The sequence below is a fragment of the Malus sylvestris genome, chromosome 15, assembly GCF_916048215.2.
Source record: "Malus sylvestris chromosome 15, drMalSylv7.2, whole genome shotgun sequence".
NCBI classification, from domain to species: domain Eukaryota; kingdom Viridiplantae; phylum Streptophyta; class Magnoliopsida; order Rosales; family Rosaceae; genus Malus; species Malus sylvestris.
In genome coordinates, this window is record NC_062274.1 from 40,133,500 (window position 1) to 40,205,588 (window position 72,089).

General features: G+C 36.9%; 3 protein-coding genes and 1 pseudogene across 10 annotated transcripts; 1 reads left to right on the forward strand and 3 right to left on the reverse strand.

Moving 5' to 3' along the window:
- Positions 1–15,538: 15,538 nt before the first annotated feature.
- On the reverse strand, positions 15,539–16,383 carry LOC126605467 (uncharacterized; annotated as a pseudogene).
- Positions 16,384–19,899: 3,516 nt separating this feature from the next.
- Positions 19,900–29,079, forward strand: LOC126602427 (protein CELLULOSE SYNTHASE INTERACTIVE 3-like). Of its 4 annotated transcripts, none has more exons than XM_050269288.1 (8): positions 19,900–20,065; positions 20,360–20,594; positions 21,002–21,098; positions 21,345–24,411; positions 24,523–27,067; positions 27,208–27,662; positions 28,166–28,282; positions 28,599–29,079. In XM_050269288.1, the coding sequence occupies exons 3-8, from the start codon at positions 21,040–21,042 to the stop codon at positions 28,758–28,760; spliced, it is 6,405 nt and encodes a 2,134-aa protein (XP_050125245.1). In that variant the 5' UTR covers positions 19,900–20,065; positions 20,360–20,594; positions 21,002–21,039; the 3' UTR covers positions 28,761–29,079. The 4 variants fall into 4 exon arrangements, with proteins under 4 accessions (XP_050125245.1, XP_050125246.1, XP_050125248.1 ...); XM_050269289.1 differs by lacking the exon at positions 19,900–20,065 and adding an exon at positions 20,092–20,241; XM_050269290.1 differs by lacking the exon at positions 19,900–20,065 and adding an exon at positions 20,113–20,205.
- On the reverse strand, positions 29,034–34,508 carry LOC126602429 (replication factor C subunit 3-like). The gene is made up of 9 exons (XM_050269292.1): positions 34,176–34,508; positions 33,532–33,748; positions 30,923–31,011; positions 30,676–30,835; positions 30,383–30,464; positions 29,969–30,098; positions 29,792–29,855; positions 29,642–29,710; positions 29,034–29,341 (listed from the first exon to the last, which is right to left on the reverse strand). Exons 1-9 carry the CDS (start codon positions 34,360–34,362, stop codon positions 29,242–29,244), a joined length of 1,098 nt encoding a protein of 365 aa, XP_050125249.1. The 5' UTR covers positions 34,363–34,508; the 3' UTR covers positions 29,034–29,241.
- Positions 34,509–41,385: 6,877 nt separating this feature from the next.
- LOC126603960 (aspartic proteinase Asp1-like) lies at positions 41,386–46,971 on the reverse strand. 5 transcript variants are annotated; one of them, XR_007616442.1, is made up of 10 exons: positions 46,505–46,971; positions 45,516–45,633; positions 45,199–45,425; positions 44,663–44,893; positions 44,413–44,551; positions 44,133–44,327; positions 43,959–44,031; positions 43,492–43,579; positions 43,161–43,409; positions 41,386–42,894 (listed from the first exon to the last, which is right to left on the reverse strand). XR_007616442.1 is itself a non-coding variant. In XM_050270986.1 (9 exons), the coding sequence occupies exons 1-9, from the start codon at positions 46,954–46,956 to the stop codon at positions 43,319–43,321; spliced, it is 1,614 nt and encodes a 537-aa protein (XP_050126943.1). In that variant the 5' UTR covers positions 46,957–46,971; the 3' UTR covers positions 43,082–43,318. The 5 variants fall into 5 exon arrangements, 3 of the variants coding, with proteins under 3 accessions (XP_050126943.1, XP_050126944.1, XP_050126945.1); XR_007616441.1 differs by having other exon boundaries at positions 41,386–42,904; XM_050270986.1 differs by lacking the exon at positions 41,386–42,894 and having other exon boundaries at positions 43,082–43,409.
- Positions 46,972–72,089: the final 25,118 nt, after the last annotated feature.

Here is a 72,089-nt window from a genome sequence, read left to right on the forward strand (position 1 = left end):
TTGGGGTCAAAAGGTTTTGCGGTCCCTTTATCGAAACTTGGATAGCAAGAGAATGAGGAGTGATACTATGAGTGGTTGCTCTTATGGTCTGACTTGAAATAACATAAATCTCCCCATCTCCGTTCTTTGCCTTTTTCTTAATACGCTTTTAGGGTTGGGCAACGTTACCAGTTGTCTCGATCTCCGGGCGAGACTGTTTGCTCGATGCAATTGGCACAGCAGTGGCCATTATTGTAGTTAGGTTGGTAGTCTTTTCGGCTAAGGGAGTCACGATAGTTGCAATCTTTTTTTTAGGAGGAGTAAGTTTCTTTTTTACTGCGACCATCCTAACCACATCGACCCGTTGTATTGCACGACCACCTGGGAAAAGCTAAGCCTGAGTCAAAATGAAGTTTGAATATATGAACAATGAAATAAAATATATATACCTTGAGCTGTTTCTTTGGATTTTGGAGCAAGAATCTTCTTTGGTAGATCGCCAAAAAGTTTTTTTGAAATTTCCTCGGCCAAAGTACCAAAGAAATGCTTGATATAAGCATCCCACCAATTGGTGAAAGTGCTGGTACTATGGGTTTTTGGAGTATTCAACTGAATGTGGAATTTGGTACATTGCTCTTGAAATTCTTACTCGGTTTCCTCGCATTCCCTCTCCAAGTAGCCCGAGAGGCGTTTTCGACTCAAAAGTGAGCAAGAGTTGAGGAGTGGCATATGATAGCCCTAAAGAAAGCCCAATTAACTTGCCACTAAGTTAGGATGGTAGACTTCCCAACTAGCTCGTTGAGCATCGCAACCAAAAGAAAGGTCGCGAGCTAGGGTAAACAACCCTCATGACTGTCAAAGGTTGGTTTCCTCTGTTTCTTCCCATGCCGATGTTGGGAGTTTGATGGAAGACGAATATTTCTGGTGGCGGCAGATCAGAAATTTGTCATTTGATAGATCTTCAAGGCTGAAGAAATACTTGAAGATGTCTTCGGCCGAGTGTGTAGGAATGGGGCACGAGGTTAGTTGAAGACCCATCGCTTTAGAAGAGTTGAAGCTTGGGATTTCTGGCCTCAGCTTGGAAAAGTAAACCTGTAGCCAAAGTTGGAAGACCTAGAGTGGGCTGTTCTAGTGTGGATCGATCTTCCCAACAGAAGCCTCAACCAAGCACTGGTTAAGGTTGGTGAGGATGGCCGGGCTGAGGGCCAAGACATGGTCGTTGGCCAAAGCTTCGACCACTGACATATTTTCGGCCAAGCACTTGTTTGAAGGGAAAACTATGAGATTCATGTATGGGATTTCTAAATGACTATCATGCATATCCAAAACAATTTTGATATACGAAAGCAGCGGAAGCATTTATAACATATTATCAAAGCTATAGTCATGCAAATCCCCTTCAAAGTTCATAGGTTTATATATAATGCATCAAATAAAATTTAAGAGAAAAAGAACAAAGTGAAGGTTTAGTCTTATACCTCTTGATCTAGACTTGAGACCAAGGATGGACCACCTCCAAGCCCTTTGTTCCTTGAACTCCTTGAGCCTAGCTTCCTTCCTTGCCTCCTCCACTTTGTTACAATGAGTGCTCCTAGGTTCTCTTCAAGTTCCCAAAGTAGGAAACCTCTAAAGATCCTCACCCACTAGTGTAGTGAGAAGGATGAAGGAATAACCAAAAGGGTGAAAGATTGTTAGCTAAATCACCCTCTTTGGTGGCCGGCCTTTGTAGTGATTTTAGAGAGATATTCTTTTGCCTCTTTGTTGTTTTAACAACACAAAAACCCTAATGAACAATATCTCATAAAGTTCCTTATATAGACAAAAGAAACCTAGTCAACACTTGACCAAATATCTCACCCTTTCCACCTTAAAGTGGCCGGCCTCTTTGTTGTTTGTTTGGGCTTTGGGCTTTCATTATTTCAAGTCATCCAATGCTTGAATAAAAGCCCAATGGGTTTAGGCCCAATGGACCCAATTAAACCCGAACGTTTCTTAAGCCCAAAACGATCTTTATCGCTTTTATGATTTCTTTAGACTTTCTAAATTAATCACAACAATTAATTAATCCAATTAATTATTTCCATCATCCATTAGTTACTCACTACAATAGTGTATTGGTGAACAATCTTTTAGGTTCTAATTAGCAAGGCAGTGAGGTGATTGGCACCAATCCAATTTAATTCAATCACTTAGTGAATTGAAACTTCATTTCAATTCACCTTTCTTCTTTGATGACTACATTTAATCATCTAGAAGAACTCACAAGCTATGAGTAACATCTAACCATATGTCATAGCTACACAAGCTAATGTAGAAGTTTATTCGGAGAACCTATTCAGTTGGAATTACAATGTAATTCGATCCTTCTCTAATACAATACTCTCAATCACATCATTAGGGCATGGATATATTATGTCAAACCCCTAATGTGATTATTCCTTCTTATATGATTCAATTGAGTCGTATAGGAACGCTTTCCTTTATTACGCTCGATACTTCGGCCAAAGATTCCCGAATCATATCTTAAAGTATTCTTCCTCTCTTATCGAGGATTAGATATTCCTTGTTGCGCATACACTTGCCTTCATGACTAAGTGGCTTAACCCCAATTATGCCGTGGACACCCTCGAATGGGGAGACTTTGACATAATCAAAGATTAAGTACTTAACCACAAGACAACGACGATGCCTCAGGTCTAAGGATTACTTACATCTTTCCAACCATTAGAGTTACTTGCTTGACATGTGAGTAGACCTCCATGCAAGTACTCTCGTTCGATTGTGTTCAGTGAACTCATTCCCCTAATGAGCACCTACATACTTGTCTTAGTGTCACAACACGAATGGGATGAGACTTTCCATCCTTCCAATTGAAGCAGACACAGTATGTACCGGTTTACGCATTGTCAGTATCCCTCCGACAATCCAACGACCAGGAACCTTTTTTGGACATTTGGTTATGTGAATAAGGTCTCTGTAGTCTAACATCATTAGATTACTTCTTCAATCGATCCACTGTCCATGGATACACTATTTAGGACATATATCGTTTATTGAGATAGTCCTAATTCGTGTCTTTGCCATTTGATGTATAAGAATCATCCATACATCAATTCATTTGTCCTGAAAGGTTTCTTCCAAAGATTGACTTTCAGGGCATATTTCCACCATTGTTCAACTTAGTATAAAAGATGAATTTATTGTACCAGTAAAACAAGAAAGCCTCGTGCTCTTCTTTCTTGAGATCTTTCTTCTCTGAACCATCAAAGTGGTTGATTAAGGTGTTGTAGTTGAAGAAATTTTTGTGCAGTTTGTGCATATCTTCTTTTGATAGCTTATGATCCTTATTTGTCAAAACCTCGACGGCAAGATCGTCGAAGACTGCTTTCAGATCCAGATCGAACTGATACAGAGAAAGATTGGTATCAATTGGGAGATCAGAGGGAGAAGTGCCTAGTATGGATGTGATGTCCAGCACGGTTAGCTCAATGGGATCGAGATAAAGAACCATAATGTGGGTGGCCCAACACCAGAAGCTCAAGGCGGCCATCAGGAGCTCTCGATCTATGTTGATTTGAAAGGTCGAGAGTTTAATAGCGTCAAAGGTGCCGAGAGTTTTCCATTCATCACCAAAATGTGGCTCCATTCGGGTGACCTAAGTAGCCCAAGTCACTGGTGTCGAGGGCCAGGGTCCTTAAGGTTTGGTCGATTCCCACTTCGACCAATCATACCTTTGGAATAAGGGTTTTAGGCAGTCTGCCTTCAGCATTGCGTTGATGATTTCTAGGATGTTGTCCTTAAAGGGTGGTCCCAGAATCTGGTGAGTAGTGTTTGAATCACCCTCAAATCGAAGGGTTTTGATGGCACTCCGATCGATGAAGTCTTGGCATTTGTTGCATTCCTCGGTGAGCTTAGTGAGGAAAGAATTGGAGGCCATTGATGAAGGTTTGGTGTGTTTCTGGGTTTCGAGGTTTGAGTTCTTTTTCTGGGTTGGGAGCAAATGGCAAGAATTTCTAAAGGTTGAAAGCATGAAAGTTCGAATTAAGCTGGGCAGAATTTTTATAGGCAATTGGGAGAGAAGATCAACTGTTTAGGTTTAAGAGATGAAGGGCAAATCCGACCGAAGAATTTCATAATCATAACGAATATCTTGAAAATCCAGGTGAAGAGGCCGAAAAGCATGCGAATTGAGGTTGCACGATTGTGTGTAATGATGAAGTTTATGAAGAATACATGTTTCGGTGTCTGCATGCCTTGAACGTGGGGGTACTCATTATTGAAGATGGACAGTCATGATGAAGAGCTGCCACGTGTCAAGAAAACTTACAGAAGTGAGAGGTCGTGCTTAATAAATATGTTTGGGTGGTTAGAGTATTCGAGGTTTGCAATGTTCTCTGGTTTTTCTAGAAAGAATATGCTAAGGGTTTATTATTTGGCAATGAATCACTTCTTCAAAGTCGAGGCTCTGCCAGGAATTGTAGGCCGAAGACCTCAGAAGTGAGAAGGGCAATGTTTGGGCCTAAAATAATATTTTGGGCCGAGCTTAGAGTTTTTCTTGACCTAGTAACATTCATCTAGAATCTTTTCATAGGTTGTCCAGTCAAGGTCGACCGAATCCTATTGCTAGAAAGCCTGGTTTAGATAAGGGTGAAGTAGTAGAACCCTAGTGCAACAAGGAGTCTTAAAGCTGAAGCTGCTTAGAATTAGGGGATGAATCTGATTCATTAAAGAGCTTGGTTCAAAGTCCTATAGGGGAAATGATTGGTTGAAACCTGATCAAATTGGGTTGAGGAGTTATAATCCGAGTACATTTCTAGTTCGGCCATGAGGAAGGTTCGCTGCTATAGATAGAGAAATGAGTGCATCATTCAAGGCCTCTTCAAATTAACACACAAATTGCTGTGCGCAGAACTTCTCAACAACCTTGAGATTTTTTCATTTCCCATTTTCTTCCTGCCGATGACATCTTCAGTTTGGATAAACAGCATTGGAGCTGTAGAATCAACCGGCCAAGGAACACCTCCAATTTGATAAACAACACTACTTCGAGACCGATTGGTTATTATCCAAGTCTCGGTTGACAAGGATTTCGAAGTCCTTGTTGGTAGAGGTCATCTCATCAACCTTTTTGACGAAGTGAGGTGTTACCAGGTTACTAGGCTTAGCACATTGAAAGCCGAGTTTTATTTTATGATTGGATATTCACAAGTACATTTTAGAGTTTGGCATTCCGACGACCGAACCACTTTTACAATCAAGACATTTATCTCTTTTGAGTATTTGTGTCTGTACAGTTTGGTGCCAGTTCGGCGTACTTATACTTTCACGAATATAATTACCGAGACTGAACCCAGCGCTGATAATTTGTGAACTTCAAAGAGATTAGCAGTCTTGTCTTCAAGCTCTAGAATCCAAAGGCTAAGACATGTTCCTTCCTCGGCCATAGTCGCAAGATCAAGAAGTCAAAACTCGGCCAATGAGTTGGCAAGCCCTGCACACAACCGAATAACGTAGTTAGCTTATTAGTTACTCGGCATGTGCGCCATGTAGGCTTGGTAGTTTTTAGGGTCAACACATACATCAACTAAACACTCAAGACATCCATACCTTATATTGCCATCCAAACAGGCGCTGAATTGCCTCTGTGAGTCTTCCCGACCCCCAGAAGAGGTGGATAACCGTAGCTTGCCACCAGCTGTCTTTCTTAAAAACAATAAAAAATAAATAAGCGCTGAATTGCCATTCAAACAGGCCCTATAGTGCAGTGCAACCTACTAACTACTAAGGTGCCACTAAAACAAACAATACTTATCAAATTCAAAAACCAAGATTCACGTATTGGGTCAACAGACATAAGTACCATGGACCATACTACCTAGCAGACGGCATTTATCCAAAGTGGACATCGTTTGTCAAAACAGTGCCACGTCCACGAAGTGAAAAGGAAAAACACTTTGCAAGCTGTCAAGAGGGGTGTAGGAAGGATGTGGAGCGTTGTTTTAGTATCCTCCAAGCTCGTTGGGCGATTGTCAAGGGTGCTGCCAATACAACCCGAAGTGATTGCAAAATTATAGGCTCCGATTAAAAACAAATTCCCTAGTCCCTCGTGAATGGAAAATCATCACTTAACCAATTTGTGGTGCTATGACCATCTCCTTTTGCTCTCGCTTCTCTTGCAGGCCTCTTTAGCATCACGTTCGCTTTCTTTGAATTCTAAAAATATTTAGAATTCGGAAACATTGCCTCTTCAGGCTCCTTCATAATGCCACAATCTTGTTGAGCCCTTATTTCTTCATTAAGCTCTTCCCTTTCTTGCCTAAGTAGATCTCTTTCTCTCTCATTAGCTTGAAATAACCTCTTACCAGCTACATCTTTTGCCTCATCTCTAGCCTTATCAGCCTCAAATTTAGCCATTTCCCATGCCAAAGTCAATTCACCTTGATGAGCAAGTTCTTCCATATATTTTGCATAATCTTTTTGGAAGCAGTCCATTTTCTCTTTGAAGCCTTTTTACCTTGAGGCCTAATTGGATAACGGGTGGACCCCGACCCTTGTTCAAGGATCACTTCCGGCATTTGTTCTATGTCGCTTTCATGAACATGTGAGTCATGATCTGGAGTATAATGTATATGGGTGTTGTTCATGACAACTTCTAGACTGACAGACACAACTTTGAATTTAGGACAATTTTGACAATATTCCAACATTCCCATCTGGTGTATGATTTATTTATTTTTATTTTTTTTTGGCATTATACCAAGCTTGTGCTTGAAGTGTCTACACAATGCAGAAGAAGAAATAATTATAATTAAAGTAGCTAATGTAAATTTGGGTATAGTACAAACAAATAAATAATATATTGTTACCTGATCCATGAAATTTTCTCCATTTCGAAAATTACTACTAGCTTGTGTCAAGGCGTTTCTCCAATGAGTAAACGATTGGCAGAGTATTCTCCAACGACTGGACATTGATTCTTTCATTCTTTTCTCACCAATTTCCTCAAGAAAAAATGTATGAATAAGACTCTACATTTCTCGCAACTGCATCTCATTAGCTGTAATCGGATCATGAGTAACTTCAACCCAGCTAGAACACAATGTAACATCTTCAATAAGCATCCAATTCGTACCTGCATCATTAGTCATTTTGTTGGAAACCAGTTGGATTGAAACATTGAGAGAAAGATTGGAGTGTGGTTGAAAGTGTTTATACCATATTTAGGGCCTCGTATTTAGACCTCGTATAAATACTCGAGGGACTTAAATGTAATTATGTGATAAAGGAATGGGCAAATATATAATAAGTGAGGAGTCCTTATTCTATAAAATGATCCCTCACCCTCACAATTAGGGGAGGTCAACTTTTAGGCTTGAAACCCTCTCACATCCCCTCTTATATTACAGAGGCTCTCTCCCTCACCTCTCAGATAAATACATAATCAGTGTGGACATAGCCCAAACCTTGGGGTGAATCACGATACATCTTGTGTTATTTACTTTACTTACAGATTCACGGTTGGATTTACGTTGTTCCAAGACCTCCGGTTTTGTGCATCAACATTTGACGCCGTCTGTGGGAATCGATACGAAAAGTTGTGTCGGTTCTCTTTCATTTTTTCATATCCGCCGTGAATCTGCGAAATCACAGAAACCCAGGAACCATAGTCACTGCAAAACCCATATCTCAAAATGCAGAAATGAAAACTCTGAAACTCAACCACAGTTTTCTTTCTTTCTCTCTCTCTTGTTTCTGGGGTTGTGTGCTTTTTAGTCATTGAGATCTACATCAAGATGGGTTGTCCTGTTTTTTCCCACCTCGCTGAAAAAAAAAAACAAAACAAAAAAAAAACGGTAAGCCCAAAATAATGGGCTGCAATGTCATATGGAGGATGAAGGCCCATAAGCCCAAAATAGCACCAACCAAGCGACCAAAAGTACGCCCAGTACTACCAAAATTATTCGGCAACCTGCCGATATTACCATCAACCAGGTGATCAAAAATACGCCCAGTACTTTAAATTATACATGAGCATTATTCATGTCATTCATACATAAACATTCATGAGCATCACTCATGACAATCATACATAAACATTCATAACCATCATTCATGTTAACATTCATGAGCATCACTCATGACAACATCCATGAGCATCACTCATGTCAAGCAACATAAACATTCAAGAGCATCACTCATGTCAATCAGCTTCAAAAGCTTCATTTACAGAGCTCTAGCTTCAAAAGCTTCATTTATAAAAGCTTTAGCTTCGAAAGCTTCATTTACAGAGCTCTAGCTTCAAAGCTTCACTTGCAAAGCTTCACCTACAAAGCTTCAATGCAGGGTATACAAATACAGCCTCCGAACAACCGCTACTTCGGCCCATACATAGATTCAATTTGAAGTATCTAGCCAACAGACTCTATTGACCGAAGACTTGGGGGATTACATTATGTACCATATATTGGGCCTCAACTGGGCCTCATAAAAAATACTTTGCGGACTCTAGCCATCACTTATGTATTGAGGAACAAGCCCTTATTTTATTAAAAATGACTCCCTCACCATCATTAGAGAGCATCGCCGCCTACTGAGCAACCGCCTTGCCGCGAGCATCAACTCTAGCCCATATTTATGTATTGAGGAGTGAGCCTTTATACTATAAAAAAGACTCCCTCACCTTCAAACGCCACAAGCCGAGCCAACCAAGGCAACATAAGCCACGAGCCGAGCAGCCTCGTAGCGTGTGCTACTTCTAGTTGAGCGTCATTTCAGATTGAGCACTGCCTCATATCGAGCATCAGTTCAAGACAGCATCTAGTTACTTCGGCCCACACATGGACTGAATTTCAAGTCTCCAGTCAAAAGACTCTCTTGACTGAAGACTTGGGGGACTACTGTTTATACCATATTTAGGGCCTCGTATTTGGAGCTCGTATAAATACTCGATGGACTTAAATATAATTATGTGATAAAGGAATGGGCAAATATGTAATAAGTGAGCAGTCCTTATTCTATAAAAGGACCCCATCACCCTCCCAATTAGGGGAGGCCAACTCTTAGGCTTGAAACCCTCTCACATCCCCTCTTATATTACAGAGGCTCTCTCCCTCACCTCTCAGATAAATACATAATCAGTGTGAACGTAACCCAAACCTTGGGGTGAACCACGATACATCTTGTGTTATTTACTTTACTTGCAGATTCACGGTTGGATTTACGTTGTTCCAAGACCTCCGGTTTTGTGCATCAACAGAAAGTATTTAAGAAAATATGAAATTATGGTGTAAGGTAGAAAATAATGAGAATGTATTTATAGAAAAGTAAAATCTTTTTATTTTTTTCGGATTTTTTATTAATTTTTAACATTTTTATTAACTTAGTTTATTTATGCCGGTGGATTAAAAAAAAATTAAATCCAATCCTTCAAATTGTGCCACGTGGCACAATGATAATATATCTAATTTTTTTTCCTTTTTAAAAAATTTTTAAAGGTGAATAACGTGGACCATTAATCTGAAATTCAACGACTGATATTGTGTCACGTCATCTAGCCGTTTAGGGGAAGTTTGAAATTTTTTTTACCGTTGGAAATCCAACTGTCCATAAAAAGTATCCGTTGAAATCCAACGGACGAGAAGGTCTCACCTGCCCAAGGAAACAGTAACAATTCAGACACCATTCGCCGGAATGTCGACCGCCACCGATTTACAGCTACATCCAGGCTAGAGGTTCGATCGGACGGACGAGGAACTCGTGAACCACTATTTCTGCCGGAAATGAAGTCGCCGTTGACTTCTTTCCCGGTGATCGCCGCTATCGAACTCTACCATTACAAACCCTGGGATCACCCCGGTAAAATTTCCCCCAAATTTTCGTCAAAATCTAATTTCGAAATTAAAATTTGGGGTTGTACAGATTTCTTCATTTCTATGTATTTGTAAGCGATTTCTTGTAATTAAGTTGTTTTAATGATTAATTAATTTATAGATTTCTTACGATTCTTCCTTATTTCTTAATGTTTTAGGGATATCTTGTCTATTTAATTATGTTAATTTATTTGCGGTGCAGTTTTGACGCTAGACGGAGAGAAAGAGTGGTATTTCTTTACGCAAAGGAACCGGAGGTACAAGAACGGTTCGATGCCGAACAGGGCGGCCGGAAGTGGTTAGTGGTACGCGAGCGGATGCAAGAAGTTGATTGGGCATCCGAAATCGCTGGGGTCCAAAGGCCTTTGGTGTTCAAAATCGGAAAACGACCGGGAGGCGAAAAGACTAACTGGCTTATGGACGAGTACAGCCTCGCCGCCGGGAACCGCCCGACTGAGAAGAAGAAAGGCCAATGGGTACACTAACCTCTCTCTCTCTCTCTCTCTCTCTCTCTCTCTAAACAATTAGTCCATTGCAATTGCATGGCCGCGAGAGTTCAATTAGTCCATTGGAAAATTGATTTAAATTTTGCGACGGGCACGAAGGGTATTAGCATAATTGTCAGGAAATTAGTAAATTTCAGCACCCAAACCAACACGTACAATCCCTTCAAAGAGAAAGTTAAGTCAAATTCTACATGATTCAGTACTTCACCTGGGAGGGTAAGATCTAACGTTGGTTAAGATATAATTAAGTCAAGGATTAATCATTAAAGCAAGGGGATAAAAGATAATCCCACAATACAAAGAAGCCTAGAAGGGCAGCTTTCCACATAAACTTGCAATTGTCTAAATTGCTTTCCGGGAATCATATCATTCACCACTAGTCACAAAAAAAAGATGAATGAATGATGCTGCCCTTTTAGTGGTTTTAATGACCTTCACTTCCATCATTACTTCAACATATTTCTGGTTTTTAGTGGTATTAATCGACTCATCATTCCACTAATTGGGACTTTGCTCCCACTCAACATATAAAGATTCAACCACCGTAGAAAACCTTTTTCTTCTTCTTCTTAAAATTACATCGCTCATGAAATTACGACCCATTTAGTACTATGGTTTGGTGGTATTCACTTCACTTGTAAGTGAGAGGTCTTAGACTCGAATCTCGTACATGGCGAATTCGATAATAAATTAGGTTGTTTATTGTGTGGCTTAGCTTAACTCTCCCTTCTCTTAGTGTAAAATATATCATTGTACTAAAAAAAATTACGACCCTCATAAAATTATTCGACTTTTTTATATTTTTAGTTTAAAGTTTAACATAAATAAGCTTATTACTCTTTTTTTTTTAATACGTGCGGCATTTTATTTTAAATTAATTTTCTCATTTTCTCTCCCTACACTACACACTTTTGTTGTGTTTTGGCCTTGAACTGAATGAATCAAAAGAAAACCTACATACAAATGTGTAATAGAGATAAATAAGGTGTGTGAAAAACACTTTTCTTTCATCATATGATTAACTACTATAAAAATGCAAGATGAAAACACGAGAGCTTCAACAGTGTATCACTACCATCACATTTTATTCAAAACGAGAGTCATCTTCATCAATAATTTATCTCATTTAATCATTCAACCAAAAATCATACATTTACAAAATTGTTCGTGCACTGGCAGAACCACCTTAAAGGCTACCATGGGCTATAGCTCAGGTAGCTTTCGGTTAAAAATATATAACAGTTTACAAACCATCTCTTTTTCTTAAATCATTTTTCTCATCACTTCTTGTACATATATATTTCAAGTTTGAATTTTAACACCTATTTGTTTAGTAATGAAAAGTTATTGACTCAACTTGTGAAAATTTTCTTAAACTGGCCAATACTGTAAAAAATACATTATCAAGTTTCTTTGGTTATAAAGATTTAAATGTTTAAGCTAGCTCACCGGATGACAAATTATTAACTCGGCTCTTGTGTCCGTAGAGACCAAATAATTACATGAACGACAAATGGAACTTTTTATTCTTTTACCTTAACGACTGTTTGGTCACGATGTTTCAAGAGATAGCAAGATTTGGCTGTTGAATAAACAAATTGTTTTGGTGGAATTAACTAATAATTATATTATATATATTGGAAGATCTGTGGTCAGCTTCCTTCCAACAACAACGTGTAATACTTCGTTGTATCAGGTTAATTAACCTCCCCTAGTAATTAACCATTAATTATCATGCAAAGCATGTCTGTTATGTCTTGTATTCCAGACTGATCTACCAGTCCACTCATAAATTCCAATTAAGGTCGATGCAGAAAAGTAATTTTGCTTGGACAATCATCTATATGCGCGGGTAGGGCAATTTTCAGCTGTTGATACGGAGCCAACAATTAATTAATGCAACTGCTTGCGCATCAGCGATTGTCTCTAACGTGAATGTAATTCTATCGTTTTAAGTGGGAATAAAATAGCTTACAATAGTAACTCGATGAAAGTATCACAAAATATTGGTCATTTGTGGCAACATGAGAGTAAGACTACAATAGTAGTTCAACAACCAAACTTTTAAAGATTTCTTTTTTAACTAAAATAAATCTAATGGCAAATAATATCTATCTTATTGAAAAATTTAACATGTTATCAAATTGTTCATCTAAAGTATTGAAGAGGTACATTTTTATTTATTAAAGGAGACTTTGAATGCGGTCCCTAGCTATAAATATTCTTTGATTGAAACTTTGTTGGTTTTCAATTTTTGATCGAAGTCTCTGAAATTAATGTGATAATTTATTTCTATGTACGTTACTATATTTTTTAAATTAAAAATTAAAATTTTAGCTATTTATGTAAATGAGATTTTAAATAAAAAACCATAATTTGTGGGATTAAAAATATTAAAATATAAATATACTATTGTGTGTGTGTGTGTGTGTAAACATGAGTACATTCATCAAAATTAACCAAAAAATTATTGTACCAAAACATGGGTACATTCTTCAAAATCACAAAAAAAAAAGAAGATATTAGGCTTAAAAATGGATTAGAAAAAAAATTCTTTGATTAAACTTGACATGGATACATTTAAAAAAAAAAAAAAGAATGTACCCATATAAGTTTAAAAATGGATTTAAAAAAATTGAATAGATTACATATAAAAAAAAAGGGTACATTTTACATATAACAAATTGATATATTTAAGAATGAGTACATTTTAAGATTAAAAATTTGAAAAAATTACATGAATGGGTACATATAACTAGCATGGGTACATTTGGCAAAAAAAAAAAAGAAAGGGAACAAATAAATTTAAAAAAAAAGGGTACAAATACAAATAAAACTTTAAAAATATGGGCACAAAAAGAAATTAATATATGGGTACAAATTAAAACTGAAAAGAAAATTGGTATAAATTAAAAATGGGTACAAACTAAAACAAAAAATATATGATAAAAAATTTAGTCATAAATATAAATATACTAATTGTAACATTTTTAACATTAAATGAATATATTAAGAAATAAAAAATATTTTATTATTCAAATAATTAATGATGTTATTAATACCCAAGGACCCTGATAAAAAATTGAAAAGAAATAGGATTTTAATCAATGGAATAGCAAAAGGAAGGATGAGAACCTAATTTCTCCTTTATTAAATTATATAGAGCTCGTTTGAATGTGCTTTTAAAATGGCTAAAAGCGCTTTTAGAGAAAATGTTTTGGTGCTTCTTCCAGGAAGCACTTTAAGTGCTTTTCCAAAATTTACTTGCATTTTTACTAAGAATTGGTTCCAAAAACATTTTCACCAAAAACGCTTTCAGTCATTTTAAAAGCATATCCAAACAAGCACATAGTGTTGTTGTTGGAGATTGTAGCTCATGGGATGGTTGTTCAAGATTGTATTCTCCTTGGGTCACCTAATGCTTGACCAAATGGGTGATTAATATATCCACATTATTTTATATATTTTATTTATTTATTCTTAACGAATGTTGTATTTTCTAAATAGAATTTTATGAGCACCAAGTATTTTATTTACTGCATCATATTTATAATTATAATTATGTGTTAGCGTGTTTTTTTAAGATGAGACCAAGAAAAATTATAACTTACTATAATATAGAGTTTATTTCAATACACAATTGATTCTAAGTTGAGACCGAAATTTTTTATGATTTTAAAGAGGTTATTTCATTATAGAATATTATTTTAAAAGAGTTTTACTGTAATATATTATGTTACATCGCCAAGATTCATTCCCTATATATATATATATATAACTATTATTAATACTCTAAAAATCTCAATTCACACTCCTTATAAGTGTATTTTTCTTTCTAATTATTGAACGTTTGGAGTGCAAAACGAGAGTTTTGGAATGTCAATAATATTTCCCTATATATAACAATTACATATTTATAATATTAGATATTATTTTAGTAATTTTTATTAATCATATAGTAGATTCCGGACAATTTATTATATTTATCATTGATCTCCAGGATTAGATTTGATCTTGGTGTGCTTAATGAAGGTTTAGGGCACTTGGCTAACACTATGAAACACCAATTAATATGTTGTAAAGTGGAAAAGGAAACCCTTATTAATCAACACTAACCTTTACTTGGATTAGTAATAACTTCCATCACACACAAGAAAACTAGACAACTCACAAACCATCCATCAAAGTGTTTTTTTTTTATAAACAAACGATAATATCTCCACTAAGGAGGTGGAAGAATGGTACAATAGGCTTGCCATAATAATGTGTTTCAACTTTACTTTTAGTGAGAATCGAACCTAAAACTCTCACCAAGTGAAGAAGAATAGCACTAGACCGTGTGGATGCAAATTTCCGTCTTCTTCTTCTTGGACAAAATTGCACCTACAAAACAATTAACACTTAGGGTCAAGGCCAAGAGCCTCACGCACCCACAATGAATGGGGGAGTTTTGGCCGAAGAACCTCCGATGTCAAAGTTAGAATTTAGAGAGTTTTTGGAGTTTTACAAGAGTGTCGGAGCTCCCTTTTGGGAGAGAATGGTGAGCTATATATAAGGATATGGCCGGCCCTATTAGGAGAATAGGGACATGCCATTTAGGTATTTTTTGGGTGTAAATTGTGGTTAATTAGCAATTAATATATTGATTAGGAATATATATATTAATTGGCTAATTAACATAATAAAGGAATGTTTTTGGGAGGTTATGTAATTTATAGCTTAATTGATTAGCTAAAAGAGGGAAAAAGAGGTAAAAATATTTGGAATGAGATAGGTTTTGGGAATTATCTTGTAAAAGGGATTTGATGAGACGGATTTTGAATTGTTACATTTTTTGGGCATTTTTGACTTGGTTGAGAGATGATTGTACGCTGCTCGCGCGTAAGAATCCCGATATGCATCAAGGGTGTTTTTGTCCTCTTTTATCCAAAATCCACGTGTCGCTTTGTAATTATTTTTGGTTCCACAAACCGTAGTACTAAGTGACTCCATCAAAGTATTCTCAAACCCTTTACCACAACAAGTGATTCAGTGATAAGGACGCAGACTGCGGCTCCCCAATAAACCAAAAAAAAAAAAATTTATGATTTACCACAAATTGTTCCCTTTTTGAAAAGAAAAAGAAAAAAGTATTCTCAAACCCCTTACGTTTACCATTTTATCCTTGTCCCACGTAGGCAAGGAAGAAAATATCAATAATATCGGCGATATATCGCCGATATTATCGGTTTTTCCCCAAACCGATATTTTAAGTGGTATCCAAGGGGTTTTCGTCAAAATTTCGCGATAATATCGATAATATCGCGATATTATCAATATTATCGTGAAATTTCGGAACTGTGCAAGTCGGAGACGAACGCCGGAGCTTCTACAGCTCCGGCCGACTGTAAAACAACCCCCTAGACTCCAATCTAGGTATGAAAATGAAATAGAAGACGAGATGAACGTTTTTATAACGTCCGTTTTCCGTGAAACGGCCGGAGGTGTTCGGAAAGTTCGTCGACACCCACGGCCTCACCGGAGATGGGTGTGCCTATTCCCGAGTCAATTTCATCCCAAAAACCTTGCCAAAAGATGAGATAGAACTTCAATTTCACATCTAAGCTTCGATCTAGAACATAAAAAGAAAAACCCGAAGCTTACCTAACCGGAGAAATTGAAGGAACTCGCCGGAGGGTTCCTGTGTTCGCCGAGTTGCAGAGACGAGAAGGAGAGGGAGAAAGACGAGGGTTCCTGTGTTCGCCTGATCTAACGAATGATCAATCTGGAGTGGTACGACGACGAGGAGATAGAGGAGGGGGAAAAGGAAGAGGAAGGGGAAGGCGACGTCGTAAAGGCGGAGTCGTCGTCTTCGATTAGCTTCTCCGATTTGACGAAATCGATGACGATAGCGTCTAGGGCTTCCCAATTAATTGGCGTCGAGTCCATTTTTTGGAATTTTCTAGGAAAATTTTGGACTGTTTGGTTGGAAGGAAAATGACTAGAGAAAGAGAGAGAGGTGGAGGCTCGGAGGGGAAAATATTATGTGAAACGAAGGGAAGACACGAGGTCTTTCGTAAATTAGAGGGCAGAGAGGTGCGAGTAATGTTAGTGTCACCGTGTGGGTGATTTAGGTTTTTTACTGACTTGTACGTGGACGTCTTGAGGTGTGCAAAATATCTAATCTGATATGATTTGATCTGCGCACATTTGACGTATACGGATCTGGAAAATATATATAACAAAATGGTAATTTTCTTATTTTTTTTTTATATAAAGAATGAGTACATTATAAATAAGTTGTGATTACATATGTGTTTGTGATTACATATTCAGCCTGTAATATTTATATGGTCGTTAAGATGTCTGCAAGGCTTGCAAGCTAATATTTATTATCTAGGATAAATTTCTATATTTAAAAAAAAACACCAGGGGATTCGAACCCCTCCCATTTTACTCCTTCAACATAGTGAAAATTTTGAACCTCATAAGAATTCTATGTGGTACTAAGTCACTCATGTATCTTACCATACAATGTATAAAGTGTAAAATATTGTACTAATTCATTATATATAAATGATTATGGTGTGTTTAAACTTCTTTCATTAATTACTACATATTTTCTACACTCACAATGTTTGCCAACTCGCTATATAATCAACTTAAATCAGTTAAATCCATCATGCAATGCATTTCCTTCCAATTTTTTGTGATAAATTAATAGATAATTGACTAAATAAACATCCTGCAAAGTTTCAATAAAAATTTCCAAGTTTTTCTTACAATTTCCGTGGTTTCCATGTAATTTTTATCGATATCGATATTATCCCGATATTTCCATCGATATTTCCGTGTTTTCGGACTACCGATATTTTCTTCCTTGCACGTAGGGAACATTTTACCATACTGGTAACTCAAAACAAAATTTCACTAGACGACAACACCATGGTAACTGAAAACAAAAGTATCCCCATCAGAATTAAAAGAAAAAAAAATACAAACAAATTATTTACTTAGAAAAATCCAAGCTAGCACAAATTCCGAAGAGCAAACAATTGGCTTAACTTACCGGCTGAGCCCCTCACCCAATTGCTTTCTTTATGTTCTAACCAACCTTCCTATTACCAAAAGATCAAAACTTTAGTATGCACCCCTTTATAATATAAATTAATATGAGAGCTGCTAAACCCACCCCGTTGTCTTATTTCCCCACCTACGTTATATTTACACCCACTATAAAAAGTTAAAAAATTAAAATGTTATTTTCCCACCCACTATTATTCCTAAAATAACCCTATATATAATTAGAGATAAATTTCTCTAAAATTTAATGAAGCTACTCCCCATTAATTCAGAAAACAATAAACCCCAGTGATAAACCATAAACGAAATTGACCAAAAAGGAACAACCTCGGATACAGCAGCAGCAGCAATACATGTTCATTGCCTGTATACTTTTTTTAGTCACATTGTTGTCTGTTTTGTTTCTAATGGGATAAATTTTCACAATTCAGTACCAACTACGAAGAGCTTCGCTAACAGAGGATGATGCCCTTGCATTTCTAAAGGCTGATAATCTTGGTGATTACAGAACCTATTCAAGTTTCTGTGGAACACTTCGACGGGTTCGATATCAACTAACCAATTGGAAAATTTACTAAAAGGCAAAGATTCAGAGCAAGATTGTGACGCTGTTGGTGGAACCTCCTCAGCCCTCGCTAACAGGTTCGATATCAATTAACCAATTGCAAAATTTTCCCTAACCTAATTAAAACAATTCCAACAAATTCTAGGAATTCTCATAGGAAAACATGAAACAAATTGTACCCTATAACCTAATGCAAATTCAAATAAAAAGTCACAGAGCTATGCTTCAATTATTTATGTCGACGAATCAAGATGGTCCACATAAAATTATCTTTTACCTGTTCGACGGAAACATAGTCATCTACTTGTTCTATAGAAATGTTATCTTCTAAATTCATTCTTTTTGCTTTCTTTGAATGAAAGGGGATGAAAAGGATGAGTTAGGGTTTATGGGAGACAAATTTTCTAAACTTTTCTTTTTTATAAAAAAAAAATTAATGCGAAAAGGAGTAAGTAAGGTCCATATTAGTCATTTTACAAATGGATAAATTTGTAATTAAAAAATTCATAAAAAGGTGGGTGGGGAAATAAGACACCGGGGTGGGAATATCACCACTCATTAATATTCAAGTGCCACATAATTTTTTTTTTCTCAAATAAGTCCTCAAATTTAAAAAAGAACTGTTATTAGCACTTTATAATTCTTATTTTGCACTCTTTTGAAGTGTGTGTGTGTGTATATATATATATATATAATTTTTTTTTACAAGAGGACAAGTGGTGTCAAACCACGATTATTCACCAATTTGGGGCCCGGAGAGGCTATGGGGAATTTTACCCTGTCTGTAACAACATTTAAGTAGACTTACTAACTCGGGGTATCGAACTTGGACCTCCCACATTTATTTGTTTATTGGGAACCTCCCATATTTTTTTAAAGTATATTTTCTTTCTAAATATAAAAAATTTAAAGTGCGAAATGAAAATTTTAGATTACTAATAATAAATTCACATTAAAAAAATAGTAACATTTTGTAAATTTAGAGACTCACTGTCCCACTTCTTTTTATTATCATAATTAGTCTTTCTCAACTTTTTTTTTTCAAAGTTAAAATATTAAAAAAAGCTCACATGATGGAAAATAGTAAATAAATACTAAGATTTGTTGAATATGTTGGAGCAAAATTGTAACAAATTTTAGTTTTCAAATTGAAATTGGCATATGGTCCAACAAATTTGTATTTGTAGAAACTGTTGCTGATGATATAAAGGTTTGTTTACTTATTAGTAATGCGATGAAAAAAAGGAATAGGTTCCTTTCATGATTTTTCTTGTGTTTACTTGCATGTAATTGGATTACCTAAAACTCGTTATGAAAATAACCCAATTTCAAGAATTTGATTAGCTAGAGGGAGGTGTTTATCCAATTCCCTATCTTTACTTTTTCTCATTTTGAAGATATTTGGTTTGTTAATTCCCCATTACTAATAAGTAAACGAGGCATAAATTTTTAGCAGTTAAATATTCTCTGATTGCTAAATGTTAATGCATAAAGAAATTTATAATAAAATGTATTGCACATTGGCATAGTCTTATTGGGTATTGAATTCCACATATATTTCAAGAGACGACATATAAGTTTTAGGGAAAAGAAAAAGTCCACAAGTCAAAGTTAAACAAATTTTAAATTTCAGAAAATAAAATAATAATTTTTTAGTTTAATTAAAAAAATTTCAAAAAGTGTAGCTAAAAATAAAAAAAAACTAATAAAAAGGGTTTGAAAACTTTGAGTTTTAACGAAAATGACAAAATAAAGGGTAAAGTGTATAGTACTGGGATTGATTTTTTAATGTAAAAATATAATTTTTCGTTAAAATAAACAATACAAATAATTTTTCGTTAAAGTTCTTTAAAAATAATCTATCTACAAATCGAAAAAAAATTGGGTAAAAAGACACAGGACAAAGAAAAAAATAAAAAACCAAAAATGCACACACATGGAAAGGAAACGAAAAGACTAAAGACTCTCTCTCTTACTCTGTCCTCCCACCATTTCCACACTCACTTTCTCTCCATCGGCTTCTTCTTCTTTCTTCGCGTAGCTCCCGCGTCCAGGTCGTTCGAGGGCACTGAATCTATTTCTAGGTATTTTTGTTTGGGGAATCACAATTTTACGCATTTTTGTTTCGAACAATTTGTGTAAAATTTGATTTGCAAATGGACGATTTTATTGCCCTAGATTCTGTGATGCTGCTGTGATCTGATCTTGGAACTAGTCCTTAATTGTATTTAATTCTTGTGTTTCTGTAAATTTGCAATTAGTTACGTTGTTTGTACTGAATTTTAGTTAATCCAATTGGTAAATTTTGCTAACTGTGATTTGTGGGCATGAAGATCTGATCATTTGGTTCAATTTTGGATTGTTTTTTTGGTGTGCAGAGTGTTGGGTTCGATTTGGAGTGGGAAGTGAGTTTGCATTGTGTGGGGTTGCACTGTAGCATTGTGCCTTTTTGAACAGTGTTAGTGTGTTTGTAAAGTAAATGTGTTTGTGTTGAAGGAGGGCTGGTATTGGATGGTGAGGTGATGATGTGATGCTACTTAGGCAGAGAAACTGGGTTTTAGGATTGTCGGAAGGAGGGGAGTTCTTCGACATTTGCATTATTGGTGGACTGAGGTATTTTTCTTTGATCTCCATAAGTTGTATTTGTTTCGTATTTATCTGGTTTTTGAAAATTTTCATGTCGGGCAAAGTACCTTTTTTATAATTCGGTTGTGATCTTTAAGGGCCATGATGATTTTCTTTTTCGTGCTTTTCAATAGGGATAAAAATCAAAGAGAGGGAATAGAGATGAAAGGAAGGAGAGGAGAGGGAGCAAGAGAGCAAAAATATATATAGAATGAAACCAAAAACCTTATAGTTGTTTTTAATTTGTGTTAAAAGTCATTAGATGTATTTTCCTTATTAAACAAAAAAACCATTACCATAGTTTTGATGAAATATTGTGAAGTATTTGCAGCTTCAGGTCACCCAATTTTAAGGTTGTTTCATTTGATGAACAATTAAAATATTTTAATTTTCAGGTGGGCAAGGAGAAATATGAAAGTGGCATACGGTGCAAATGTCAAAGTCTCCCTCCCCTAAACTGCGACCCATATCTTCTTCTACTTCACAGTCTAGGTTAGACATGTTCTATTTGCTTGGTCTCTTTAACTGTGGTGACAAATTGGTCTTTGATAGTTCAGAAAATGAATGATGCACTGATAAATTTACTTGAGTGCTCCTTAAGTTTTTTATTTTTTTTATTTTTATCCCAGTCTTTATAAATAAGCTGGAGAAACAAAATCGATTCTTCTTAAACTCTTTAGTTGCACAATTGTTGATTATTCCTTTGCAATATATTCAAATGGTTCATATTTCACCCAGGGTTTTAAAGGAACCAGCAATGGATGATGAAGAAGGTACAATGGCAAGAGTTGCTCAATTTGTCGAGCAACTACATGCCAGCATGTCTACACCGAAAGAAAAAGAACTTATTACAGCTCGATTGCTTGGTATTTCCAAAGCAAGAAAGGATGCAAGAGCAATTATTGGTTCGCATTCCCAGGCAATGCCATTGTTCATAAGCATTCTCAGGAATGGCACCCCTGCGGCAAAAGTTAATGTGGCTGCAACTTTGAGTGTCCTGTGTAAAGATGAAGACTTGCGTCTTAAAGTACTTCTAGGCGGATGCATCCCCGCTTTACTCTCACTTTTGAAGTCTGAATCAATTGAGGCTAGGAAGGCAGCAGCAGAAGCTATATACGAAGTTTCCTCTGGTGGGCTTTCAGATGATCATGTAGGCATAAAAATATTTATTACAGAAGGTGTAGTACCAAACTTGTGGAATCAACTCAATCCAAAGAGCAAGCAGGACAAAGTGGTTGAAGGTTTTGTGACAGGGGCTTTGAGAAATCTTTGTGGTGACAAGGATGGTTACTGGAGAGCAACACTTGAGGCTGGTGGAGTAGATATCATTGTGGGTCTTCTGTCTTCTGACAATGCTGCTGCCCAGTCCAATGCTGCCTCCCTTTTGGCCCGTCTTATGTTGGCTTTCAGTGATAGCATCCCCAAAGTAATAGATTCTGGAGCTGTCAAAGCTTTGCTTTGGCTTGTGGGTCAGGAAAATGATGTTTCTGTTCGTGCTAGTGCTGCTGATGCTCTGGAAGCCCTTTCTTCAAAGTCAACTGGGGCTAAAAAGGCTATTGTGAATGCAGATGGTCTTCGAGTTCTAATTGGGGCTATAGTTGCTCCATCTAAAGAATGCATGCAAGGTGAGTGTGGGCAGGCTCTTCAAGACCATGCCACACGGGCTTTAGCAAATATTTGTGGCGGGATGTCTGCTTTAATTTTGTATCTTGGAGAACTTTCACAGTCACCTCGCCTAGCTGCCCCGGTTGCTGATATTATTGGAGCTCTTGCATACACACTGATGGTCTTTGAGCACAATTCTGGTGCGGATCAGGATTCTGTTAATGTAACAAAGATAGAGGATATTCTTGTAATGCTGCTAAAGCCTCGGGACAATAAGCTTGTTCAAGAGCGTGTCCTTGAGGCCATGGCTAGTCTATATGGCAACAACTATCTCTCCAGTTGGCTCAATCATGCACAGGCAAAGAAGGTGCTCATTGGACTTATAACAATGGCTGCTGTTGACGTGCAAGAGTATCTTATACCCTCTTTGACAAGCTTATGCTGTGATGGTGTTGGAATATGGGAGTCCATTGGCAAGAGAGAAGGAATTCAGTTACTTATTTCACTGTTGGGGTTATCCAGTGAGCAGCATCAAGAATATGCTGTTCAGTTGCTGGCCATCTTAACTGACCAAGTTGATGACAGCAAGTGGGCTATTACTGCTGCCGGTGGGATTCCTCCTCTGGTACAGTTATTAGAGACGGGTTCTCAGAAGGCGAAAGAGGATGCCGCTCATGTGTTGTGGAATTTGTGCTGTCACAGTGAAGATATCCGTGCATGTGTTGAAAGTGCAGGAGCCATCCCAGCATTTTTATGGCTTCTGAAAAGTGGTGGGTCAAGAGGACAAGAAGCATCAGCCAAGGCACTCACAAAGCTTGTCCGGACAGCTGATTCTGCCACCATTAATCAGTTGTTAGTTTTGCTCCTCGGTGACTCTCCAAGCTCAAAGGCCCACACTATCAGGGTATTGGGTCATGCACTCATAATGGCCTCACACAAGGATCTTGTGCATAAAGGTTCAGCAGCTAATAAAGGGCTGAGGTCTCTTGTCCAGGTTCTCAATTCATCAAATGAAGAAACTCAAGAGTATGCTGCTTCTGTCCTAGCTGATCTATTCAGCACAAGACAAGATATTTGTGATACTCTTGCTACTGATGAGATCGTGCATCCTTGCATGAAGCTATTGACCAGCAACACACAAGGTGTTGCAACACAATCAGCTCGAGCATTGGGTGCTCTGTCCCGTCCTATGAAGACCAAACCAAGAAGCAAGATGTCTTATATTGCAGAAGGTGATGTCAAGCCCCTTATCAGACTTGCTAAAACTTCTTCCATTGATGCTGTTGAAACTGCAGTTGCCGCACTTGCCAATCTTCTCTCTGATCCCCAGATTGCTGCAGAAGCCCTGGCAGAAGATGTTGTTTCAGCTTTGATAAGAGTACTGGGTGATGGAACTTCAGAAGGTAAGAAGAATGCATCCCGTGCGCTTCATCAATTGCTGAAGCATTTTCCAATAGGTGATTTGCTCACAGGAAATGCTCAGTGTCGTTTTGCTATGCTTGCTATTGTTGATTCCTTAAATGCATTGGATATGGATGGGACTGATGCTGCGGATGCTTTAGAAGTAGTTTCCCTTTTGGCTAGAACAAAACAGGGCGTGAACTTCACTTACCCTCCATGGTCTGCCCTTGCTGAAGTTCCATCAAGCTTAGAACCTCTTGTTCGCTGCCTGGCTGAAGGGCCTCCCCCGCTTCAGGATAAGGCAATAGAAATTTTATCTAGGCTTTGCGGTGAGCAGCCAGTTGTGCTTGGTGATCTATTGATTGAAAGATCAAGCTCTCTTGGTTCACTAGCTAACAGGGTAATGAACTCATCTAGTCTAGAAATCAGAGTTGGAGGAGCTGCATTACTTATTTGTGCAGCAAAAGAGCACAAACAGAAGGCACTCGAAGTACTTGATGTGTCAGGATATTTGGAACCATTAACGTATGCTTTAGTGGACATGGTGAAGCGAAAGTCTAGCTGCTCCTTTCCAGAAATTGAAGTCAGAACTCCTAGAGGTTTTATTGAAAGAACTGCATTCCATGAAGGTGATGAGTTTGATGTCCCTGATCCAGCCATTGTTTTGGGGGGTACTGTTGCCTTGTGGTTGCTATGCATAATTGGTTCCTTTCATGCCAAGAGCAAACTCACCATTATGGAAGCTGGTGGTCTTGAGGTTCTATCTGAAAAGCTCGCAGGTTACACTTCCAATCCACAGGTATTAACTAATTAGCTTCATAGTTGTAGTTCCATGTTTAGATACTTTTTGGTACAGATATTTGAAATATAAATTTTTGTAGCTTACTAGATTGGTCATCTTTATGAACAGGCAGAATATGAGGATACAGAAGGTATATGGATTAGTGCCCTGGTCCTGGCTATTCTGTTTGAAGATGCAAATGTTGTTCTGTCACCTGTAACAATGCGCATCATTCCTTCACTTGCTCTTCTTTTGAAATCGGATGAGATGATTGATAGGTTCTTTGCTGCCCAGTCAATGGCCAGTCTTGTTTCTAATGGTAGTAAAGGAATAATTCTTGCCCTTGCAAATTCGGGTGCTGTTGTTGGATTGATAACTCTTATTGGTTATGTAGAGTCCGACGTGCCTAACCTTGTTACTTTATCAGAAGAGTTTTCTCTGGTGCGAAATCCTGATCAAGTTGTTTTGGAGTGCCTTTTTGATTTTGAAGACATAAGAGTTGGATCAACAGCACGTAAATCCATACCTCTCTTGGTGGATCTCTTGAGACCAATGCCAGAACGGCCCGGTGCCCCTCCAATTGCTGTTAAACTCTTGACTCGTATCGCCAATGGAAGCGATACAAATAAGTTAATTGTGGGTGAAGCTGGAGCTCTGGATGCTCTGACAAAGTACCTGTCTCTGAGTCCACAAGACTCCACCGAAGCCACAATAACTGAATTATTCAGAATTTTATTTAGCAATCCTGATCTCATTCGATATGAAGCATCAGCTAGTTCGTTGAATCAACTCATAGCTGTTCTGCGACTGGGTTCAAGAAATGCAAGATATAGTGCTGCCAGAGCTCTTCATGAACTATTTGGTGCTGAGAACATTAGAGATTCTGATTTAGCCAGGCACTCAATTCAGCCATTGGTTGACATGCTTAATGCTGCATCAGAGAGTGAACAAGAGGCTGCCCTCATTGCATTAATAAAGTTGACTTCAGGAAATTCTTCTAAAGCAGCTTTGTTGACTGATGTGGGGGGAAACCCAATGGAGAGTTTGTACAAAATACTGTCTTCTGCTTCATCCTTGGAATTAAAGAGAACTGCTGCACAACTCTGTTGTACTTTGTTTGTTAATACTGAAGTCAGAGGAAATCCAATTGCCTCAGAATGCATAGAGCCCCTTATATCACTGATGCATGCTGATGCTACTACAGCTGTAGAAGCTGGAGTTTGTGCTTTTGAAAAATTGTTGGATGATGAACACCGGGTGGAGCTTGCAATGGCCTATAATGTTGTGGATCTCCTTGTTGGATTAGTTTCTGGAACAAGCATGCAGCTCATTGAGGCCAGTGTCTGTTCTCTCATAAAGTTAGGGAAAGACCGGACCCCATGCAAATTGGATATGGTAAATGCTGGAATCATTGATAAATGTCTTGAACTACTACCTGTTGCACCCAGTTCATTATGCTCTTCCATAGCTGAATTGTTCCGCATTTTAACAAATAGTAATGCAATTGCTAGAAGTTTGGCTGCTGCACAAATTGTAGAACCTCTTTTTATAGTTTTACAACGTCCAGATTTCAATTTATGGGGACAGCACAGTGCATTACAAGCACTAGTAAATATTTTGGAGAAGCCACAGAGCCTTGCAACGTTAAAGCTTACACCTAGCCAAGTGATCGAGCCTCTTATTTCATTTCTGGAATCCCCATCTCAAGCCATTCAGCAGCTTGGCACAGAATTGCTATCTCATCTTCTTGCACAAGAACATTTTCAGCTAGATATTACAACAAAAAATGCAGTTGTTCCACTCGTTCAGCTTGCTGGAATTGGAATATTAAACTTACAGCAGACAGCGGTAAAGGCATTGGAAATAATCTCCACAAGCTGGCCAAAGGCAGTTGCCGATGCTGGTGGTATATTTGAGCTTGGAAAGGTTATTATTCAAGATGACCCTCAGCCACCTCATGCCCTGTGGGAATCAGCTGCTTTAGTTCTCTCAAATGTTCTGCACTTCAATGCTGAATACTATTTTAAGGTTCCTGTGGTGGTTCTTGTTAAAATGTTGCATTCAACAGTGGACAGCACCATCACGGTGGCCCTCAATGCGTTGCTTGTTCATGAAAGGAGTGATAATTTAAGTGCTGAACAGATGACTGATGGTGGTGCTATAGAAGCCTTGTTGGACCTTTTACGGTCTCATCAATGCGAAGAAGCATCTGGAAGATTACTTGAAGCTCTATTTAACAATGTCAGGATACGACAAATGAAGGTCTCTAAGTATGCAATAGCACCACTATCACAGTATCTGTTGGATCCACAAACCAAATCAGAGTCTGGAAAACTTCTTGCTGCTCTTGCTCTTGGAGACCTTTCCCAACATGAAGGGCTTGCAAGAGCCAGAGATTCCATTTCTGCATGTCGTGCATTGGTAAGCTTGCTTGAAGAACAGCCAACAGAAGAGATGAAAATGGTGTCAATTTGTGCATTGCAAAACTTCGTCATGAACAGCCGAACGAATAGGCGAGCTGTCGCAGAAGCAGGGGGCATACTGATTATTCAAGAACTACTACTGTCTCCCAATGCAGAAACTGCTGGGCAGGCAGCATTGCTTATCAAATTTTTGTTTTCTAATCACACACTCCAAGAGTATGTATCAAATGAACTTGTCAGATCTTTGACAGGTAATTCACGTTTGCATCATTATTTGGTTTCGAATGCTGATTTTTCCCCTATAAACTAAAAGACTGACATATGATATTCATCAACTTCCCTTTATTTCTTTCTTCTGTTGACTTTTTGGATCCCATGCCGTGTCTTGCAGCTGCATTGGAGAGAGAGTTGTGGTCCTCAGCAACTATTAATGAAGAGGTCTTGAGAGCCTTACATATGATATTCATCAACTTCCCAAAGCTCCATATTTCTGAAGCAGCCACTCTCTGCATTCCCAATTTGATCGGGGCTCTTAAATCTGGTAGCGACACGGCTCAGGATGTTGTTTTGGACACCCTTTCCCTGTTGAGACATTCTTGGTCAACCATGCCAATAGATATTGCAAAGTCTCAGGCTGTGATTGCTGCTGAAGCCATTCCCATCCTACAAATGCTCATGAGAACCTGTCCTCCAAGTTTCCATGAGAGAGCAGACAGCCTGTTGCATTGCTTACCAGGTTGTTTGACGGTTACAATTAAGCGGGGCAACAACCTTAAACAGGCCATGGGAGGCACAAATGCTTTTTGTCGATTGACAATAGGCAATGGCCCTCCTCGACAAACCAAGGTAATGGTTCCATAGACTAGTTATGTACAACATGAAAAAAAAGAAACTGTCTATTGCATAACCTACATGTTTGGATTCAATCATTTTTCTTCTTTTCATTCTTTTCCTCCATTTACGAGGTACGGTTGAAGCCTCTTTAGAGCACCTGACAAATCTTAGGGGTACCCTTAATCCCATAAACACTGGATATTGGATATTATACTATTGCTACTGCGACGACTTTGCAGCATCTAAAATCTGCAATAGAATTTTGATAACATAGCAATGCCTGCAGGTTCCCTACAGTATATTGGTTTTGTGAAAATTTACCGATTATTATTTTTATTTGAACGAAAATTTTATTTTATTGGTCTATTTATAAATAGAAAGAGTGAGCATAGTGCATTTGACTACAACTCTACTGTTTCAAATTAAGTTTCATGTTGTGCATATAATTTGTGATGTTTTATTATCCTCTCTATGCTTACAGCTTTATGTTATACACAATGTTGTTTTGACACTAGGTAGTGAGCCACAGTACCTCTCCTGAGTGGAAAGAAGGCTTTACGTGGGCATTTGATGTGCCTCCAAAGGGACAGAAACTCCACATCATTTGCAAAAGCAAAAATACCTTCGGAAAGGTAATTACTTTTCTTTTTAGATTTGCAAATCGCAAGCAGGATGAGTTAATCATTCTATTTTGTTATTTAATTTTTAATTATCATGAATTGTTTGTGTTCGACCGATGAGAAAGAAGTTAAATGCTCTTGTTTCCTGTAAGGCTTTTGATTGTTGACCTATAGTTTTAATAGGGTGGGTTTAAATCTCACCAATCAATAGTGAACGGGCGATAACTCTGGTTTAAATCTTACACATGATTAGTAAACTTTCCTGCCATTTTGCTTTTCATTTCGTGATAGTGGTTGGTGAGCCTTGTGTTTTTCTTTTGTTTCTCAGACAACTCTGGGAAGAGTGACGATCCAAATTGACAAAGTCGTTAGTGAAGGAGTATACAGTGGATTGTTTAGTCTAAATCATGACAGCAACAAAGATGGGTCTTCCCGTACACTAGAAATCGAGATTATCTGGTCAAACAGAATGGCTGATGAAGAAACATGAACGAGTACTGAGGTCTGGTGCGGCGCAGTCTCCTCATAAGGCCGGGAATGCCGGATTGATTATCCAAAAGGGGGAAAGGAGGCTGGCTTGCTTGTAATTAATTAGTTTTTGTGTTTTGAAGGTCCAGTTTTGTAGTTTGAAATATTTAAGCTGCTTCAGGTTATTGTAAATTAAATATGATATAGCTTGCGGATTTGATAGAGTGGAAATGCATTCCCACGTTTTAAGGGAAGCTAGAAGTTGAATAGAAGTTTGTACAGGTCAGCCTGCAGGTGCTTGCAACTCAAAGATTTTAATAAGATTGGAGTTCGAATTTCAATGGTTTCCCAGGATTCTGCTCAAGTTTCAAAACTAGACACCAGGTTATATAACATCCTGACATCCGCCTGACGTTTGCATTAACGGAGTAATGGACCAAATGCCGGCATCTCGTAAGTACATTGGCAACATGAAGCAAAACCCGCAGATTAGACGAGCACAACTACTTGGCAGCAGCAACAAGTGCCGATCGAGCTTTTGTGAAAGTGGCTATCAGTGATCCGAGTTGCAACTTATCGTTGCACCCAAAGGTCAACCTGTACCTGCAAACGTATAAACACTGATTAGTGTAAATTCAGCTTATAGCCAGTTCCAGTTTTAAGTTTTAACAGTCAATTTGCAAATTGAACAAAATTACAATCTTCGGTATCATATATTGGCAAATAATTTCCACAAAACGCATTATTTCCTTCTCCACTTTTCTGAACAAAACCAATGCACCCTATTGTTTATTATGTTGTGACCAAGTACGGCCAGTACCATGTTGCAATGAACTTGGCCGCCTAATTTGTAGAGTCCATAACGAATAAGCAAATGAAAACAGTGCAAGACCAAATACTTACTCTATGTCAGCTAAATCATTAATCAACTGAACGCGAACACCTGCTGGCATCTTAATCTTAAAAATGAACCTGTTCAAAGAAAGCAATGTAGGTGAGAGACGAAGCAAACAAAATGACATGAGAAAATGTAGAAAAATGTGTAACACTTACATGGTCACTTCTCTTACAATATCTATCAAAGCCAATCCTTTTCTTGCATTCATATCAGATATTGCTGCAATACATCAAGTGTGCAAAGTAAATACTAAATAACTCTTCCCAGTGACATACTGTTCCTTCCTTGAGAATAGAATCATGAGTACATAAATAAATAAGACGGTTGAATACTTTTGAAACTCCCAGCAAATGATTCGTTCAAAAGCCAGTAAGACATTTGCTCAATATCTTTGGGCAATGGATTTCCTGTGCATAGATATACTGCTTCTTCAGTTATCTGCTGTGAAGCCATATGAGTTGACTGCATACATTGAAATAGGAATGACGTCAAGATCTATTCGTGAATTTAAAAAAAAAAAAAAATAAATCAAATCCATGGGACAGGTAATTTGAGTTTCTGCTAAAATATATATTTTACTTCTAGAGTCCTAATATTGGAGACCATTTACAATGCTCATCTGAAGGCATCAAGTAAAAAAGGGTTATTTCTCTATCCCGCCATTTTATGAATCAATACATTCAGATTTTAAACAGCAAAAGAGAAAGGGGAAAAGACAAATGTAACATCTGAGTAGAGATTATAACCTGCAAAATGTTCAAAGCCTTTCTCATGTCACCATTGCTAAGCCCTACAACTGCCGCTAAACCACTCGCAGGCACATCAAGCCTAGTCCAATCAATAAATGTCAACTTATCAATATATTTCTGACTGAAGCCAGACATCAAAAGCTACGACCATAATGTTTACTAGTGAACCACAGTTCTATAAGTTTATTCGCCTTGACTACCCAATGACATGTTTAGAATATTTCATTGTTCTTGAAGCATTTCAAACCAATATACAGGGAAAAAAATGCAGGTAAGAGAACAGTGCTTACCCTTCAGCTTCTATAACATGTTTAAGTCTCTCTGAGACATGAAACTCCTCAAGTGGAGCAAATCGAAAACGAGTACATCTGGATTGTAATGCTGGAATAATCTTGTTGACATGATTGCAGATTAGTGAGAACCTAGTGCTCTTTGTGTATTTCTCAATCACTGCACCAAAACAAAAGTACAGAAGAGAAAAGTATCAGTGAAATAACTTCGAACTGAGAAAACCTACTGCATTAAAACAATTTATACCTCTTCGCAAAGCAAATTGAGCATCCTTTGTCATAGCATCTGCCTCATCAAGCAAGACCATTTTGACAGATGACTTTGCACTCTCACCCCTAAACAGACATAGTCAGACTATAAGTTTTGATTACAAAGCTAATTGTTATACATGCTAACACACAGAAATTGGAATCAAATAAGATCACGATGCATAGCCATCTTTGGGGGTCTGAAGTCTTATAAGGGAGATATATTCATTAGAGCTGGAAAACAACCAGCAGGCCAAACCCAGATTTTTAAGTCCGGACACGAGATCTGACTATTAAGTATGAATCATAGTTCTAATAGTAATCTATTTCATATATTACGTTCTCCAGATACTAGAATGAATTTCCGACGAAGTAAAACCATCTCTATCAAGATGACAGATCCATTCTCTGTACTATCCATAGGATCATTTATACCAAGTCACACACTCATTAAAATGGCCGTGATCTGTCATTACGTGCGACTATCTCCATTATAGAAATAAAAAAAAGGAAAAGAAGGAACAAATTCGTTAATAAATACTAGAAACAAAGCGTAGGCTTTCTACATATGTATCGTTCAAAACAACGATTTTTATCAGCTGTAGCAAAGAAATAAACTTCATAAAAGTCGAAATATGAAGAAATAGGTATGCCTAGATACTTTATTCTATGGATAAAGGATCTAATTGATAGAAGAAGCTCCGTAAAGATCAATTTGCGAGGTTTTGGTCCGATACAATAAGAACTGCTTGCTTATGTCATGATATGAGATAAAAGTTAGGAATCCACTTATGTAATAGAGTTGATACCCTAAGGTATTGAGCAACGATGTAGCCTCAGATCCCAAAGATAGTAAGTCTTTTCCTTCTTATGAGGTCTTTTTCAAAGATTCTATATCAATTTATATATGAAACCGAGATAGTTACCTTTCAAAAAATTAGAATGATAGTGAAACATAGAAAAGCATAACACGAGTTATTTGGCATATTTTGATTCATATATATCCACTCATGTGGTACTCATGATATAAAATATCGATGATATCAGAAATATCGATAGTCCAAAAACACGGAAATTTCGATGGAAATATCGGGATATTATCGATATCGATAAAAATTGAATAAAAACCACAGAAATTGTAAGAAAAACTTGGAAATTTTTATTGAAACTTTGCAGGATGTTTATTTAGTCAATTATCTATTAGTTTATCACAAAAAATTAGAAGGAAATGCATTGCATGATAGATATAACTGATTTAAGTTGATTATATAGCGAGCTGGCAAACATTGTGAGTGTAGCAAATATGTAGTAATTAATGAAAGAAGTTTAAACACACCATAATCATTTATATATAATGAATTAATACAATATTTTACACTTTATACATTGCATGGTAAGATACATGAGTGACTTCGCAAGGCCTAAAATATCGATGATATCGGAAATATCGGAAGTCCAAAAAAATATCGGTAGTCCAAAAACACGGAAATTTCGATGGAAATATCGGGATATTATGGATATTTTAGACCATGGTGGTACTTCATTATATGATATATATATATATATATATATATATATATATATATAAGAATTATACGATATATATAAGATCCATCTGTATAGATATCATCATCTACATCTAGAAAGCCGTATGCTTTGGAAGAACCTTGTACAGTTTGGGAAGGGGTTTTGATTGATCAAAAAGAAGAATCTACTTCAACCGATATGCCCCTAGGCACGGCCATACATAACATAGAAATCACACTTGGAAAGGGTGAACAATTAGCTAGAGCAGCATGTGCTGCAGTGAAACTGATTGCAAAAGAGGGGAGATCGGCCACATTAAAATTTGGAAGAAGCTTGTACAGTTTGGGAAGGGGTTTTGATTGATCAAAAAGAAGAATCTACTTCAACCGATATGCCCTTAGGCACGGCCATACATAACATAGAAATCACACTTGGAAAGGGTGGACAATTAGCTAGAGCAGCAGGTGCTGTAGCGAAACTGATTTCAAAAGAGGGGAAATCAGCCCCATTAAAATTACCTTCTGGGGATGTCCGTTTGAAATCCAAAAAACTGCTCAGCAACAGTCAGACAAGTGGGAAATGTTGGGGTGAACCAGAAAAGTTTGGGTAAAGCCAGATCTAAATGTTGGCTGGAGAATTAGGCCAAAAATTAGGACACATTCTTGGTAAAATAAAACTTCCATCGAGGAGAAGCAAATGAAAGGCTTTCATAAAAAATCTCGTAGAATCGAGAATGAAGTTTTCATTTTGTACATGCCAGATCATGAATTAGTAACTGCATCCAATCTCAAAAAAATCCCAATTCTTTCGAACTTTCTCTTTTTGGAATGGAATTTTTACGGAATCCCCATGAATAAGATCAAACCTTATTCCATGGTATTTACTTGAGATTCCTCTTTCTTATTCTTAAACAAGTCCCCGAGAGGGCTTAGTTGATCCACGATTTATGTTTCATCTTTCGTTTCCTTTTCGTTTGTTTCGAGAAATATATCGATCAATTCCGATTCTTTCTTTTTCTATTGATTCTTTTCTGATCGAGATAGGCATTAACAAAATGATGATCACAAATTGAAGTCTTACCCAAACGAGAAACTCTGTGTGCTAGCAAAATCTTGAATCTGTTGTCGCACAACATCGATCCCCCTGTCATCGGATGCATTCAACTCCAAAATCATATTGTGGTACTGTGCTCCATACAGCTTGCGTGCCACAGCAAGTATCGTTGAAGTTTTGCCAGTTCCAGGAGGACCATACAATAGGAGGTGTGGCAATCGGTTCTCAGTAGTAAGCCTATCAACTATTCACCCCACCAAAAAAAACATATGAGTGAATGAATAACTTAACAATTAAAAATGAATGATAACTACATATAGCACTAAGATTATCGAATATGACAGACTCCCATAATTGGTGCAGCTCATGCCGAAAACCGAAACATTAGGAAAATCAAGCCGAAACCCTAGGCTCTCTTTACATTCATGGCAAGCAGGGGAAAATTAAAAAGGAAAGCGAGCTGCTTTTCTCTAATTTCTCCATCTCTGAAATATATTTATGCATACGAATGTATACACACAAATCAACATTTTTTATTCCCAGATTTTCTCGCCAACCAAACACTACAGTAACTAATTATAGTAGAGAGAAACCGAAAAAGCAAAATCAACATAAACCCTAAAAAGTTCCAACACTTGATACCAACAATCATGGGAAGTAGAATTGCTTACTGGTGTCGACAATGTCGCGGTGAGCAGCGACGTCCGCGAGGGAATGAGGGCGGTACTTCTCGACCCACGGCGTGGCTTTGCAGGGGGAAGGGGCAGCGACGGCGACGTTTTTGCCTTTGTTGTTGCTGGGTTTTAGAGATGAATTGTCATCTTCGTCGATGTCCATGAGAGTGATTGGCTCGGCCATGGTTGAGCGTGGAGTCACTGGTTAGCTGCTCTCCTCTCGCAGTCACTGTGAAGAGAATCGAGGGTTTCAGTGATCTCAGCAATGGCGCCAACTTGAATTTTTTTTCATATGGTGGGCGGGATTTACCCTTTCTAGTTTCTACACTTTTTATATTTTTGTTTATTATTTATAAAAATTGTTATAAGGGAGGAGGTTAAATAGCGAAAATGGTTTTGAGATTTGCATAACTCATCATTTTGATTCATGAGATTGTCTACCATTTATCATTTTGGTTATTCTGTTAAAAACTCGTTAAGTGTCTCAGGGCTCTTGGCCGGAAGTTTGGGTAATTTTCAAAGCTTCGTAACTCAATCGTTTCTTAACCAAATTCGACCCATAATATATCAAAATGAAGATAGGAAAGTGTAGAATAAGATTATATTTATTTGGAAGCCCAATGGTTGCCGAAGATGGCCGGAAAATAGTCTCAAAGTTGACTGGTCCGAGGAAAAACTAGAAAACTCGCCAGAAACTGGGTAAACTTTAAATATTCATAACTTCTTCAATACTCAACGAAATCAAGTGATTCAAAAACGAAAATCATACTTCTCGACGAGACGAAGAGAGTGGTACATTTTTGACGGCCAACTTGCCTTGATTTTGCCCGAAAACGGCTTGAAAGTTGATGTCTTGGTCTCGAGTTAGCCACTTTCGAAGAGAATGGAACCCGAAGTCAGTAAGCCCCCAAAAGGCCTCGTGCTATAGGGAGGGGAGTATGTACATATAAGGCACATCACCCCTTCTTCGTTGGTCAATGTGGGATGTTACAATCTACCCTCCTTAGGGGCCCGACGTCCTCGTCGACACACTCACACAGAACGTCACAGTGGCTCTGATACCATTCTGTCACATCCCAGCTCGTCTCCGCCGTAGCACGATATTGTCTGCTCTGGGCTTACCATTCCCTCACGGTTTTGTTTCTAGGAACTCACATGATAACTTCCCAGTGGGTCACCCATCATGGGAATGCTCTTTGCTCGAACTTGCTTAACTTCAGAGTTCCAATGAAACCCAAAACCAGTGAGTCCTCAAAAGGCCTTGTGCTATAGGGAATGGAGCATGTATATATAAGGCATATCACCCCCTCTCTGTTGGTCGATGTAGGATTTTACATGAACAGTCAACTCATCAAACCTTTTCGAAAGTATTCTTTTATTTTTGGGAGTGAGAAGGTTCTTAACTACTATTGTGGCAGTTATATCATTGTTCATCACAAAGTCTCCAATCATAAGAAGACCATTAAAAGATAAAAAGGATGAGCGCTATATATTATCCTAAGGAGGCACATCTGCATCTTTCGCAACATTCAAATCAAAACAATGGTCAGACGGGCAAACCATTTAAAAAAAAAATGAAAGAAAAAGAAATCAGATAAATTGAAATCTCAGAAGTGCAATAGAGGCAATTTCCATAAGCAGCAACTTTTCGGGCGTGCTTTTTTGATACAATAGATGCCTTTATATAAGAAGAGGCAACACGACTACTTGTTCAAAAATTGAAGAGACATCATTCTTCGAATTTCAAAAGTCGAATTTTCCTGAATGAAGTTCACTGGCATTTCTTGAACGCAATCTCAACTTTTCAGATATCAAGGAAACTATATTAAAATATCTCTAACAAAGTTGAAACACTTTTTACTTTTCCAACTACAACACTGTTGCTGACAAGCGTGAAGTAAATGGACCCAACAACATCACTACCTGTTATTGGGAAGCCCCTTTATATGTCGACCTTCGTCCTCTATGGCAAAGTAGAGCTTCGTTAGTGTCTAACTCTTCTTCCTTACCGAGAATGCATCTTTAACCAAGCCTCTCAAAATACTCAGCTTTCCTCCTCTATGAGAATACCTTTTCAACCCAGTCCGTTTCTAGTTATCTTCTACATTTGGAACTAGACTTTGCGTTGTAGCTTTGTTTTTTGTTCATCTTTTACATTTGAATTTAGACTATGCAATGCAGTGCCTGTTCCTAGTTCTACTTTTACATTTAGATTTAGATTTTCCAATGTAATGTCTGTTTTTTGTTCTACTTTTACATTTGGATGCATACCCTGCAATGCATTGTCTATTTTTGTAGTTCTATTTTCCTATGGGTTGTCTTTAAGTTTCCACGAGATGCAAGCATTGCTTTCCACCAATGCAAACATAATAGAATGTTACAGCTTAATTTTCATGTATTCCATAATTCTGAATATAAGTACATACAATCCTTGTTACATAAAGAAACAATAAAGGAAACAATAAAGGACACAAATATATCCTTCATAAAGCATAACTCTAATATTTACACAATATTTACATTCCCTTTCTCCAAAATATTGACTCATGCCAATACTTCCCCTCAAGTTGGTGCATAGATATTACACATGTCTAACTTGATAAGTGAGTCATCAAAGCTCCTACTACACACGACATGAGTAAGAACATCTGCAAGTTGCTCTTCAGAGTTCACGAATGGTATTGACACAATCTTCTTCTCAAGCCTTTCTTTAATAAAATGTCGATCAACCTCAACATGCTTAGTCTTATCATGTTGTACTGGATTCTCTGCTATTTCTCTTGCTAACTTATTGTCACAATACAATTTTATCGCCTCTTTTTGCTTGAAATTGAGACCCCAAAGCAACTTTCGTAAACAAAGGATCTCACACACTCTATGCACTATGCCTCTGTATTCGGCTTCCACGGAAGACCGTGACACCAACTTCTGTTTCTTACTTTGCCAAGTAACCAAATTACCTCCAATGAATGTAAAATACCCATACGTAGAACGCCTCTTAGTCACATCACTTGCCCAATCGGCATTAGTAAATCCCTCAATCCTCATATGTCCATGATGTTCATACAAAATCCCCTTCCCGGGAGCAGACCTTAAATACGCCAAAATTTGCATAACTGCAGCCATATGATCCACACTTGGTGAGTGCCTAAACTGACTCACCACACACACTGCATAGGCAAAATCCAAACGAGTGTGGGACAAATAAATTAGTCTCCCTACCAGTTTCTGATATCTGCCTTTGTCAACCGGTTTCTGATTTGGATAAATCCCTAAATAATGCTTCTCTACAATAGAAGTGTCCACAGGTTTACATCCAAGCATACCTATCTCCTTCAAATAAGTCCAAAACATATTTACATTGAGACAAGAAAATACCTTTAGACGAATGAGCTACTTCTACTCCAAGGAAATATTTTAAATCTCCCAAATTTTTCATCTCAAATTCGGCGGTAAGACTCTCTTCTAGTTTTACCATCTCTTTCGAATCATCACTTGTTATTATCATGTCATCCCCATAAATGCTTAAGGTAGTCACTTTACCACTTCTCCGTTTTACAAACAACATGTGGTCGAAGTGATTATGGTAATATCCATTCCTTCTCATGACTTGAGTAAATCTACCAAACCATGCACGAGGTGATTGCTTAATAAAGAGACTTTCGCAACCTACACACTCCGGTTTTCCTTCCGGCATTATATCCCGGAGGAAAATCCATATACATTTCTTCTTCCAAATGCCTATGAAGAAAAGCATTTTTTTACATCAAATTGTTTCAGTCGCCAATTTAAATTTGCAGCTAATTAGATAAGAACAAGTACTGTATTCATCTTGGCTACTGGGGAAAAAGTTTCTTGGTAATCAACACCATACGTTTAAGTATAACCTTTTGCTACTAACTTTGCTTTATACCTGTCTATTGATCCGTCGACCTTGTATTTAATTGTAAAGACCTATCTACACCCAACTGATTTTTTTCCCTTTTGGTAGTTCCATTACTTCCCATGTATCATTTTTATGTAGTGCCATCATCTCTTCATCCATTGCAACAACCCCATTTAGGATCCTTCAAGGCCTCGTCAACTCAGGTTGGTACTTGGATTGTTTCCACACTATTCACCCATGCTTGGCATTCAGGCGCAAGGTTTTTGCATGACACATAATTTGCTATTGGATACTTACTTTTCCCTCGGGAGAAAACCTACCAAGAGGAACACCACGATTTTGCCTTGGCGGCAACTTATATATACTTACAACATTATTTGGATTAGTTACATGAGCATTTATAGTACTTACCTTAGGGATATTAGAGAAGACACATTGGATGACACTATCGAGCTAGAAAGAGAGGGTGATGTGGGTTCGGCAGGAGGCAATTCTTCCCTTGATGTACTAAGTTCGGCAATAGCCAGCTGCTGGACTGTTGTAGTTTCCTCGGCAGGACCTTGCCGATAACCTGCACATGTCTCGGCAGGTAGCAGCTGAAGGCCTGTATCAATCTCGGCAGTTTCTTATTGACACTGTTGCCCTATTTTTATCATTTTCATCAACACATGCTCCCCCTGAACTACATATCACATCTTCTGGTATCTCTAACCACCCAAGATCACCCTGGTCACCATTAGTGTTCTCCCCCTGGTGATATGAAGGTGATGGGATCGAAGAATAAAAATACTCTGATTCAGAAAAAGTAACATCCATGGTCACATACATATGTCGAGTTTCAGGATGATAACACTTATACCTTTTCTGTTGGGAGGCAAACCCAACAAAAACACACTGAAGGGCACATGGATCCAGTTTGCAACAATGAATCTTGTGAATATGAAGATACGTTACACATCCAAACACACGAGGAGTAAGGGTATTGATGGATACTACGGGCCGTCAATACTTGAAGAGGTGTACGAAATTCCACAACCCGAGATGGCATACGGTTAATCACATACATGACATAGGTAATGGCATCAGGCCAAAGCCGTTTAGGTATGGACACACGAGCAGTTTCCAAGATATGACGATTGTTTCTCTCAACAACCCCATTTTGTTTCGGAGTATGGGGACAAGTAGTTTCATGGAGAATTCCTTGATCTCGAAGAAAAACGGACAATTCAGAACTAATATATTCACCTCCATCATTAGAATGGAGAATTTTAATAACAGAGGAATATTGTGTTGTGATCATCTGAGAGAAAGACCGAAACACCATACTAACATCACTTTTATTCTTCATCACATATATCCAAGTCATACGGGTACAATCATCAACAAAGGTAACAAACTATTTAATTTTGGAAAAAGTACTAACAGGAGAGGGACCCAAACATCAAAGTGCACAACATCAAATGATAACAATCTTTTATTCATACTAGGAGAAAACGAAACGTGATGACTCTTCACGAGAATACATACTTCACAATGTAAGTCTGATTCTTTTATTTCATGAAATAAATTAGGCAACATACGCCTTAAATAACCAAACGGAGCATGTCCTAACCGACGATGTGATAACCAAACTTATTGCAAATTATTGGTACGGGATGCTCGAACTTCATTAGCTCTGCCAAGAACGACGTCATCCACATAATACAACCCCTTTCTCTTAGTACCAGACCTAATTATCTCCTTGGTCTGAATATCCTAAAGTAAACAAAAGAGTAGATACATAAGTACAACACAATTTAATTGCTCAGTAACTTGAGGAATAGATAACAAATTATGAGGACAACGATGGAACAAGCAAGCAATGATGAAGGGAGAGGGCGGTGTGAGGTCCACGGTACTGGCCCCAATAATCAGTGCAGTGGTTCCATTTGTCATTGCTACACACTTCCGATGAGTCATTGTCATACAAGTAAACAAATTTTTATCAAAAGTCATATGGTCTATCGTACCAGAGTCTAGAATCCAACCTATATGATGTTCAATGTCAAAGGCTAAAAGAACACACCCCATGCTACCTGTATTGAACAATGATTCACTAAGATTAGTCCTAATCAACAATCCTTGACTTGGATGTCCAGGGGTAGGCACGCTTCCTTGGTACTAAGTGCGGCAGTGGCAATGGATGCATGGCTCCCATTTGCTCCATTAGCAGCTCGCTCCTTTGCACGTAACTTTTCTTCAATTTAGGGACTCCATTCTTTTGGAAACAAGTATCCTTAGTATGACGGGTTTGATTGTAGAAAGTACACTTTAAATCATCTTTATTTTGAGGAGTAAAAGGACAAGAAGTTGTAGACGAAGGTGAGACACACAGCTAGCCAGCAGAGAATAGCCGTGACACCATGGCTACGGACAGTGTCAGGATTCCTCCTTGGCTGCCGACACTACTTCCTCCCATCATGGTAGCATGACGTTGGGCTTCATGCCTAACAACAGAAAACACCTCCTCGACAGATGGTAGGGGTTGAGTTCTCAAAATATCACTACGTACCTTATCAAATACGTCATCAAGTCCCGCTAGGAAGGCATAAATCTGGTCCAATTAGATCTCCTCTTGAAGCATCTTCAAGTTAATAACACACTCAATCTTAATCGGTATTCTTTGATCTAGTTCTTGCCATATTGCTTTGAGATCGGCATAGTACACACCAATAGGACGACCTTCCTGACGGAGTCGAAATGACTTTACCTTCAACTCATAAATCTGAGAAATATCAGAACCAGCATAACATGTCTGAGCAACTTCTTCCCATACTTCTTTAGTTGTACGAAGATGGATGAAAAACCTGATGATGGTAGGATCCATGGAATTAATCAACCACCTTTTCACAATTGCATTCCCAGTTTCCCTAGTCTCATACTCAACACTTTCTTCCTAGGGTTCCTTGATACTCCCTGTCACGAACCCTTTCTTATCACGCCTAATGATATGCATCTCCAATATTTTTGACCAAAGAGGATAATTTGATCCATTGAGTCTTATGGTATTCGGTACGTTTGAAGCATCATTATGTATCACTATAAGGCTCACAATTGAATTGTTGGTGGTCGTACGTGAATCACCATCCAACTTCAGCCGTGGGTTTTCTTCGACACTAGCCATCGTGATAGCACACACAAGTAGCAAAGAACACAACAGTAATCTCGGCTTGCTGTAGGATGAAGCGAAGAACAAAAGACTTGCTGTTTTTTTGCACGACAGCAGCAACATGGTGGGAATTTTTTTCTAGGGTTACAACTCAACTCGTATGCCAAATGGAATTTTACAGCTTAATTTTCATGTATTCCATAATTCTGAATGTAAGTACATACAATCCTTATTACATAAGGAAACAATAAAGGACACAAATATATCATTCCTAAAACATGACTCTAATATTTACATTCCCTTTCTCCTAAATATTGATTCACGCCAATAAATTCATATACAAAAGTAAATAGCAAAAAGAGCCTAAAATCCAAAGCACGAATTTCATAGATTTGATCCACTTCATCAATTTCATCCTTGAGCTTCTTCCAAGGCGTCTTCTAAACCTCATTGATACTCAGGCTCAACTTCTGCTAGCCTACCCTTGACAAACTTTGTTCTAGAAATTCTTTCTGGCAGCTCATGTGCGACCACTCCTTTTCGAACTCCATCACTACCATCCACTTCACAATCTCATGAAGGCCGTTGATGGTTCTAAAAGGAATCGTGTCAATCACAATGTTATGGTCGCTGATCGATTGATTTGTTGGGCTCTGGTGCTACTCGCCATCACTAATGACCGCTTCTTCATTGGAGAGAAAAATGGGAGATATGGGAGGAGAGAAGGACAAGAGAGAGTGAAGAGAGAGATAAAAGAAAGCCAGGAAAGAAGAGAGTATATAAGGAAGAGAGAGAGAGAGAGAGAGAGAGAGAGAGGGGCAAATGGAAGGAAAATAATAAATTGAAACGAGAGAAGGATAAAATAATTACTTTTTCACTAACCTAACCCATGTGGCATGCTTCATTGACCTATGTATAATTATTATAATTTTTTTTATTATTATGTCCAAAATAAAGTTGGACAATTTTTATATCGCTAAATTATTAAAAATTATATTGACCTTTGGCTAAATAACCTTTATTATAGAGTAGTGTTATCCACACACCATTTTTACTTCTCGCACCTCTCTCAATTTTTAACCGTTAGATCAAATGAATTAAAGAAGATCAATAGGCAAAAATTAACAAGGATGTGTGAGAGGTAGAAATGAGTGTGAATAGCACTATCCTCATTACAATGCCACCGTTACTGTTGGTTGAAAACGTAAAACTCCATCTCGTATGATCCTTGTACTTATAAATACGGGATCAGAATGTGAAAGTTTGAGAAGAAGGTTCATATGCCAAAGAGTTGGCTGCAACAGCTGCAACAATTGAGCTTAGAAACTTGGTTGAACAAGTAACCAAGCCCCTTTATCAAATGCTGCTGCTAAGGAGGTTCAGTGCCGATCATATTGTCAGAGATCTACTTCATATGATTTCAAGAGAAATAGCTTAAATGGTCCTCGAGGCCAGGAAGGGCCAGATGTAGTTTTAGCTGCCCAAGAGATGCTTCTCTACGGAAAAAGAAGCGTCTGAGACAGATCAGACAACATGATTTACAGAAGAATGTTGGACAAAGTAAAACAACGTCGAGTTGATTTGGACAACGAGCTGACAAACATGAAATCGAGAAATTCTGGAGATGTATCACTTGACATAATGGCTGGCGGTTCAGATGTTATGTTCAAAGACGATGAAATCTGCAAAAACCTGAATGAGATGAGATGAGATAGGTACATTACAAGATTTAAACCAGCATCCTTCTCAAATCCAGGAAGAGCTTTGGAAACGATAGCAGACGAGATGCACCTTTCTTGTAACTCAAGATTCATGCAACTAGTTGTCAGTGGAGATGGATCAGGGGTGTAGCTATACATGAATAGAATCTATATAACGGATATCTGTATTATCGGGTACAAGGGCTACATCATGTAACTTTGTAGGCTCTACGACATACAAAACTAACCTCTCTTTTTCTTCTCTGCTGGAGTAACAGACAAAATAACTGTTGTAAAACTCCTAGGAGCATATAAGTTGTATGTATCGGCTACATGAACTTGTACAAAGCTATTTCCCTTTCTACGCTGTCAGTCTCTGGACTTGAAGCCTTCACTGTGTACCACCTTATTGATCGAAAGCAGGACAATGCTGTTCCAGGATACCCAAATTGGCTACAAAAGGCTGATAAATACCGTCACAAAGTTCACGATCCACTCTGAAAAAAGAGTTTTCCAATGAGAAAACCCTCACCACATACATTAAATGAAAAACAAATTTATTAAACAACAGGTCACGACTTTGAAAGTCTTTTGCAATTTGTAGGAGCCCATCCAATTCTCTGGTTCTCGTTATCATATATCACCATTTTATCTTGCATAGTAATATCTGTAAATAGGAAACAAAAGATAAGATGTTGAACGCAGAACAAAAAGAAAAGGCCAAATTGCACCAATACTCCGTGCAGTTTACTCAGATTTTCCAATTCGTCCCTATAGTATGTTTTGTTAATTTTTCATCTTTGGGGTTTCGTTTCAATTTCACTTTAGTCCAATCTGTCAACAAAATGGAAGGACTTTTGCCTCATTTGACGGATTGAACATACGGTGGCGGCAAAATGAAACTACAAGGACAAAAATGCAACAAAAGAAACCACATGGATGAAAGTGGAAAAATCCAAATAAACTAAAGGGACTAATAGTAAAATTCAGCAAAAAAAAAAAAAAAAAAAAAGACAGAAGGTATTTGTTTTGTTAGTATTAGCTACCTCCAATGATATTCATACTTCCCAGTCCCACTTCAGTGCCATTCAAAATCCCCAAGCATACATTGCCATGTTTCTGATGACGAAGAAATTGTTAAATGTTCCATTTCAAGTAATTTTTTCTCAATTACTAAGCGAAAGAAAAAAAAAAAAACAAAAGGAAAATAGGGTGCTCACTGTAACTATAAGATAAGCATCGGGGGATAACTGCAGCTGAACATTCTTAGCTTTGGTAAAGCTCAGTGCCAAGGGCTTGAAAAAGTTCTTTGCGTCGCCAACAGATTTGAAAGGTTTGCTACCTTTCCAGCAAATTGGGAGGGATTGATCCTCAGTTGCATACTTCAGAGGCTTCCCATTTAAATCATTTCGCACCTGATTGCATGAATTGATGGTTAGTTTTATGTAAGTCATTAACAAGTAACTAAACTAAGAACGGTCTCCTTTGTTTCTTTCTCACCAGATTAATGAGTGCCTTGTAAGCTTGTGAATTGAAATAAGTGTAAGAGCTCCCACTATCAAAAACCATGTTAAGGCCCTTTACACCGGTAGACTTTCCATTAAAGACAAGTTCCGCTGGTCCAGATGAGTAGTGATCTCTATGAAATTGGCAAAGATGGATTATACACAAATTGAAATGGTATGTGATCATTCAAAAGAACGACTAATCCTATATGAGAAGGTAAATAGGATTTACTAAGAGCACTCACTGGAATGAATTGTGCAACATTGGTGTCCACATGACTCCAGAAGAAGGGACAAGATCATCCCCAAAGAAAAGAAATCCTCCGCCTTGCCCACTTAGACAGTGACCCACAACATTTCGCGTTAAACCTAGGTGACTTAGTTGTGATACAATGCTGGCCTTTCCATTAGCAAGGCCAATGACTCCTGAGGTGGCAGGTGTGTTTAAACCATTAATTTTTTGATCATATCCACACCTACGGACAACAGGAAAAGAAACAGATTATAAGACCTTAACTCAGAAATACATAAGGTGCCAGTATAGTAGCAAGTAATTGACTTAACATGTTATAGGCATTCAATTTCAACCTTGACACATTAGATTTATTTATTTGGGCATTTCAACACCAAACAACCTGAAGTTTATAAATGGGATACGTAACGAAATTTCAAAATTAAAATATATAAAGGAAAAAACATGATCATAACCAGAAGAAAATGTTCAGTATAAAAATTCTATAATAATGCTAATTGTTTTACAAATCAAGCACTGAATACGCACCCAAAGGCCAAACGAGGAATGAGTCGAGAGCCATTGGTGAATTTCAAGGGGAAGTAGTCATTGACCAGCACACCGAGAGATGACCCGTGATCAGCATATTCGACCTCATAGTCGCATTGATCATCTGGGGTCTTGCATGGGTAGCTTGCTGGAGAGTGGAATGCAACACAAAGAGGGTGTCCACATCCCAGAAGATTGTTGCTGGGTTTATAAAGATGCTCACGGGGCTGCAAATGCGCGCACATACACACAAACGCATGGTGAGAACAGTCATTAGAATGTTAGTCTCACGGTTTCAGTATCCAATAAAGTTTTACCTTGGTACAACCAGTACAAGGAGCATCACATTGGACCCAGGTAAGGTCACTGCCAGTATCAATATCGAGGTCGAAACGCTTGGCTGGGTGGCCTATGGTGATGGACACAGAGTAGTAACTGTGGAGTGAAAAGTACAATCAAATCTTGAAACCGTTCACACGCATCAAAAAAAAAAAAAAAAAAAAACAGATAAAAATGGAGGCAAAAGAAAACACAGAAAACCAATTCATGGCATCCAAGTCCAACAAATCTTACCCTAAGAGATTACTGTAAAGCATTAAATTAGGGAATTGTAATTGGCACTCCAAAAATCTCATTTTGCACTTCAAACTTTCTATAATAAGAAAGAAAAATACACTTGTAAGGAGTGTAGAATGAGATTTCTCGAGTCCTATTAACAGTTCCATTAATTGAACTTTTTTGAACAAAAGATACATGCAGGATGCAATAAGTGGAAGTAATAAAAGAGATTGAAAATTTTTAGTACAAAATTAGATAAAGAAAAGAAAATGAAAAGGGGTTGGCAAATTTTCACCTTTTCTGCAATGATAACTTTAACTTTTGAGTGAGAGAGAAAGTTCAGGCAACAAAAACAACAAGTCAGAAATTGGTGAAAAGGGCATTCAAAGGACAAGAAGAGAGACTGAGTCAAAATATGAATCAGTAGATTATGCCAACGGCTCATCAAACCAAGAAAAACCCAAAAAAAACCCAATATCCAAATGGATAACATATATCCAAGAACTTGTAAGGATTTGAAAAATACAGAGTTAATAACCTACTTGGTGAATATATGAAGGATTAACCATTAATCCGAATTAATCAACCCCAACAACCAATAAGAGAAATTGAACCAACAAAACCAAGACAACCCCACTAAAAATCTGATAAATGCAATGAATTAAATAACTAAAAAAGCTTAAAAGGAGCAAGATTTGAAAGCCTAACAAGAAACAAACCAAACGAGGGTGCGAAAAACAAATCATACCCAAGAGGATAAACGTTTCCGTGAAGGGGAAATACAGCGGAAGAACCAAATTTCTGCAACTGGGCCGACTTTCTATAGGTTGGGGACTGATTGGCTGCCGAGAAAACACATGGAATAGTTGCGGACAGAACCAGAAGGAAGAAGGCCGTCAATGGGAGCAGTCTGTTGGTTTTCTTCTCAGCACCCATCAGAATCTGTCCTCTTTCTCTTCCAATCGGTGGGTTACGATCAAAATTCCAGAAAAGGGTTCGAAGGTTTTGGATCAGAGAAACGCAGGAATTCAAGAAAAAAGGAAATGGCCCTTGAGAGCTTCGAGTCTCAGGTCTACAAGTCTTAAAGTCTACTGGCGTGTCAGCGTTGGAAATCGGGTGTTTGGAAGTTTCCGAGAGAGCGAGAGAGAGAAACACCCGCGTCGAAAACGCGGTAGATGCGAAAATGTCCAAGTTACCCATTACATGTTAATGTGACTCGTAGTTTCCGAAGGGCAAATTGGTCATTGAATTTTTTTTTGGTCAATATCCGAAGACTGTTAGTTTTTTTATGAGTTTCGACTCCATACCAAGTTGAAGGCGGAGATCCTAACCACGACGGGAAAATTCAACCTGTCTTTCCCTTTGTTTTAAGTTGTCATTTGATATTTTAGTCTTTTAGTTATGATATTGATGGAAAAAAAAAGGATAGGTCAGTGGGTATAACAGCTCTATATTAGATTCATTTACCTGTTGTCTGTTGATTTTCAGTTTGAGAATTGTTAGTAGCTGTTTAAAAGGTCATCAATATTTCTTTTTCTTTTTTTTTGTCTCTAGTGGATCGTGACTTTCTTACTGTGTTTTTATTTTAAATGTTGTTGAAAGTAATACTATTTAGACACAAACTGATTACATGGTTGATAATCTCGATAATATAGGTGAGTCTTACTTGTATTAGAGAATATTTCAACAATGTGATTAATTTTGTGTCTAAATAGCAGTATTTCTATGTAAAATATGGTTAAAAGTTGAAAGAGTCTTTAGATGAGACTTAAGGCAAGAGATTTAGACGTTTATTTCCCTTGATGTAGTCCCACTTTATAGTTCTAAAAGATTACTTAAATCAAAAGTTGGGTGAGGTTCTATATTAAGAAAAAGTGCACATTTTTTCTTCGGTTGTGTTGTTTTATGAACCAATTAAAATGTAGTGGTTAGAAAGTTTTGTAATTGCACCAAATGCCATGCCAATGAAACTTTCCTAGTTTTGCAACGGATCAGTAAAAAGGCTCCCATCCATTTTTCCCTTTTGCAAGGAGAGCAACACATAGTTAGTTTATCACTACGTAACGTTCCAATTTAATAATACATTGTCATATGGAACAAAAAATTTGCACATAACAATGCATTATTGGACAAAAAACGCTAAATGACGAAAGACCTATTTCATGCAAATCATTTTCATTCTTATCATACATGGCACACTATATCGGGCCATTTTGTATTGTAGGTAAAGACCAAATAATAAGTTTGACCTAAAACTAAAAGACCCAACAAAATAGGCGATTCCTGTCACGTCCCGATCCCAAAATACATCCAGGATCAACACGTGATGTTACCAAATACCCATATCACTCACGTACCCCGCCTCCGGGATATGGACAATGCACAACTCAAGATTCGAATTTCATGATAATTTTTCCTTATACTTTATGGCTGCATCTAACCTCCTCGTTAGACTGCTTACATACCCTCAAAAGGGATCAAGCCATTCGTAGTTCACTTTCGCTATAACTCGGCATATAACACAGTCTGTTCACGCCAAAATGCATAACATTCCTCAATCAAACATTTGGACTTGAAGAGCATGAATTATTCGATTCAAACTACATAACAACCAACATGACAATCAAGGTTTCTATTTCATCCATCATATAAATCATTATGTTTCACATAATACCGTAATTCATAGTATATAACATATCAAAGAACCAATGAAACACAATATTATTCTCAATTCACAATGATCACTAATCTAATCGTATTAATAACAATCATATTCAACATCCTTCCACAATCATCTCAAGTAACCCATTCCATGATATCAAGGAGGCACGATATTAACATTTAATTATGTTAATATCAATCAGATCACACCTCAATGCACAAAATTAATAAAGGACTTCTATATAATTCATTGCCTGGATTTCAAGTAATAACTTGATAATTCTAATTTATATTCACAAGATCTATTGTGCTTAATTCCCATTCACTCGAATCCAGGGTACAAGTCTAACTTATGGAAATGAGCAAGAGTAGGAATTCCGGACCACTCAATGGAATCCAAATCACATCGGGTTCCGGATCACTTAACGAAACCAAAATTATCAATAGGTTGCTCGCATGTAAAATTAGTGTCATCGATCACAATTCATAAACATCAAGTATAGAATCATGTTTTATGAAATTATAATCAAGTCATTGACAACTTCGAAGAAGTCACCCAGACATCCAACTACTTTTCTAATTCAAAGCACAAGATTCTCAAAATCCATCGTTCATATGTACATTAAAAACTAGGGCTAGAGGGACGCAGTTCGGCTGAAGCCTACATCTTTGAAGCCATCTCAATTCAAATTCAATAAATCCCAAGGTGAGTACGATCCCGGACCTTCACTCAACGGAATCGCGAAATAGGAGGGATTCCGGACCATTTCTCAATGGAATCCAAGTGGATACGATTCCGGACTCTCACTCAACAGAATTGCTAAGTACAATACATAACAATGACTAAATGAAACCCAAGTTAGATACGATTCTGGAACATCACTCAACGGAGTTGCGAAGTAGGAAGGATTTCAGACCATCTCTCAACAAAATCCGAGTGGATACGATTCCGGATCATCACTCAACGGAATCGCGGAAGGCCAACAACCATATATACAACGGCTCAAAGAAATGAGACAAGCATAAGTTACTTAATTTACAAAAACTCAACCAAGGGAAATAAGGCACAAATACTAAATTTAGAACAAATCAATGAAGCGGGAGATGAAACCATATCGAAGCAACAAATCTCCATCACCACGGGTTAACGGTTTACCACTAGTCCTCACATTTCATCACAACATGTCAATCAAACCAATCAAACCATATTTCAATTTATACATGTCAAATCTCATTTCATAAACTTAAATCAATGGCTAAACATTAAAAATAACAATTCAATAGAAAACATATATTATAAAACCAAGTCATATCCACATAGGATAACAATTACGAAAACAGGGTAATCACCAATATTACATATATTAAAGTCACTCACTTGAGGTCCACACTAACGCACTCTAGCATGGAATTCAAGGCATCAAGCTCTATCACCACCAAAAAAAACAAAGCACAAGTCCACATTTACATTTCTCTCAATAAATTCACATACCCAAAACTCTCATAAGTCTCCCACAACGACATTTAATGAGAATCAAACCGTCGATTAAATGTATGGTCCATGATCTTACATCACTTGCTCCGTAAGATCCAACCACTAGATTTTCACTAGTAAGTTCCTAAGGTCCAACAATTGATAACTAGGGTGCTCACAAAATTGTATGACGATCCAACACAATCAGATTGTCGTCAATCATGCAAACAAATGGTGGTCCAATTTGATCACCACACCAAACAATTGAATTTCGGGAAACTGAGCTAGACATAGGTTCATAGGGTCACTAGAAGGTATTTGGTACTTAGACAACACTCGTGGACGGTCCCACGCACCGCCACACACGATGCTAGCCATGGTGAAGGGTTTGAAAACCCAAATTTTCAACATTAACTAGATGAGCTCAAATTTACGTGGTAGCTAGAGCTCAACAAGGGAAACACTTTTCACAAATAAGCCGACGACCAATTCTAACCAGAAGCCGTCCAAATTCACCGGAGAAAACGGGGTTTCTAGGGTTCTAAACACCCAACTCTAAAACGAATATGAAAGCACAAACCAAGCATACCAACTTGAATATTATGAAGAGTAGATGAAGTTTCATACCTCACTCGAAGGAAATGATTGCCGGATTCACCAGAAAAAAGATAAAACCGCCGGAAACCCACAGAACTTTGCTGCCTCGAACTGGAAAAATGGATAAGAAAATGGGAAATCTAAAAATACAGAGATGTAGGGCTTTCCAAGAGCTTTCCATGGACACCAAGATCACCGAAAACGGAGCTCGGATGAAGGAGATATGAGCGGGTCAAGATGACGGGTTAATAGGTCGAAATCGCCCAAAAATGGGCTGAAATCAGCTATTCCCTTTTTTTTTTCTTTTCAGAAACCTCGCCCTCTCTCATTGGTCTCTCCCTCTTTTATTAAACTCACTTAACCTTTAACCCACATGTGGGAATTTAATAATTCTCACAATCTATAGCTCACAACTTCAAACGTCCATAACTATACCGTTATAACTTGGACTCGCAAACGGCTTTCGCCTATGCGCTTGTGGCTGCGAGACCTATTCGAAAACGTTACTTGTGACCTCAAAAGGTCAACAAATTTTAAATAGTTATTTTCCAAACTTCACTCTTCGTAACTAGTTTAATTAAAATCTAATTCCAAACAATTTAAAATAAAATCTCGAGAAATAATATAAAATCTCAATAGTACAAATATGTAGATTATAACAGTGAAATCTAGGAACGAGATTTCACAATTCCAAAGGAGTTCTTGTGTGTGTGTGTGTGTAGTTATGTTCATCTAAAATGTGATGACTTGGATGTAAGTAGAGAAGGCCAGTGATAAGCAAACAGAAGAAGAGATCAACATAGGGGCAGTTTTTCTTCATGACTACATGCACCGAGTGCCGTTGCACAATTGATTTTTAGATTAATCTACCAGTTCAAAATTAATTATTGGTGATCGTCGTAATTGATTTAACAATTAAAAAGTATCGACACTTAGTGTTAGTAGATACAGAAAAAAAGAAGGGAGTTTTAATAAAACACTTCTGGTACTGTTCACTTTTAACAAAAATGATGTTTTTACTCTGAAAAGTCGCTCCTGTTACTATTCACTTACAACACATTTTTGATTAAAACTCAAAATTTTCAAAGCTTTTTCATTAGTTTGCCTAAGAAAAATCCGCATAATGAGGCTTACCTATATTAAAAAATGAGAAGAAAGGTGCAAATCTAAAATGTCATGTCATTATGAAAAGTTAGGTTCTTAGTGCAGTAAATCATTAGTTGCCATTGTGGTAGCCTTGGTGCCGGATATGTACAAACTTATTTGGAATTCAAATAGTGTTTTTAATGTCAAGTCTACTTATGGTCTCTTCTTGGCATGAGGATATTTGGGATTTTATCTAGAAGATTAGTGTGCCTCCTAAGTTGAAATTTTTCTGTGGCTTGTTAGTACAGGTTAGTTAAGTTACTCTCTAATGAACAACGTGCTAGGAGGTGCCTAACCTCTAATTCTTAATGCAATTTTTGTTCTTGGCCTATTGAGTCTATTCTCCATATTCTCAGGGATTGTCAGAAGGCTAAAGGTATTTGGAAGCTTCTTGGTGTGCCGTCAAGTGAAAAACTTTTTGAACTGAACATTCAAGCTTGGTTGCTTGCGAATCTGAAGGTGCGTAATAAGGTGATCAATCAGAGTCCTTGTTGCAATTTATTCCTCTTTACTTGTTGGCATATTTGGAAATGGAGAAATCAACCAATTTTTTATACTAATTTTTTTTATTTTTTATGCCAAGGGATCCTAAAGCTATTGTAGTAAGGGTTGCTTCTGAATGGGTAAAGGCATCCTGGAAAGCTTTTGTGAAGCCAACTAGAATTCAAATCTTTCTTGCTTGGGAGCCTCCTGCTATTCGATGATGCAAGCTTAATGTTGATGGTTTAAGAAGAATGACTTCTGGGAAAATTGGGGCTGGTGGAGTTCTTAGATATCATTGTGGTGATTGGTTAGAGGGATTTTCTGCTAATTTGGGGCAAGGACAAGTTATGGAGTTAGAGATTTGGAGTTTGTATTTTTGGCCTTAAACTTGCTTTGAACAAAGGTGTATCTAGACTTATTATTGAGACGAATTCAGTAGGGTGCAGTCAATTTGATTAAGCAAACTATGACAGATGATTTTCATCCTCTTCATATAATATTGAGCAAATGTAGAAATATGATGGATTTGGAGCATCATCAGTTGATTCATATTTTGAGGGAGAACAATTATGTTGTTGATCAGTTAGCTAGTTGGAGTTATAACATGGATTTGGGGGTCTGCATTTTTCATGATCCTCCTACATGGATTGGGATGATGCTTATGAATGACTGCTTAAGGATCTCCAAGGCTCGTTATGTCTGCTCAGATGTTGTTTCTCAGTTTTGGTTGGGGTTTTTAGCCCCTTTATTTTATTAAAAAAAAAAGGTCAGATTCTTAGGTAGTTGGAACTCTTTGCAAAAAAGCAATATTGATTCGAAATATAAGGAAAGAAGCAAGGACGACACACAAAACCCTAACAAGTGTTTTAGATACCCAAGCAAATCAAATCAAATAAATCCTGATTAATCGACTTGTATGTGACACACACCGATTCAGATTGTCTACTTGGACTCTGAATCGAGTTGTGCTAACCATGGAATATTCTGTTAAAGTTAACTGTTAACCCTTAGTTGACTTTTTCTCGAAATTTTCTTGGAAACCCTCATAGACTAATTTCGATACCCCGAGTCCATTTTTGGCATCCATTTAGTGAAATTTCAAAGTTTTAACGTAGTTGACTGCCTCAGCGGCTCGGTTGACTTTTTACGAAAATTGTCCGGGGCCTTTCTTGGGGTATTTCGACGCCCTGATTTCAAATCCGCCGTCCGTTTTTTCAAATTCAAACATTTAAATTGAGTTTTACTAATGGGTCTCTATTACGCTTAGGTACAATTAGCATCGGTGATCCGTATTTACTCGTTTGAAAGGCTACACTTCGCAAGTAGTTGTGAGTGGGTCTTTTCTTTTATGTAGTATATATATTTGTTTAGTTTCCACAAACATATTTAATAATAAATTTTCTACGTGATGCCAAAATTAAATTAATATCTATAAGAAAAGTCGAAATGTTGAGAATTATGAAATTATTCTGAATCCTATGGGATGCACAAGTATGCGTACTATTATAGGATGCCTTAATTATATTTGCGGCCATGAATAGTGTTATGTTGAATAGAATTATCCATTTACCGTTGCATGATCATACTTATGTTATTAGCTCATTGTGTGCTACATTGGTGTTTGTACTCGCCAGGGCCAGGGCCAGTCTTCACGTGTATGTTCACATCTCACCGTACACTCACTTTGAATCCATTGTAGGTGCTAGTCTTATCCTAGATTGCTATAGTCAATTAGGACTCGTATGTGATGCGCATAGCGCCAGTCTTCACGTGATCATAGTACTATAGCATAAATTATTTCTTTACACCCAGTCATGTTCATGTCAGAATACCTCTACATGAACTCGTGTGCCAGCATATGTCGATGAGTGATTGATATGATATTAACTAGCACTCAAATTAAACCCTCTTTTTATCAATTGTAGCAAAGTATGTAAGTAGGGATCGTTCTAGACCGGGGATTAGGAGGGATTGCTAAATCACTTGAAAACTGACTCAAATACGTAAAAACAAGTTTAAAACACTAAACTAGACTCAAAGAAAGCAAAACTAAACTCTAAAACACTAAAACAAACATAAAGACTCAAAACAGCCAGAAACACTCAAAACTGCCTTAAAACCACAATCTGGCAGTTTTGAACAATAAACACAACTTGGACGAAAATTGGTTTTAACTTGACTTAAGACACTTAAAAACACAAACTAAAGTGATTTCTAACTACTATGACTCAACAAAATAAAGGGGGATTGATTTTGAACGAATTAAAAACAAAACAAAACTTGTAAACTAGAGTAGATTTTAAAACGAATTTGGTGAAAGAGAATGGATGGAAAGCTAGCTAATGGGTTCTTCTCCACACATGTTATACTCGCATACAAAACGATTTCTAATTGCAATTCAATAAACCATGAATACTCAACACTCCAAGTTAATTAGGTCCGCTTAAATTAACTTTCAGATTTCCCTTAAATCAATGAATTGGACGGAAAAGGCGCATCGCAACCAAATTATTCCTCAAAAGTTCCCTACATGAAAGCGCATAATAGAGATACAATCAAAGATCATTACGTTCAATGGAAGTCATAAGCATTGACGAGGCACTCGTAACTATGAAAGCGCATGAAACTTATGCCAAGAATTCACTTAACGCAATTGTGATCAACAACTTTTACTACTTATGAATATAAGTTCATAACTATTAGGTGAAACTCCCTTACATTATAGCATCAAACTTATGCATGAAAATTAAGCGTGCACTCTCAACCAACATACACAAATCAGTTTTAATTCATATAGATAAGTAAATTGAATCCACAACTTATGAAACGCAATTAGAAGTAATCAAATCATATAGCAAGCATAATCATGGTTTCGAATCCCCCTAGCCAAGGGGGGTTTAGTTCCTCATACGTACGAAACAAAGAGTATAGAATTTAAACATTGAAATCAAAGGAAAGGAAACACCTAAAACTCCCAGCAACTCGGACTTGAATGGCATGCACGCTCCAAGGTTCCTCCTTCTCTTTGCCACGACACTTGGACTTTGGACAGGTTCTTTGGGTTCTTTAAATGGTGGAGAATGGATGGGGAATGGGTGATGGTGTTTAGGGTTGATGGGGGGTACGGCTAGGGATGATTTTGGGCAGAAATTAGGGACTATGGTGATGGAAAGGTGCTGCAGAAATCAAGGATTGAATTATGGCGTGAATGGTTGTGTATGAGAGGTGGTGATCTGATCTAGGGGTTTATATGAGTATATATAGGCACTTAAAACCCTAGGGGAATTAAATATGGACTTGAATAACCCAAATCCACAAGGAATTAGGCTTAGAAATCAGAATCCACAAGGGAAAAGGTTCACCAAGGTGCGGCAGGAATTATAGGATATGGATAGGCCTTCTAGAATGCCTTGCAAGGCAAGGAAAACAAGTTCTAGAAAGGGGATAGGTGCGGCACCTTATATGTGCAAGGATAGGGCTTCTAGAAATCTAGTTTTAAGCATTCTAATCTAGTTATGAACCCCCCCTTCTCAGCTAAAGTATCAATGGATTCAGATTTGGATAAGATAGGATAGGATAAGGTTTGTTTGGATAAGATAAGGTTATGGATGATGTTTTGGATAAGATTTCTTCACTTGAGCTGATTCTTTGACTTTAATTCTCCTTCGTCAAGTAGGAAACCTTGCTTGAGTAGGAATCCTCATCCTTCTAGGAATCCATCTTTAACTACGAATCCATCCTTAGCTAGGACTCCTCCGTTGATTAGGAATCATTCTTTAATTAGGAATCCTTCGTTGATTAGGAATCCTTCTTCAACTAGGACTCCTCAAATCTTCAAATCTTCATTCTCGTCCATTCCCTTGGCTCCAAGTATGTGACTTCCATTCCAAGCTCCATTTTGCTCCAAAAGGCTCCAAATTGCATCATTTTATGTAATATGCCCTTAAAACCTGAAAACACATGAAACTAGCTTAAAAGACTACTTTAAACTAAGAAAACATAACAAACATGCATAAGAACTAGCTAACTAAGGCGCATAAATATGCTCCTATCGGTGATGAATCAATTTTAGCTATATATTTTACCCTAATCTTAGTATTAATTTATTGGTTATTTTGTGAGAATTTTGATACTTTGAATTATATTTCCAATGTAGGACATTTGACTTCCTCTTGAGCAAAAAGTAACCAAATTGATGAAATTTGGAGTGATTCCAATTGGAGAATGTTCGTGAGTCTTTCAAGATGATTGTATCAAAGTTTTAGTTTTTTCTACTGAGCCGTTTGACCGTGGCAATGAAATAAAGGCTCAGTGCCCAGTTTTCCCATATTGACATTTTTGGACATTTCGGGTATTTTGGAGGTCAAGATTTCATATTTTGAGGAAGATTCCTTCTGAGGATTTATTGGAGATGACTAAGCTTTCAAAAGAGATATTTTGCAACGAAATCAGAGTTGATTTGGTTGGTCAAAAGTCTAATTTTCTAAAAAGTCTTTAGTTCAAATAGGAAACCTTTTATTTGCTGTTAGGGGTGGGCAAACAAGCCCTAGAGGGTGGGCCAGTTCCATGCAGTTCCGGACGGGTCTAAAATTGGTAAAGACAAAACAAGGCAGACCAGGGTAGGTTCACAAAATTATCGGGGCAGGGCGGGTGCAAAAGCTTGAGGAAATGGGGCCCTGGTTGGACCCGTTTCTCCTAATTCTCACAAAATTATCAGAATATTTGCTGTGGTAGCCTAGGCTTTTCTACATTTAATAGTTGCTATGCACCTGCATGTAAATCTGACACACCCACCTCAAAAGGAGCTCATTTTCTCTGTCTCATCAGTTGCTTCCACAAACCTCAACTCTTTTTCTTTCTTTTTTGGCTCACTATTCCATTCTTTTATTCTTGTTCTTGTTTCTTTCCCTTTTCTTTTCTGTTTTTCATTTTGCTTGTTTTTTCCTGCACTTTCCGCATCACTTTTCCTCTTAATAAGCATGTTGTCACTCATCCTTCATGCTCTATGGCTTCAGATTTTATCATCCTTTGCCCTCCATCCCGATCATCCATTCCCCTCCAATATCATCATTCAATTTCCTAACCTTCCCATTGGGCTCCTTCATTCCTTGACACCACAATCCAGATTTGCGGAGTAGAGGATCAATAGATGGGTTACAGTCTGGAGGATTTGCTTAAGGCGTTAGCGAAGACGCTGGGGAGGGGAACAAATAGGATGACGAAGACCAGACTTAGGCGTGAGTGAAGATTTGGACCCGTGGGGACCTGTAGGAACGGGCCGGGTTAGGTCTGGATCCCATTTTGAAAAATCTAAAACCCACCTCGCCCCACCCCATTTTTATTTACAAACGGGTCATGTCCGGTTCCTTCAATTTTGGGCCTGGCCCGGCCCATGCCCACCCCCTATTTGCTGTTTTATTATTTTATTATGTTTCCTTGTTTTATTCTAAGACCTTTTCTAGGTAGGATTTTATTTTGTAATAGTACAAATAAGGCTATTGATGTTTTGTATTTTAAGGTGTTTTCTATTCTTATTTTTAATAATATTTTGTTTTATGATTGCTCATAACTAATTTCCTGTTGCTAGGGGCGAGGCCACGAGCCTTAGCAAGAATATCTAGTTTATTTTTTTATTTTTTTATTAATTTACTTATGATATTATGCATGCAGATTTTGAATTATTAATCACTGGTTTAAACTATCTTCTTGTTTTAATGCTTGATCACTATTAGGATATTTAGAAAGTATTTTGATGCAATTTTGGTTGGAGGTCGGTCCCTGAAATTGATGAAAGCTTCTTGTGGTTAATATGTGCAAGTTCACTTAGGATGAATACCATGTCTTATGGGTTGCATGATTTTTTAAAGGGAAAATTTTTGAAATGTCATATGAACTTGTACACATTTTTCAATTTGTCCTATAAACTAAAATTTTAAGCAGTTTGTTATACCAACTTTTTGAAATCATTAATTTGTCATCTCTCCCTAACTCCGTTAAGTTTTCCATCCAATATAAGTCATGTGCCTCGCACATGACTTGTGTTTAGAGTTATTTCGATCATTTTAATAACTTACTTTCCTTTTATTAAGTTGTATTTCACAAAAAAACTGTAGGGTTTCTTAGGCAATGTATATGATAGGAATGTAATGATCAAGCAATGCACTATCTTCTGGTTATTCTAAATATGTAATGATACACAAGTGGGAGTTTGCATTTTAGCATATCACGAAGACAGAATTTCATACGGGCTCTATAAATGAGAAACAAGTTGACATTTTGTGCCATAAATGGAGTTGTAAATGCATATGCGTTAAAGAAAAGTAAAAAATTTAAGTGTTTGTACTAAAGAAATATAAAAAACTTGTGAAAAAAAGTTAAAATGACCTATATAACCCTCTTTATAACCCTGAACACAAGTCATGTGCGAGGCACATGACTTATATTTGATAGAAAACTTAACGGAGTTAGGGTGAGATGACAAATTAATGATTTTGTAAAGTTGGTATGACAAATTGCTTAAAATTTTAGTTTATATGACAAATTGAAAAATATGAACAAGTTTATATGACATCTCAAAAAATTTCCCTTTTTCAAAAGGTTTCACAAAACTTAATGAGTCTTGTATGTTTAGATTTGATCTGAATACCACAGATGGGTTACATGTTTAATATATGCTCTATATTGGGAGTCCAAGTAGGCATACTTTAGGAAAAACTAACCTTCAAAATATGCATGTGTAAGTCATAAGTAAATGGAAGAACTGCGTAGGATTGTTAAGGTGACGGTGGAACCCTAGTGCTTTACAATTTAATTTCCAAAAGTCGTTTTCTTTTAGTTTATTTTATTGTGCCGATTAGTTAGTTATTTTTCTTAAATTCGTTTTTAATATTTTAGGTCATAAAATCAACCTTTTCTAAACTTTGTTTTTAAGTAATTAATTAAGATTTGATTTGACATAAATTATTCATCCAATCCCTTTGGAGAAAGACTGCTAGAACTTACTATACTACAATTACCTTGCTCTCTTGCAAGTATTTTTAAGTATTTTTATCTCTACTTTTGCAAGTGGTAAAAATCCTATCAATGAGCACTCGATATGATATTCGTTTATGCGAGATATTGTGGTTGGCGGATGTTATGGTTTATTTATGAAATATTGTGAAGTATTGCACTTTCGAGATATTATTGTTTACGGTAAATATTTTCATACTATACGCAGTATGCTATGTTTGGAAACTATACTTGTTTTACAGTGAGGGGTTATAACGTTTTTGAAAAGGCTTTACAAAGTTTTATTTTTTGGCTCACTCACCCTTGTTTTTTGCCCCTCCAGGTTTAAGTGGCAGAGCTTCTGTGTCGATGATGACTCTTGGCAAATGTTGGTATAGGATAGTACCTTCAATGGTATAATTCTTATCCTACTTTTATTGTACTTTACTTACACTCTGACATCAGGTGTGAAATGGGTTCAATCCCGCTCACATGCGCACTCTTGCATTTAGGCACTTATAGGTTTAAATTTACTCACATTTTCCACATCACTACACTTTATGGCTTCGTCACCCTCCTGGTGTTGGCTAGCACAACTCGATTCAGAGTCTAAGTGGACATTCGGATCGGGGTGTGTCATATGAGCGTATATGATTGAAACACACACACACATGTATATGTCCATGAATTTGAGTACCCAAAGCAGGGCCGGCTCATAGGGTGTGGGAGGTGTGTGACCGCACAGGGCCCCAATAAACGAAGGCTTTCGGCTGCCGAAAATTAGAGGGAGTGGGAGGCTGTGCAAATGCTAGGAAGAATGAGATGTGTAGCTTACCCACACTTATCTTTATTTTTGTTTAATTATTAATTTGTACAAAAAGGGCCCATTCAGTAAAAAATGGGTCTTCATAACCTGGAAAAATCTTAATTCATGCTCTAGCCTTAATTAATAAAAGCTTTCACCACTTTATGCTTTAGGCCTTCAAAAAAATAATTTCCTTGTGCTTGCTTTGAGCATAGAAAGGCAATAGATATTTTCATTCTTCGTATTCTTCAAAATTATGTGCTATTTTTATTACCTTTAGAAACACGAACCTCAATTTATTTACTCGCACACGACCTTCAAAATCAATGGACCAGCCCTAACTAGAAAGTAATGAAAGTTATAATACCGATACTTTTTGCAGAAACCTTCCTCTATTCAGACACTGTTAACATCATAACAAGTAATCATAAAATTTTCACATGTAGAATGAGATCACCACTGCCATTGTTCATACTTTGGGTCTAAACCCCTAATATGTACAAATTCAACATAGATTACACTATCACACAAAATACCGAAAGAACCCAGCCGCTAGATTTCACCATTTTCTTTAGCAAAATCCAAAGTAGAGGCCTCAATATCAAAATAAAATCGCGACAGCATCAGCCAAAGCAAAGCCATAATCCCCTAGCTCAGCTGCGACTAAATACTATTTGTAAAAAAACAAATTTTAACTGCTTGTATCATCTGGTTCAGATAGCAGCTGATAGTAGCTGTTCCAGTTCCTTATCAAAGTCGTCATTGTCATTGTCACTCATCAGCTACAGCTGTTGCTGATTTACCCTTGTTTGTTGATAAAGAATTCTCTTTGGGAGTCCCACTGCCCGACCATCTTCTCCGCTACATCTCCAACCAGTTCCTTATCTTCTGCAATGTGCTTAATATCTCCAACGTCCACAACCTTGCTTGCCTCTTTAATAAGGATTCAATTTGAAAGAGGGGAAATAAAGAAACGATGAAGTGGTTGAAAAGTAAAAACTACAACAATGTCAAAAAGCAAGTGATAAACTAGCGTTGGAGAAGGGATGCAAATGGATTTATATTACAGACAAATAGTGAAATAAATTGGTGGGGATGTTAGGGGGAAAAAAGATATCCGTAATTGCTATTTTCTTGGCCTCCCCATAGTCTATTGACATTTTCTTTAAGTGTATTCAGGTCAACTTCCATTCCCTGGTATATGTGACAACAAAATGGATATTAAACACCTGAAGCTATTGCAAAGGAACTTTAAATGAACTACAATTTGTGTTATGTAAATTATGTTATCTGTTTTTTTTTTGGTACAGAGGAGGGCAAAGCCCGGCAAGCAAAACAAAAAAGCTAGGCAAGAACAGCCCTAGGAAGGGCCCTACCAATAGAATCAGAAGTCAGAAAATTAGTAGAAGTGGTAGGAGGAGAAACAAAAACATGAAGGCCAAAGGATAGCCCATGACTCAAGTCAGCCATGTGATCAACTGAGGCATTCTTTTCTCTATAGATATGAGTGACTTCGAATCTCCAATTTTTTTCGATGGCTTCTTTGCAGTCAATAATGAGATTGTAGAAAGGCACATTCAAGATAACAACATCCCAAGAATCACATTCAAGGATCACATCCCTGCAACCCTCTATAGAAAGGCCCATGAAAACACCCCAAAGCTCAGCTTCCATGATGGTTCCTCTGCTTAAATTAGCAGCAAATCCCTTAATCCAATCCCCTTCAGAATTGCGAATCAAATCTCCAGCACTTATGTGACTAAATGGGTCTTTACAACTCCCATCTGTATTGATTTTATATCTACCAATTGGCGGGCGTATCCAATGGATTGAGATGATTTGTCTAGGAGGCTTACTAGAAGAACACTTGTTGGCATCATGCCAATCCCTTGCAAACTGAAAAATAAACTTCTGGGGTGGGACAGGCGGTTGTTGGCCATTATTGAAGACAAAATTGTTCATCCCTTTCCAGCAATACCATAGAGTTGAAGTAAGGATAAGGTTCCAAGGTAAACCATGTATGGTAGAACAATGTGTCCTAAGGTTTATGGCCATCCAACTCTGGAAATCAAGAGCAAAGGAATGGGCAACTTCAGGAGGGATTCCAACACCATTCCAAAAGGAAGGAGAATACCTAAAAGACCTGAAAATATAATCCATTGCTTCCTCAACAGTAGGGCAGATTGGACAACACGGGTTATTGGTAAAACCTCTTCTAGCTCTCTACGCATTGGTGAGAATTTTCCCATGACCAATAGTCCAGAGAAAAGTCACTAATTTGGGTGGGAACTTGAGTTTCTAAATGAAATTCCATTTCCAGGGAATGATATCATCATTGCCAAAGAGAGAGAGATAGACAGTTTTCACGGAGAAGGTTCCAGAATTGGTGAGGCTCCAAATTACCTTATCTTCCCTATGATTCGCAATTCCAACTTGTAAACTGAAAATATGTTCCACAATATCAGGAGGAAGGCAGGAGTATAACAAATCTACATTCCAACCAGAATCAGTAAGGAAGTCTTCAACAGTCCATTCAAGCATGTCATCTAAATTTACATAGCGTTCAATTGTTCAAAGTAAAATGACCTACATACATACCAAGAGATATATAAATCTTTAAAGGAGGGTTGCATGGTTGAGTCTCATAGAGACACAAAAGGCAACAAAGTCCACCCACTCTGTGTGATAAAGAGAAGTTAGTCTCGAAAACAAAACAATAAAATAACAGATAATGCAAAACCCCATCTTGGAAATTTGAATTCACCAGTTGTCCAACAAGATCTGTGGCGTCTCATATGAGATGATATGAAGCATGGAATATGAAACTTACAATAGCTCATGTGGTAAAAGGGAAGAAAGGATTCTGAAGACTGAAACAGAAAGTTCATACTTAGGAAATTTTAAGCTTATGGGAAAGAATTAGATAATCAGGCACTTGTTATGAAATTTTCCAAAAACTTAAAAACCGATTAATGGAAGAGATGGGTAACTGATTCAATGTAACACGATGTTTGGTTATTATTGTTTCATCTTGCAGCAAGGATACCACCACTACTCGAACACCTCACTGGTTCACCCAGGATTCGTATCTTAAGTATTTCGTCAACTTGAGGTTCAATCTCCAGATTTTCTTCAGACGTAAACACAACATTTACTGTGACTCACAACACTGCTGTATTCACCAGAACAACTTTCAACGGGAGTTAAAAGCTTGCATTTACAACATTCCAGCAACAAAATTAAATTATCCACGAGTTTAATCAATTAGTAAACCAAATTCAAAGGGGCAAGAGGCTACTGATTGAATGCACATACAATGACTGCATGAAGAAGGCCAAGTTGGTAGAAGGCCGCACCTCGTAAATGTAAGAAAAATATTGAGAAAGCCATATCATCTTCATATCAGCCAAACTCGTCGATTCAGCCTGTTAACTACCAAAAACCCACATTCACCACCAACAACAAAAAGCAATGAACAAAACCCAGAAACAAACTCCATGCAACAATTTGCAGATAACCCATTAAAGAATACAACAACAGAAAGGAAAAGGTGAAATGAAAAAGGAAGCTTTACCTTAGTAAATTCATCTATTAGCTCGTCAATGTCCGGCTTGAACGAAGTGAGATCCATTGCTTTCCATTGAAATGCTCTTTTGGCCTACGAAGCAGACCAACAGGAGGGCCATATCCCCTGCTGTCATCACAACTGCATGGGCAAGACAAGGAAGGAGGATTTTACCAAGATATTACTTGGTAATATTAGGGGGAAGGGAAGGTTCCAACTTCCAACTAGAAAGATTTTAAAACCAATCAAGCAGAGCAAAGGTCATAGGCAAATTTAATGGAAAAACCCCAGGGGGATGGATCGATGCCAAACAAATTCGTCCTCAACAGAACAAAGGTCATAGGCAAAGAAATAGCCAAAATTTTATTGACAACATCTACCGAACAATCCTTAGTAAAATGATTGAAGGCGAAATCTTTTTTAAATCAATCCTTAGTAAAAGTTTAAGTGGATTATGGAAAAACAATTAAAATGTTTTTGGCAAGAAGCGCATGATGCTTCTTTCAAAAAGCAGTTGAAGTCCTTTTGGAACCCAAACTCAATTTTACTAAAAGCGTTTTCAATCATTTTAAAAGTACTTTTAAACGAACCTTTAATTCATAGAAAAACTAATGAAAATGGCTTGAAAAATTTTAGTTTTAATAAAAAACCATGTTATAAGTTTTGTTTAATGATTAGTACATGACCCATATTAAACCATGTTAAAGTAGTCCAACTAAAAGTGGCCCAACTGTAATAAATTATGATTTGTCGATTTTGCCCATAACTTTTTAGGTTGAGCTGTTTTAAATTTGTTCAGCTCGATTTTCTTGTTAAGCTCTTTTTAGCCAGGGCTGGTTGAATGAGAACCAGAATTTCGAATTCTTATCAATTTGAAAGTGATAGTCGTTTCAACATTTGAAGTGCTGATCAAATTGAATGTGAGCGTTGCTTTTAATGTCGTCCGTCATTATTCGTACTGTATTCGAGGTTTTTTTTTTCCAAAATTTCGTCTTTAATGGAGTTCATCGTTGTTTTGCAGATATTCTTCTTTTTATTTGAAACATAAATATAGATCCTCATGCTATTTAGTTTATTGTTTGTATTATTTTGTTGAAATGTGAGTCATTATTCATAGCGTGTTTGAGGTACGGTTTTTCAATTTTTATTTGTCAGTGAAGTTCATCGTTTGTTTCTCCAGAAAATAAATTTGAGATCTGCATGTAATTCAATTTCGTATTTATTTCATTGATAATTATATATGAGTTGCAGAAGGTTTTTTCTCGTTTTGAAGATACAGTTTTAGCTTTTGGTTCAGTTTTTCCAGATACAGTGTTTTTTAAAATTCTTTTTTCCATAAATAGTTTTAGTTTTTGTTCACCTTTTCCAGAAACATTATTATCTTTTGGTTCGGGTTTCCAGAAACAGTTTTATGTTTTCATTCTTTTTCCATAAACAGTTTTAGTTTTGTTCAGTTGTTCTAGAAACAATGTTATCTTTTGGTTCTGGTTTTCCAGAAACTGTTTATGTTTTCGTTCTTTTTCCGTAAACAAGTTTAGTTTTTGTTCAATTGTTCAAGAAACAGTGTTATTTTTTGGTTTGAGTTTTCCAGAAACAATTTTATGTTTTGGTTTTTTTTTTCTATAAACAGTTATAGTTTTTGTTCAGTTGTTCCAGAAATAGTGTTAGCTTTTGGTTTGGGTTTTCCAGAAACAATTTTATGTTTTGTTATTTATTTTCCATAAACAATTTTATTTTTTGTTCAGTTGTTCCAGTAACAATGTTATCTTTTGGTACGGGATTTCCAGAAACAGTTCTATGTTTTGGTTCTTTTTTCCATAAACAGTTTTAATTTTTGTTCAGTTGTTCCAGAAACAATGTTATTTTGTTGTTCATTTTTCAGATACTGTGTTAATGTTATATATGTTCATTTAATATTTGTGTATTGATTTTTTTTTGTTTTATTTTGTGTTGTATAGTTATGGAGAATGGTAAACTAGTCCAGTTTACTTATGGTGGTTTATCCGTGATTAGTTATATTTCATCAACGTGTACATTCGATTAGATTTGTGTTGATCTTTGCTCTAGGTTTAAAGGTTTGAGACTGGGTTGTTTTGTGTTGAGATATTCTTTGAGTGAAGGTTCTATTTGTATATTGGATTGTGATGCCGATGAATAACAGTTTTATGTTTTTGGTTCTTTTTTCCATAAACAGTTTTAGTTTTTGTTCATTTTTTCCAGAAACAGTGTTATCTTTTGATTCAGTTTTTCCAGAAACAGTTTTATGTTTTTGGTTCTTTTTTCCATAAGCAGTTTTAGTTTTTGTTCAGTTTTTCTAGAAACAGTGTTATTTTGTTATTTTTTTTAGATACAATGTTATTGTTATATATGTTCATTTAATATTTGTGTGTTGATTTTTTTTTTGTTTTATTTTGTGTTGTATAGTTATGGAGAATGATAAACTAGCTCAGTTGACTTACAGTGGTTTATCCGTCATTAGTTCTATTTCATCAACATGTACATTCAATCATATTTGTGTTGATCATTGCTCTAGGTTTAAAGGTTTGAGACCAGGTTATTTTGAGTTGAGATATTCTTTGAGTGAAGGATCTACTTGTCTATGGGATTGTGATGTCGATGTTAAGAACATGTTGTTGACTTGTATTAGGATTCCTACAATTGTGGGATTCTTACCATATTTGGTTTCATAGTTTAGGATGTAATTATTCGTTCCTTTATTCTGATAGGATTGTATATGATTGTATATATACCTTTGAATGAGATGAATACAATATCATTGAAAATCATTTTTTCTTCTTGGTATCAGAGTCAGGTTAGAGAAAAAAAGGAAAAAAAACCAAACCCTAACTGGGTTCATATCTGTCGTGCTTAACATAGTTTCGCTGTGCTTCTGATCTGCTGTTTTATTTACCCGACCAATTGCAGCGAGCGACTTGTAGTTGCTGCCCAGTTTTTTGACCGACTGTTCTCTTATTCCAGATTCCACCACAAAGCTGCAGGTTAAGTTATACCGACAGCAAGACAGATGGATAAAAATGGAAATTGATGTTTGGTTTATACCAATTTACTTCTTTCAGTGTTATTTGTTGTTCAGTTTTCCAGACACAGTGTTAGTTATTTGTTAATTGTTTCAGAAATAGTGTTCAACTTTGGTTCAATTTTTCATATAGTGTTCGATTTTAGTTTCTTTTCCAGAAACAGTGTGTGCCATTATTTTCTACAAAGTTACCAAACAGTCATAGAGGTTGTTGGATCTATTGTTGGTTTTTTACTCTGTTTTATGACACAAAGTTATGTTTTGATTCTTTTTTCCAGATACAGTGTAATGTATTGGTTCAGTTTTTCTAGCGACAATGTTGGTCTTTACACATCTGTAGAATATTGTTTCTTGAACCAAATCATAATAGGACATTTTAGCTTTCGAACAAGTGCCAAATAATCACATTTTTTTTTCTGATCTAGTGTTAGTTTTTAAGAGACAATGTTATGTTTTTGTTTTTTTTTTTGTCCAGAAAGAGTGTTGGTATAATCACACTATCTTCATGATTAGTTTTAGTTTTTAGAGACATTGTTTTGTTTTTGGTTTTTTTTTTTCAGAGACAATGTTTTGTATTTGGTTTTTTTCTTTCAAAAACAGTGTTATGTTTTGGTTTTTTTTTTTTCCAGAGACATTGTTAGTTTTACTTTATGGGAGAAACTGTTTCTATTTTGAAATCATAAGAAGAAGAAACTGTTTCCAGAGACTATATATATTGAGTAGTATCAAACATGTTTGACAAAAAATATTTGTTAACCAATAGTGAAAGTAAATCATGAACCTTAAGAAGTACATTCACTTGAGAATTATATATAATCTATATTATCTAATTTGATTCTAATGCCTAATGCTTGTCAGTTTCTGTTAGATTGCTATGAAAGCTTCTTGTTCTTTTGTCCAGCTGAACTCATGGTTCATCAAATCCATGAGGATATCTTTCTGGGCTTTTAAAACTTGATAATCTCGGATATGTTCTTGAATTTTTTGATTCTTTGAGAGTTTGTCAATGAAGCTAACCATGTATAAGCCGCAATCCAATCTGATTTACAAAAAAATTTAAGTTGTAATGAGCACGAGTATTAAAGGTAAACAAAGTATGTAAGAAATAAGAAGTTCAAAAAGCACATTGTTTCATGAAAATGCACAAAACATAAACTATATATTGAAGTAAAATTGGTTTAAATTTTTTCACGTACGCTATTGGTTTTTGTTGTGCACAGATTCTGTCTTCCTTGACTTGGAATTCAAAGTCACTTTTTATGGAATTGATTTTCTTTATTGTTTCTTGGTTTGAATCCGTAAGTTTTGAATGGCTTGTTGATTCCCTTACGTTATTGATGCGAAATATATTAAGCACACAAATTAAACCCTCTTTTTGTCAAATTGTAGTAGAGATGTAAGTAGGGATCGTTCTAGACCGGGGATTAGGAGGGATTGCTAAACACTTGGAAACTGACTTAAAAACTCAAAAACAAAGTTTAAAACACTAAACTAGACTCAAAGAATGCAAAAGTAAAGGTTAAAACACTTAAACAAACCTAAAACTCAAAACAGCAACTAGAAGGCTCAAAACTGCCTAAAAACCACTTTCTGGGCAGTTTTGAGCACCTACACTAATTTGGACGAAAATTGATGAAAACTTGAATCAAAATACTTAGAAACACAAATCAAAACACTTTCTAACTAATCTAAGACTTCAAATTAAAGGGGGATTTGTTTTGGACGAAAATTTAACACAAAACAGAAACTTTAACTAACACAGATTGTAAAAACGATTTTGGTGAAATAGATGGTTAAAAGGCTAGTTAGGAGGTTCTTCTCCACACATGTCACACTTGCAAACAAAACGATTTTCAGTTGTTCTTCCTATAAATTATGAATACTCAATGCCCCAAATTAACCGTGAATTGCACTAATTAACCCTCAGTTTTTCCATAAGTTATCAAGTTGGATGATTGCATACGACAACCTAAAACATTCCCTACAAGTTCCCTACATGAATTGCATAATAGAGATACAAGCAAGAATCATTACGTTCTATGAAAAACATAAGCATTGACGAAGCATTTGTTACTATGAATTGCATGAAACTTATGCTAAGAATTCATTCAACGCGATCGTTTTCAAGCGATCTTCACTACTTATGATTATAAGATTGTAACTATTAGGTGAAACTCCCTCATAATCTAGCATCATATTCATGCATGAAAACTAAGCGTGCACTCTCAATCCACATACACAAATAAGTTATCAATCAAATAGATGAACGAATTGAATCCACAACTTATGAACTAACAACTGAATGTAATCGAATCAAATTGCAAGCATGTACATGGTTTCGAATTACCCCCCCAACCAAGGGGGTTTAGTTCCTCATACTCACAACATAAAGTTTATTGAATTGAAACATCGAAGACATAAGAAAGATTACACTTAAAACGCCCAAGAATTCCACTTTGAATTTCTGCACGTCAAGCTCATCTTCTCTTCTCCTTGCTGCGGCAGAGATGGTTTTGGGGGTTTTTGGATGTGGTTTTGGTTTAAGAATGGAGTTAGGATGATATGGTGGTGCGGCAAGGTGTGTGGGTGGTGTAGGGAAGTGTAGAATGGTGTATGGAGGTGGATGGTGGCTGCGGCAAGGTTGGGAAGTGGCTGGAATGGATGAAGGTGGCTGCGGCAAGGTGGGGAAATAAGGGTTGGATGATTTCTGATTTGTGTAGAGGGAGATGATGTGCGGCAAGGTGTAGAACACATATATATAGGCACCTAAAACCCTAAAGAAATCAGATTGGGCTAGGGTTAGGTGCGGCTACTTAAGTGGACTAGGGTTAAGGTTTGTAAAATAGGGCTTCTAGGATGGAAAGGTGCGGCATGGGCTTAGGGTACATAATCAGATTTTTGCATGTGAACAAGGCCTAGGTGCGGCTGATTAAGTGGCTAGGGTTAGGTGCGACATAGGTCCAAGAAGTAAGGATGGGTCATCCAAAATCCCAAAGCCGAGAATAGAAACTCACGAATTTGGAAACCTCCAAGAATAGAAACTTCCAACTTTAGAAACTTTGGTTGCCAATTCCGATTTAGGAAAGATCAACCCAAAATGGAAACTTTTAGGCTTAGCTTTCCTACTTCGAGTAGGAAACCTCAAATCTTCAACTCTTCAATTCCATCCCAACCTTGTGTTCCAAGCATGTCCTTTTCAATCCAAGCTCATATTTTGCTCCAAAAGCTCCAACTTGCATCATTTCATGTAATATGTCCTTTAAACCTGAAAACACATGAAAGTAGCTTAAAAGACTACTTTAACGAAGAAAACATAACAAAGATGCATAAGAACTAGCTAACTAAGGCGCATAAATATGCTCCTATCAGTTATCAAGCCAATACTGAACAAAGTTTCCTTGCACAAAGTTATTATAGAATAATAAGAGACTTCTTTGCAATAAATAAGAAAGAGATTTGTGATTTTGGTTTTTTTGCTTACCACTATTCTTGCATTTTCCCTGTAGCAATCACATTCCAGATCTTCATCTTTTGAGTTTTGGCGTGCTGAATTGTAATGAGTCATTTCTCTATTTTTGTGTCCAAAACTACCAATGAGAAATGGTTGTAATGGTACAATGGGAAGAAAATCTTCGACACTTATCTATATTGGTCCATCAATTGGTTGTAGAGCCTTTCTTTATTTTGGACAGTTTCTTGAATGCTTTGTTCATTGATGTTGTTCTATTGGAAAACTAACCAAACGATAATACGACATATTGTTTCTGGAAAATAACCAACTAGAAACTAATATGGCATACTATTTCTGGATTCAAAGCAAAATTAGCACATTGGTTATGGATCGAAATCAAAATAGGCCGTACTGTTTCTTCAAAAGTACCACATAACCACACTGTTCATTGATACAGAATATGACAGGGAACAACGTTTTGTTATTGTTACATGTATATATACACATATTCATAGAAATTAGTTGTCTTAAGTTTTTAACTTTATAAAACATGCAGTTAATAAAAAGTTTATATGATGCAAAACTAGTTATATACTTACAAAGATTGCTGTAGAGACATAGAAGTTCTTTTATTTGTTGATGTTTTCTTTTTCTCTTTTTAGGTAGCAGAAAAAGTCAACAATCTGAGTTGATATAGGCCCATTTGACATCAAACTATGCAGGTCTCCTTTCAACACCATTATTCTTGAATAGTTGAAATCTGTTATTTCAGCAGCCCAATATTCATTGTTGCAATAAATTGCATAATGTTTAGTTATGTTATATTTATTTAGTGCTTATAAAATTATAGGAGTCTGTAATGAAACATTAGTTAAGAGTTTTTTGTAGAACTTACATGTCTGTCTAGTATAATTGAATTATTTTCCTTCTTTCATCTGGTTGTAACATCTTGTACACTTGAAGTTGTGTCCAGTTCACACCACTATAGGTTTGATTTGTTGTTGGAAAGTCATCGGGCTGTGATGAATTCTCGTCTTTTAAATTCTGACTGAATGATGGAGTGCTTGGTAGGACTAAATTTTTGTATTTAGTTGTTGTGTTTCTGGATGTTTGCTTTTTGGATTGCACATCATTCTTCTTGAGAGCATCGTTGTGTTTCGGAGCTTGAATTTCCTCTTCTTGCTGTTTTTCTTTTGCCACTGATGAAAGAATTTTGTCCAGCAGTCCTGCAATGTTGTCATCATTCGACATATCTTCTTGAATTTGCACTTACGAGTCTTCTCTTTGTTGTGCACAAGTCAAGCATCTTTCAATCTCTATTTTGAGGGTTTGTTCAGCTTTGAAATCCTTGTACAGTGCTTCTATTTTGTCCCTCTGTAAAAAAGTAAAAATTAATAATGAGATTTGATTTGTCTTTATTACCATAGTAGAATAGTTTGTAATTGATTTAAGGTTGTTTTCTTACCATTTGCATAGCATGCTTAAAGTATATGTTTGTGTTGCCTTCTATCCTTGGTAGTTTAGAATTGTAGTGTGTCATTTTTCCATTTTTAATATCCTAAATTACCAGGTGAAGTGGAGGTAATGCTTTATTAACATGAAGACCTTTCCCACTTTGTCAACATTCTCTTCCAAGAGTCTCTTCAATGTTCGATCAATATGCTGCTGGTCACTCTCTGATTTTTTTTCTCCATGTCATTCTGAAACAATAACATAACCTTGTTTTACTGTTTATGAAATTGACAAACAGAATTTTGTTGTAAATAAACTTGTTTACACTTACAAAGACGAAGGAAGGAAGATATAGATTTTGCTCTTGTCCCATCTTTGTTTGATTTTGTGACATGATGAAGAAGGACGCATCAATTATATTTGAGTCAATTGCACCATCGATAAACAATGATGTCAAATCTGACTTCAGAATAACAAGCTTGATAGGAGCATATTTATGCGACTTAGTTAGCTTGTTCTTGTGCATTTGTGTTGTTATTTGTTAGTTAATTATGCATTTTAAGCTATATTCGTGTGTTTGTAGGTCATAATAACAAAGTTGGCAAGAAAGTGCATTTTAGAGCATTTTTGAGCCAAGATTGGATAGTGCAAGCATGGAGACATGAGGATGGA

Excerpts from the sequence above, each read along its gene's own strand:
- LOC126602427 (XM_050269291.1), top strand. The coding sequence starts at position 20,512 with ATGCTACTTAGGCAGAGAAACTGGGTTTTAGGATTGTCGGAAGGAGGG. Across the intron at positions 24,412-24,522 it reads GTTACACTTCCAATCCACAG|GCAGAATATGAGGATACAGA; the intron begins GTATTAACTAAT and ends CTTTATGAACAG. Across the intron at positions 27,663-28,165 it reads GCCCTCCTCGACAAACCAAG|GTAGTGAGCCACAGTACCTC; the intron begins GTAATGGTTCCA and ends TTTTGACACTAG.
- LOC126602429 (XM_050269292.1), bottom strand. The coding sequence starts at position 34,362 with ATGGCCGAGCCAATCACTCTCATGGACATCGACGAAGATGACAATTCA. Across the intron at positions 31,012-33,531 it reads ACACAGAGTTTCTCGTTTGG|GGGTGAGAGTGCAAAGTCAT; the intron begins GTAAGACTTCAA and ends ATGTCTGTTTAG. Across the intron at positions 29,342-29,641 it reads AATGATTTAGCTGACATAGA|GTACAGGTTGACCTTTGGGT; the intron begins GTAAGTATTTGG and ends ATACGTTTGCAG.
- LOC126603960 (XM_050270986.1), bottom strand. The coding sequence starts at position 46,956 with ATGGGTAACTTGGACATTTTCGCATCTACCGCGTTTTCGACGCGGGTG. Across the intron at positions 44,328-44,412 it reads ACAAGGCACTCATTAATCTG|GTGCGAAATGATTTAAATGG; the intron begins GTGAGAAAGAAA and ends TCATGCAATCAG. Across the intron at positions 43,580-43,958 it reads AAGTATGAATATCATTGGAG|ATATTACTATGCAAGATAAA; the intron begins GTAGCTAATACT and ends TCCTATTTACAG.